Source organism: Synchiropus splendidus, chromosome 5 (genome assembly GCF_027744825.2).
Source record: "Synchiropus splendidus isolate RoL2022-P1 chromosome 5, RoL_Sspl_1.0, whole genome shotgun sequence".
Taxonomy (NCBI): Eukaryota; Metazoa; Chordata; class Actinopteri; order Syngnathiformes; family Callionymidae; genus Synchiropus; species Synchiropus splendidus.
In genome coordinates this window covers 4,205,335-4,277,423 of record NC_071338.1, presented here as the reverse complement: position 1 = coordinate 4,277,423, position 72,089 = coordinate 4,205,335, and the positions used below count along the sequence as shown (strand labels likewise).

At 40.9% G+C, this 72,089-nt stretch overlaps 1 protein-coding gene across 6 annotated transcripts; it reads right to left on the bottom strand.

Annotated features, from left to right (window-relative positions):
* Positions 1-20,807: 20,807 nt before the first annotated feature.
* Positions 20,808-68,475, bottom strand: tdrd1 (tudor domain containing 1). 6 transcript variants are annotated; one of them, XM_053865707.1, is made up of 23 exons: positions 68,271-68,471; positions 62,223-62,268; positions 61,372-61,477; positions 56,335-56,377; positions 56,185-56,265; positions 55,933-56,106; positions 50,910-51,053; positions 50,670-50,829; positions 50,517-50,594; positions 47,570-47,746; positions 47,386-47,493; positions 46,441-46,611; positions 40,061-40,300; positions 39,841-39,960; positions 39,639-39,746; positions 35,923-36,090; positions 29,254-29,532; positions 29,058-29,174; positions 28,077-28,205; positions 25,766-25,933; positions 25,420-25,679; positions 25,155-25,186; positions 20,808-21,104 (listed from the first exon to the last, which is right to left on the bottom strand). In XM_053865707.1, the coding sequence occupies exons 1-22, from the start codon at positions 68,388-68,390 to the stop codon at positions 25,163-25,165; spliced, it is 3,021 nt and encodes a 1,006-aa protein (XP_053721682.1). In that variant the 5' UTR covers positions 68,391-68,471; the 3' UTR covers positions 20,808-21,104; positions 25,155-25,162. The 6 variants fall into 6 exon arrangements, with proteins under 6 accessions (XP_053721682.1, XP_053721680.1, XP_053721681.1 ...); XM_053865705.1 differs by having other exon boundaries at positions 25,350-25,679; positions 68,271-68,468; XM_053865706.1 differs by having other exon boundaries at positions 25,350-25,679; positions 62,223-62,265; positions 68,271-68,468.
* Between the last annotated feature and the right edge of the window lie 3,614 nt (positions 68,476-72,089).

Below are 72,089 nucleotides of genomic sequence, written 5' to 3'. Positions count from 1 at the left end.
CTCATGGTCGTCCCTTAATCAGGAGTCGGTTGACGACGACCACACACACCTTTTGTTGCCTTGAAAAGAGATGAATTTTCAAGTATGGAAACATAATTTCCAGTGCTGTAAAGAATTACTATTCTGCTGATTTCAGGGACTTGTAAATCATATTGAATGCCAAATATTACTGCACTACGGTTTCTTTGAGAATGCAATATTAAATTGAAATACAATTTAACGCGCACACAAAGTGTCATGTTTCAAAATAAACTATTACCGAACAGATACATTTTAGCCAAAGTTGAATAGTATTTCCACCTTAATTCAGACGGGCTGTATATTGGCAGGTATCTCGCCATACGAAAGGTGGCCTGATAAAAGGAGTGGCAAGAATTTTATTGGGAAAATAATTTAGGGGGTAATAAATCAGTGCAGTACAATATTATGTGCATAAAATATTATGTGCTTACTGTTACCAGTTGTGCTGTCCAACAGGGGAATGAACAGCTTAATCAACAATGAAAGTTATTCACGTTAAACATGCCACAAAGGCCTCAGTACATCCAGGAAACAAATGAAAATATCAATACAGGGTCAATACATGGAGAAATGGTCCGTTTTTAACATCGACATAACTCACAATTTTGTTTGAGCAATAAGTAACAAAGTGACCTACAAATACAAACATAAGTTGGTTACTGTGCCAACCCTTTTTTTTAAAAGACTATCTTCGTACATTTTGTAGGGACAGGCAATTGTCCTCAAGAGTTCGAACGTTTCCTTTGCCTTCATTACCCTAAACTCCATGACGCAGGAGGGTTTGAACTCTTGCGAATTGAGGGTATGACTCGCTCCAGAAGGCTGGCATCAATTAAGTGTCCCTCTAGTGGCTACGCTATTGATTACCTCAAGTCTCGTGAGGCAATGGTGGGACATGCCACCATTTTTATCAGACCATTGCAAGCAAATTTGCCAATGGAAAGTGTGAGTAAATATTAATACATTTTATGAGAACTAACTGTGGGATGTCATTTCCATTTGATTACAACACATGTGGGTAAGCAATGTGGTGAAGTCATCAGATCCATGATCAATGCAATTTAAAGTTGTGGGCACACAGTTATAATTTAAGCTAAACCTGTGTCATGTACTTTGTATTTTTCAAACAAAATAACTAACTAAATAAAAAAACAAAAAAAAACTAATCATAATATAAATAGTATATCCAATGTCGGAGTTTGAAAATGGGTTACAAGTGCAACCACATCACCCAATGTTCCACATCCTTATTATCTCTCTCCTAATTCTTACTCTATACCAAGTAACAAAACTGTTGTATTTACTGACATGTTATCTTTCTTTTAGACTGGAAGACTGTGACTGCTCCCAAGCTGTCTGTGGCTAGATTTACAGAGAGCTCGATGAGGACACGTGACGAGCCCCTCGAGCTTGTATTGGATTTGAGCTGGTCCGAGGAGAAGCGGGTACAAAGGATAATTTAATTCTATAAACGGCCCACGGTTGATTTGATTGCACTCTGAATGGTATTATTGTCAAGATAAATTATTAAGTGCATATGCTAATGCTATTTATTTTCAACAACAAAATTTTTCACAATCCACAAAATTAGGTGATATCGCAGCTGTATGTCTCTCGTGATGTCCAAAGTTCAGCATGGATTCCTCATACATCCTGCCCTTTGAGGCCGAGATGGATCATCTGGTCCCGTCCACCTCAGCCGTCCTTCTTGACAGTGATATTTTTTTCATTGCTGGTCGCATGGTGGGTCACTGTCTCTTACATGATGGGCCCCGTTTGGTTGGCCTTAGCCCAGCAGTACTCCTCCTTTTGGTAGGTGGAATGCCAGAGACTGCGACCATTCATGTGAAGGACTGTGTCGACGCAGATGTTAAGCTGTGGAGCTGGTATGGACATTGCAGTCCTTTAATGTTTCATGCTGCCATTGTTTGGAGAAAAGAAAGTTATTGGTGGGCAAGGTCTCACACAGAGGTGTGTAATACCTACGTTTGTCCACATCCGACAGCATAGCCATTTGACAGAAAATTAAATTTGGCGTAGCTATTTCACACTTTCAGAGGCCTTTTTAGGATGGCTGCGCCTTTGGATGTGGACAAACATAGGTGTTACACACTTCTATGTGAGTTGGTTAAATTATTTTTTGGAATTTTTGGAATGAATCACTTGGTTTGGTGTGGAGCGATTATGTGGTCAGTGCTTCCATGCCACAATTTGCTTATTCCAACAAATGTGTAGAGTTGAAAGGACCTGCTGACTTCAATGCAGCAACCCAGTTTGACATGCCTGGTGTCACAGAGGAGACCCGGAGTTGGCTTGCGGAGAAACTACTTCTACATGCTGTATTTCCTGTCTTTATGTTCTCAATAATTCAGATCAATTGTGTCAATATCGCAGAATGAGTAGATGGATTATGTCTTTTCAAATCTATTGCTAACAGCCATTCTGTTTTTAGGAACACTTAAAATGTTTAATGATAGGGGGACTTCCGGTTGGGCGAACATGTGAGCAGACGGTAGTCTCAGGAGCTCCCGCACAAAGTAATTTAATTCGCTTAATTATCGCCCTTCACTAATTTTGAACACACAATTGTGGATTATTCTTGTTTTGCCAACTTGGAACTTGTCAAGACCAGCAAAGCCAAAAAAGAACGAAGCCGAAGCGACAACCACCTGTAGTAGCTTGTGTGTCACTAGCATTACTGGCTTACTGGAGGAGCATAGAGTGAGCAGCGCTTCAGATTTTAAAACGTCACTTGGTGTTTTGGAAACAAAGCTCAACTCTATACAGGTCCTGATGACAGAGCAAAGACAGAGAATGGAGTCACTGGAGTCGAATCAGCAAGACATGCGGATTCAAGCCCTGGAGGAGCGATGCACAGCACTGAGTGAGTCTAATACCAAGTTGCTCGCCAAAGCCACGGTCCTTGACAGCCCAAGTCGCCGCAATAACATCCGAATTATCGGACTTCCGGAGTCAATCGAAGGACAGAGGCAGGCGACTTTTTTCGCTGAAGTACTTGTGGAAATACTGGCTCCCAAAACTTTAAACTGTTGTTTCTTATATATACACTCTTGCATGTGTCCTAATAACAGCATGTGTATTTTTTGTGTACTACAGGACCAAACGGACATTCTTTAATCTGAGCACTGTGCCATGATTGGTGCAACAGCTGTGGGGCCTGGAGACGGTGGGCAGGTGGTCAGAATCATTTCTTTGAATGCAGGAGGAATAAATTCCTCAGTAAAGCGTTCCAAAGTGTTTAAATACATAAATACCTTGAAAGCAGATGTAATATTTCTCCAAGAAACCCACCTCATAGAATCAGATCAGCGAAAACTTAAGAGACCATGGCTTGGACAATTTTTCCATGCCAAATTAAACTTAAAAACGAGGGGAGCTGCAATATTAATCAGAATTAACGTACATTTCTCAGTTAATAGGGTTATTCAAGACCAAAATGGCTGTTATGTGATAGTGACAGGATCTCTATCCCATCTGTCTCTATATGACCCCAACTGGGATGACCAAGACTTTATGAAGTGGCTTTCCTTCCTGCCAAATTTAGACTCAACTGATAATGGAAGGTGACATGAACTTTGTATTACAACACACTCTTGACAAATCAAAAGCAAAACGCAATAGACTTTCCAAAAGTGCCCAAACACTCTCTATATTTATCCCTCATAAAGACAATTTTCTTTTTTCTCACATGTGCATCATACTTTCTCCAGGATTGACTACTTCATTATCGATAAATCTTTTGCTTCTTGTATTGTGTCAACTACTCACTCTCCCATCACGGTCTTTTTTTTATGAATTATATCCTTCTGAAACCGTTAATGAGCAACCAAAACTAAGTGAGTTTTTCAACAACTTGACACTACCAAAAATTAATAACATAGACTTGGACGCATCAGCGGCTTCGATAGACCGCGATTAAGTCCATGCGCAACGGTAAATCCCCTGGACCTGATGGGTTTCCTGTGGAATTCTATAAACAATTTATCGACCAATTAGCGCCATTATTATTAGAGATGTTTAATCATGCACTTTCACTGGGTTCACTACCTCCCACATTAACACAGGCCTCAATTTCATTAATTCTTTACTGTTCATCTTATAGACCCATATCTTTACTCCAAGTGGACTTGAAGATTTTGTCCAAAATACATGCTTGTCATTTGCAATCGATAATCCCTACCATAATATCTTATGTTCAGACAGGGTTTATTAAAGAGAGGCACTCATTCACAAATGTTCGAAGGCTCCTCTGAGTAATTCACACTGCCTCCTTAACTACTGAACCAGATGCAGTGATTTCACTTGATGCCGAAAAGGCTTTTGACAGAGTGGAATGGCAATACCTGTTTTCTTGCCTCGAGTGGTTTGGGTTCGGTCCACATCTGATTGCGTGGGTGAAACTATTGTACTCTTCTCCCTTGGAGTCTCATTGTATGCGGATGATTTGCTTTTATATGTTCGTGATCCCCTGTCTAACATTTTACACATTTTGAGTAACTTTGGTTCAGTCTCTGGATATAAACTTAATATTCAAAAAAATGTATCCAATTAATGAACCTGCTGAAGATATACCGGCTTCGTTATTACCATTTCAGTTAACAATAACTGAACTTGAACTGAATTTGAATATCTGGGCATCATCATTACCTGCTCATTTCGTGACCTGAAGGAGAGGAATCTCACAGCTTTAACAATTAAGGTAAAATCAGACCTACAAAGATGGGATCATCTTCCGTTTTCCTTGGCTGGAAGGATACAAACTATTAAGATGAACGTCTTACCTGTATCTTTAAATGGATTCATCTCCTTCTTTATTTGGGCAGAGAAGCTGCAGAAGGTCTTTATTACAGAGAAGCAGACACATAGGTGGGCTGGGACTGCCAAACTTTCTAGGGTAAATGCATTTCTATGTCACGTAAAGCACTCTTGTAGTCCCTTACCATTAAAACCGTCATTATATTCATCTAACCAATAATAATAAACACTCTTATAATCTGGTCACAAATGAGAAGACATTTTGGATGGCTCACCATTCCTCAAGCATCTCCTCTTCATGTTAACCATCTGTTTTATACCAGCCAAGATTGACTCTCGCTTTCGGGTTCTTGAGAGAGAGGGCTTGTCCTCTATAAGTGATTTATACATTAATGGCATATTTGCCTCATTTGATCAATTACGTACTACCTTCAATTTTAACACCATCTGACTTTTTCCGTTATATGCAACTACGGGACTTCGCCAAAACTCATCCCAATTCATTTCCCCGGATTCCACCTCCCTCCAGAATCGATCTGTTGTTGAAGGCCAAATCTCTCACTAAAGTCTCTGCCTGATCTACTAGTGTTGGCTAAAATCAGAAGTAAGTGGGAGAATGAACTCCAAACTAATTTTTCTGACGACCTCTGGGGGCAAGCTCTCATTTCAGTAAACACCTCCACCAGTTGCGCCAGACGTAGTCTTATCCAGTTTAAAGTGCTTCATAGACTTCACTACAGCAAGTCCAAATTGTTCAAGTTGTATCCAAACACTCTGGAGGATAGATGTGAAAAATACTCACAGAACTCATGTACTAAAACCCAAGTAATAAAACCCCTCCCCCCTTCCTGAAGTAATAAACCCCTGCCCCTTTCCGGAAGTAATTAAACCCCTCCCTCTTTTTATATCAATAGGAAATTCAAATAATAAACCCTGCCTCCCTGTTTTATGACCGGAAGGAAAATAATGAAGGTAGAGGGAGAAGCGACATCCTGTGTGATGCAAGGCAGGGGGTCAGCTACATCCTCACAGCCGCAACAAATGGTTAGGCAAGGTAGGAAGTCCGGTAGGGTCTGCGCGAGGGAGGGGTTTGATGTGGTTCCGTGGGATTACCTTAAGGATGCGGTGAAAAAAAAAGGATGAAATTGAGATATTGAAAGTAAAACTTTGACGTTTCAGCATTAGTCAATGTTCGAGCTGTTTCTGCATTCCAGACTAAATAATCAGAACGTGTAAATAGCTTCAATATTATTCCTGGTTTAAACATTTTAGAAGTTATTTAACGCCTTATGAAACAGTTTTTCATCCTTCAAATATTTCTTAAAGATAAAACAGTAGAAAGAAAACCCTTAGTTTTTACTAATAGTTCAAATGACAACTATCTTGTCATGGCTCCGCTTCCAGTCTCCGAGTCCTGGTTTTGCTTCTCTCCCTCTGTTCCTTTGGCACACGGCTGGAGCCGATTACCCCCTGATTACTGTCTTCAAAAACACCTGGGCTCCAGCAACGTGTGCCAGATCATTGTCTTTGTTTCCTGCCACTTCTCCTAGTCCCTGTGTGTTTCCACGTTCCCTGTGATGTTTCCTCTGATTCCTGTGATTTTGGACTCCTCTCGTTCCCCTGTGGTAACTCCTGGTTCTTGTGTCACTCCCTGTGTTTGGCTTCTTGTTCTGTGTGTTAGCTAGCTCGTTTAACTCCTGGTTCTCATTTTTTCGGTCTCTTATGCTAGCTAGCTCATTTAACTCCCGGTTCGGTGACGGTTCTCGTGTCTCTCCCTGTGTTCGGCTTCTTTGTTCTGTTTGCTCTCTCGTTCTGTGAGCTAGCTTATTTTGGATTTGTCTGTGTTTAACTGGTTCCTGAGTTAGTGTTTTTTGGTTTCTTGCTGTTTGCCGTGTTGGTTTCTTTTGTAGTTTATTCTCGGTTTCTTTTGTGATTTAAGTTCGTTTTCTCCCGGTTCGGTGACGCTTTCGGTTTTGACTTTTAACTCATGTTTGTGGACTTCTGTTAGTTTCATTACTGTTTTTACATTCTGCGTTTGCTCTGTTTCTTCCCGGTTCGGTGACGCTTTCAGTTGTGTTTTTTTCTTGTTCAATTATTAAACATTATTTATAATTCCCTCCTGTGCCTATAACCACTTGCGGTTGGGTCCTACACCACGTACTCTATACGTGGCTTTAGCTCCCTCGTCCCTTTAACTTAAATGAGAACCAGGAGTTAAACGAGCTAGCTAACACACAGAACAAGAAGCCAAACACAGGGAGTGACACGAGAACCAGGAGTTACCACAGGGGAACGAGAGGAGTCCAAAATCACAGGAATCAGAGGAAACATCACAGGGAACGTGGAAACACACAGGGACTAGGAGAAGTGGCAGGAAACAAAGACAATGATCTGGCACACGTTGCTGGAGCCCAGGTGTTTTTGAAGACAGTAATCAGGGGGTAATCGGCTCCAGCCGTGTGCCAAAGGAACAGAGGGAGAGAAGCAAAACCAGGACTCGGAGACTGGAAGCGGAGCCATGACATATCTAACTCAAACACCATTGTTTTTCTACTCTCTTGAGAAATACTTTTAGTTTTTTACGAAAAATAAGCTTGAATAAACAAGGTAAAAAAACAGAAGAATTACTTTCAATTTTCAGTAATGACAACTATGCAGCTCAAAAACCATTGTTTTGCTTTGTTTTGTTTTTCAAAATGCGCTTAAAACAGATAATTTCTACTTGTTTGAGAAATACTTTTAGTTTTCAGAAAAAAACAGGAGAAAGAAGACACTTTTAGTTTTCACTAATAGTTCAAATGACACAGCTATCCAACTCATGCACCATTGTCTTCAAACAGCATTGCTCAGACAAAGTTCACACCCAGGTCACCCCACCGTTAGACCCCTCCTTTTCAAATTGCGTCATTTGGCGGGAGAAAAGTTCGCACATCCAAGCTACCTAGCAGACGCTGGGCTCTTCAACATTTTTTTTAAGTATCCAGATCAAAAAAGGTATCACAACAGCTGTTCCTCAGCCCTGCTCTTAGACCAGGGTATTTAGGTGACCCTGATCAGACCACATTTAACAGTCAGGGGGTAACCACTGCTGACCAGGCCTTCCAGAACTTCCTCCAACTCCCTTCAATAGATACCAGTCTTGCCATGGATGCGTTTTCGTCTGCTCGGCGTAGGTGAATATAAAAAAACTATTATAAAAACTTTGTCATGTTGGTTTATCATATTCATCTCTTCTATTATAGGTATTATTACCCATCTGTGTGACGTTCATTTTCCACAGAGTGACACAGGTAAATATATTTCATCATTTATAAGCTGCTGTTAATATCTCATGATATTATGTACTAGATGCATTGTCTCTTCTAATATTAGATATTATCGAGTCAGCCAATAACTTTCTGGTGGCGTTAGAAGGACCGCTGGAGCTGGAACAAACAGAGATTTTATTATTTTAAAGTTACTTGATGCTGTTTCAAGTCAGATGATAAAATATAATAATATTATATAATAATATTATATAATAATATTCTATTTTCATCAGTCGTTCATGCTTTTCGAAAAAAAATCTAGTCACACTAAAGGTAAAAAAGACTAACAATAACAATGTTTTTAGCTACTTTTAGTTTGTACTGTGCCCTGTAATTTAGGGGTAAAACAATCAAACGTGTGAGCAGTACAAAATTACTTCATTTATTAATTTAGATCAGACCAGCCTGAGCAATACAACGTTTGAGCCTTTGAGAAGTTACTACTCAACACTAATACACACATACTGCACACAAGCACAAAATGGACTGTAACACACAACAAAGTTAACACACACACACAGCGACACGCAACCACTGTTGCAAAAATGAGGGAAAGTGAGAATAAGTTACAAGAACTGTTCTTCACTCTGCTTCTTTTCAATCCCTGTATCATGCAAGATGAAATGACTGAATGTGTTCCTGCAATGTAACAATTGCCAAGCAATGTGATATAATAGCTATACAAACGTCCTATAACTTGTCATGTAACACATCTACAATGTAGGAGGGACTGAAATAAACATTCATTTATACTTGATGCTGTCCCTAGTCAGACAAGTAGTGTAGAAATATCCAAAGTATGTCAACCCTTAATATTATTTTATTTTATTTTTTGCCTTACCCGTGGCTAAAATGTGTATTTTACAAGCCATGCTTTTCACTGATTAGAATGTTTCTTTATTCTGTATTTTCAGGTGAAAACAGCCAAATGCGGGAGCAGTATGTTGCGACATGTTCGTTTTGTAGTGTGCATTTTGTGTTGAGCATTTTTAAAGTCTGCAACCAATCACCTTCTCAGCAGAACATATGATGCGCTGCAGTCTGCTCTTGTCCCTGGAGGTGGCACTGTTGTACCAGACAATGATGGAGGAGTTGAGGATGGACTGGATGATGGCCGTGTAGAACTCCACCAGCAACTTCGTCGGCAGTCATAGTTTTCGTAGCTGCCTCAAGAAGAAGATTCTCTGCATTGCCTTCCTGATGAGCGACCTGATGGTTGGCTCCCATTTGATGTCCTCAGTGATGGTGGCTCCTAGGAGGCAGAAGAAGTCCACAATAGGAATGGGAAAACCAGCCAACATGAGAGGGGACAGAGAAACTGTGACTCTCCTGAAGTCCCTGACCATCTCCACTGTCTTCTGGGCGTTGAGCTCCAGGTTCTTGTGGCTGCACCAGGACACCAGCCGCTCCACCTCCCTCCTGTAAGCCGACTCATCTCCATCTGAGATGAGCTCGATGATGGTGGTGTCATCCGCAAACTTGATCAGCTTCACGGACTCGTGGCTGGAGGTGCAGCAGTTGGTGTACAGGGAGAAGAGCCATGAAGAGAGAACACAGCCCTGAGGAGACCCGATGTTGAGGGTCAGAGTGTTGGAGACAGTCGTCCCCAACCACACACGTTGACTCCGGCTGGTCAGGAATTCTGTAATCCAGAGGGAGTCAGGCATGTTGAGCTGGTGACGCTTGTCTTCAAGCAGAGCTGGAAGAATTGTGTTAAAAGCAGAGCTGAAGTCCACAAACAGGATCCTGGCACAGGTTCCTGGGGAGTCCAGATGCTGCAGAATGAAATGAAGGGCCAGGTTTACAGTGTTGTCTACAGATTTTTTTTGTTTTGTTGGCTCTGTAGGCAAACTGCATTGAGTCCAGGAGGGGAGTACTGATGGATTTCAGGTGAGATAGAACCAGGCGCTCAGAGGACTTCATGACCATAGACGTCAGTGCCACCGGTCTGTAGTCATTCAGTCCTGTAATGCTGGCTTTCTTGGGAACAGGAATGATAGTGGAGGATTTGAGCAGTCAGGAGCTTGACAAGGAAGCATTGAAGATGTCTGGAGCCGGCTCAGTCGCACAATGCCTCAGGATGGCAGGGGAAACTTTGTCCGGACCCACAGCCTTCCGAAGGTTCAGCTTCCTGAACTGAGTGAGCACATCCTGCTCCATGATGTCTCTTCAACTCTTTGGCTAATCGGTTTGGCCTGCTCTATGTTCACTGTACGCTTCAACAGTTCAATACGACAAACAGCAGACATTCATAATTGTGTTAGAACACTAACATGTAATTTTTGCCGACAATCAATTCATTGAAAAACCATTTTCACCATACACGAAGTATAGCACCCATTTTAGCACCGCAGTTCATTACACTTTATACACTTGCATACAAACAACAAGAATATACGCGTTTGTATCCCTTAAATCATTTAATAGCTCAACAGAGTCAGCAGTGAACACAAAATTGATTTACAAGTTGAGTAATATTTACTTAATTATTAATTGAGCGTTTCTTTTCTCTCGCCTTCTAGGAAATATAGGGTTTATTCGATGGACTTAAAAAAAAAACATGACGGTCCTGAAACAAGAGGAGGAACAGAGTTGTTGCCATAAGTCAATACAGCATCTCGATGTCTTGTTCTTCCCAGTCTAATGTGAACAGTGTCTAACATCTGACTTTACTGTTCGTTTACAGCTTTTGAGAGTGAGAGGTGGCATTCGTTACACTGATAAAGTGGCTGTGTGGAAAACAGCTGCAGGGTGTAATTTCTTCGGGTTCCGTTTTACTGGCTCTTATCCGAAAGAGACGGAGACTCATGTGGACGTTACTTGCACGTTTCTTTATTATATAGCGTAACTCTAGTGCCACAGCGTACGTACCTTACGTACTCCACCACACAATTATACAGCACCTTAATAACAACATATTCAACAATACCCACAGAACAATCTTTACTAAATACCGGAACTAAGTAAATATATCAATATATTACACTCCTCCCCTTTAAATAAAAACCCCTTTTTTATTTATTCTACTTGGAACATAAATATTTCCCTACATGTAAACAATATTTTCCTTAGTTATTATAAATCCTTCAACAACAGTTACACTAACTTAAACTTAACATTTCAAAAATACCTCAGTCAATCAACTAAAACTGCAAACTACAAAAAGGGAAGTTCCGACTCCCCAACCATTGTCCCCCCAATCCAAGGGATTTTTTTTTTTTTTTCTATGCTAAGTTCTCAATCGAACTGGTTTCATGCGCACTCATTGAGGATAACGCCGCACAGTAGGACTCTTGACAGGTGTAGACAGTTGATCTCTGGTATGATCTCCACTCTGCGACGGATCACTGTGAGCAGGGCTTGATAGTTGAGTCAGCACCTCTGGGGTATCATCTGCAGTGTCAGCGGTTGGTGCCTCTGCGGTATGAGTTAGTCTCAAGGTTGAGTCGCAGGTTGACTGGGGTCTGAAATTTTCAGGTTTCCTCACAGATGGTCCTGCGTCATCTCTCATGAGTGACAAAGGGTCACAAACAGGCCTGGGTGAGGTCTCACACGGTGACTCTGAGAGTGCAGCAAATGGTCGATGTGAACAGAACGCTCTTGTTCCCCTTCAACTATGAGGTACGACACTGGTCCCAGTCGTTTCACAATAGTTCCAAGTAACCATTTTTCTTCCCCTCCACGGAAGTTTCTCACCCGTACCTGATCCCCTGGCACCAAGTTCCTCAACCTTGGTTTTGACTTGTCATGTTGTATCTTTTGTCTGAGTTGTTTGTCTTCAATGGTTCTCTGTAAACTTGGCTTGAGCAAGCTAAACCTTGTTCTCAACTGACGTTTGAGAAACAACTCTGCCGGTGAAACTCCTGTCACAGATTGTGGTGTGCTTCAATACATCAGCAGGAAGTTAGCCAGTTTGTGCTGCAGTGACATGGTAGTCTGCGGAGCTTGATCTGACAGTACTTGTTTCCTCAGGGACGCCTTGACCGTCTGCACTGCCCTCTCAGCAGCTCCATTTGACGCTGGATGATATGCAGGAACTAATGTTTGTTTGATGCCATTGCTTCTCAAAAACTGTTTAAATTCCCCAGCAGTAAACTGTGGTCCATTGTCTGATACCACTTCCTCTGGCAGACCATGAGATGCAAAAATGTTTCGGAGCACCTGAATGGTTTTCTGCGATGTAGTTATTTTCATTGGAACTACTTCAAGCCATTTTGAGTGACTATCAACAACGACCAATAGGTTATGTTTGTCTTTTTCACAAAAGTCTGTGTATTCTTTGCCACACACGAGTTGGCCACTTCCAGTGGTGTAATGGTGCAACAGCAGGCAGCATCCTCACCGACTGGCAGGCTTCACAGTTTTGTACTGCTTTTTCAATGTCCCTGTCCAAATTTGGCCAACACATATATGACCTGGCCAACGCCTTCATACGGCAGATACCTGGATGTCCAGCATGTAGGTCGCTAAGTAGCCCTGCCCTGTGTGCTATTGGTACAATAACCCTCATGCCCCAAAGAATACAACCCTGCTCTACAGACAGCTCACTCCTCCTCAGGAAATACGGTCTGAGGACCTCATCAGCAACATGCTCAGGCCAGCCATTTAAAGTGAGATCCTTCACTCTACTCAGTGTTGGATCATTCTTTGTACTTTGTACAATGTCACTAGCACAGACCGGAAGGTCATCTACAACAGAGAAATAGAAGATTGAACTTTCTTCTGCTGTCATGTCCTTCTCTTTACTCGGTAGTCTGGAAAGCGCATCTGCATTGGCATGATCTGCTGACTTTCGATACTCAATGTCATAATTATATGACATCAGTATTAGTGCCCATCTCTGCATTCGCAGTGCAGCCAGAGTGGGAATAGCTGACTTTGGTCCCAGTATTGCCAACAGCGGCTTGTGGTCAGTTATCAGAACAAACTTCCTGCCATACAAGTATTTATGGAATTTTTTTACTCCAAAGATGATAGAGAGCGCCCCTTTCTCTATTTGTGCATAATTGCACTCTGCAACTTTTAGGGTGCGAGAGGCAAAAGCTATAGGCTTCTCCTCGCCATTTGCCATGATGTGGGATATCACTGTGCCCACACCATAAGGCGACGCATCACATGCCAGTCTCAGGGGTTTAGTTGCATCATAGTGAACTACGGCCTTACTTTCCATTAAAAGTCTTTTTGACTTAACAAATGCCTCCTCGCATTGTGTTGTCCACTTCCAAGGACTCTCTCTTTTTAGCAGTGCATACATTGGTTGTAACAGCTTTGATAGATTCTTCATGAACCTTCCATAGTAGTTCAACAGTCCAATGTATGAGCGCAACTCAGTCTCATTTGTAGGACTGGGAGCATCGATTATGGCTTCCAACTTCTGATTCGTGGGATGAAGACCTTCACTGTCCACAATGTGGCCCAAGTATTCCACACTGCTCTGCATGAATTTACACTTGGATCGCTTCACCCTCACACCATGTCTTTCTAGACGACCCAGCACTTCACTTAGCTTCTTTAGATGATCTTTCCTGCAGCCAGCGGTGATTAAGACGTCGTCCAAGAAACAGGTGACATTGTCAAGTCCTTGTAGAATTTGGTCCATCATGCCTTGGAATATAGATGGTGCACTTGAAACTCCATATGACAGGCGATGATAAGTGTACAGACCTCGGTGTGTGTTCACTGTTAAATATTTTTCTGACTCTTTGTCCAGCTCCAACTGCTGACATGCATGTGACAAGTCCAGTTTTGTGAATAACTTTCCACCGGCTAGTGTGGCAAACAGATCCTCTGTGTTGGGTAGTAGGTATGTTTCCTCTTCTACACTCTGGTTGATTGTAACCTTGTAGTCACCACAGATTCGTATGGACTTGTCAGCTTTTGGAACAATAACAATGGGTGACGCCCACTCACTGTGATCTGTTTTGGATATAATTCTCATTCCTTCCAGCCTGTCCAGTTCCTTTTCAACTGGTTCTCTAAGGGCATAGGGCACCGGTCTTGCCTTCTTACAGATGGGCTGAGTGTTAGGTCTTACTCGAATGATGGCTTTAAATTCCTTTATGGTACTGGGCCCTTCTTCAAACACCGCCTTGTGTTTCTCTGACACCTCCTCCAGATCCTCAAGACCCGAAGAATTTTGAGATGAATTCAATGAAAAGATTTCTCTTCAGTGCAGCTTAAAAGAGTCTAGCCAGTCACATCCGAGTAAAGCGGGCCTGTTTCCCTTGACAACCACTAGACGGAGCTTTGCTGTTTGCTGCTTGTATTTTACATCCACTTGCACTTCGCCCACTGTGGGAATTTTCTCATTTGTGAAAGTGAATAGTTTCACATTGCATTTCTGAAGGGGCAGATGAGACAGCCATTTTTTATACATCATCTCTGACACAAGCGTTGCCTGCGCTCCTGTGTCGAGCAGCATTTCCACTTCTTTTCCTTCGATATGAACATGCATGTGAATGCCATGTCGTTTACTTGCAGCGGTGTACACAGTGCACACCCCCAATTCGTCTGTGTCATCTTGATCACATTTAGCCTCTTCATGCACATAATGTGTCTTTTTATTGCGACAAGCACGAGCTATATGTCCAACCTTTGAGCAAAAATGACATTTTTCATGTTTAAATCTACATGTCTGCGCAGGATGCTTACCCCCGCAACGGTGGCACAGCTTGTTCCCTTGTTGTTGTCTCTGATCATTTTTCTGTAATGACTCGGAGTTAATAGCGCCTTTTGTGAAGGTGGATCCTTTTTTCCATTTACTTTTACTTCTCTCCTGATGCACCTTATTCACATTTCCGGTCATTTTAAACAATTCCTGTGAGTTTCCATAGCCGCTGCAGTCTCACACGCCTCCTAAAACGTCAGACCTTGTCTCGACAACAGCCTCTTTTGTTCCTCCTCACTTTTCAGTCCGCTTACAAACCGGTCTCGGAGCGCATCATTTAGGTGTGCGCCAAAATCACAATGCGTTGACAGTTGTTTTAATGCCACAATATAGTCCGCAATTGACTCACCCTCGTTTTGGTTCCTTTTTTGGAAACGGAATCTTTCCACAATTACGATAGGCTTGGGCTTATAGTGCTCACTTAGTGTTTCGCACAACTGCTGGTATGTTTTGCTGCTTGGCTTATCCGGGCTTGTCACGTTTTTCAAAAGTAAAGCATCCGCACCGATCACTGACAGGAACACGCTGACTTTTTTAGCATCCGCAACGTCATTTGCAATCATCCACATGTCCAGTCGCTCCAAGTAAGATTCAAAATCTTCTTGCCTCTCTCGGTATTCACCGATTGCTCCAATCTGGATACCAGCCATGCTGACGGACGACTAGCCGCGTTAGCTTCGGCACTAACTTCTTCTCCAGGAGCTACGCGTCTGACAAATCCACTTGTCTTTTCTCAGGGATGGTCTTTCATGAGAGCCATCCCATCCTCGTCGCCACAGTAATATCTTCGGGTTCCGTTTTACTGGCTCTTATCCGAAAGAGACGGAGACTCATGTGGACGTTACTTGCACGTTTCTTTATTATATAGCGTAACTCTAGTGCCACAGCGTACGTACCTTACGTACTCCACCACACAATTATACAGCACCTTAATAACAACATATTCAACAATACCCACAGAGCAATCTTTACTAAATACCGGAACTAAGTAAATATATCAATATATTACACAGGGGACCTCCTGTGAAAGGAGGACACATCTTGAACCCGTGTGGGTCCAACATTCAGGAACAGCACATTACTAGCACAGTGTGGACAGCGGCAACAGGGGCTCATGGTGGACACTAAATACGTTGGACTTCATCACCAGAGTTGCTTGGAATGTTTGTAATGTACCTGTAAACAATGCATTTTTTTCTCCTTCTTCTTCTTCTTCTGCCGCTTATCCGGAGTCGGGTCGCAGAGGCAGCATTCGGAGCACGGAAGTCCGAACTTCCCGATCCGCACAAACCTCCTCCAGCTCTTCCTGGGGGATCCCGAGGCGTTCCCAGGCCAGGCCGGAGACATAATCTCTCCAGCGGGGCATCCAGGGGGCATCCGGATCAGATGCCCGAGCCACCTCAGATGGTTCCTCTCGATGTGGAGGAGCAGCGGCTCCACCCCGAGTTCCTCCCGGATAACCAAACTCCTCACCCTATCTCTAAGGGTACGCCCAGGCACCTAGCGGAGGAAACTCATCTCAGCCGCTTGTATCCGCGATCACATCCTTTCGGTCATTACCCAAAGCTCGTGACCATAGGTGAGGGTGGGAACGTAGATCGATCGGTAAATCGAGAGCTTTGTCTTGTGACTCAGCTCCCTCTTCACCACGACAGTCCGATACAGTGACCCCATCACTGCTGCCGCTGCACCAACCTATCACTCTCACGCTTCCCTTTTCCCTCACTTGAGAACAAGACCCCGAGATACTTAAACTCCACCAAGGTTTTTTCTCCTTTGTGCACAAAATAAATGTTTTGGCTATGATACCTGTGGTATTGTTGTTTGTGATAAGATATATTGTGAATTAAAATAAAGAATGAAGAATATAAGCATGTACACAGTGCTCAGAAAAAAAGCCACATTGTTTTACTTTGTTGCTGAAAAGAGCCACATCCTACAAATATGTAAGGTTGTAACGGTCAACCTGAACAGCTGGTCACGTGACTGAGCGTCAGTATAGCGGTTAAAGCACATCCCTGTGTGTCACAAGGTTGATGGTTCACGTCCAGCGTATGTCTCTTGTGCATGTATTTTTAAAATTCATACATTTTACCGTAATCCTCCTTGAAATATCAAGCGATGTAGATAGAAATGTGTGCACAATTTATTTTAGGCTCATGCCACCAATAACATGACGCCCCGGTCTGTCCGTGTGAGCAACGCTGCAGACTGGAGCGTCTCATTTTCACTTCACTACCTGAATTACACAACAATGAATAACAGGTGAAACACATGCCATACGTTTAGTTTAGGGAATGACAAAGTTTGGTGAAGAGCCACATGAAACTGGGAAAAGAGCCGCATGTGGCTCGGGAGCCACGGGTTGGCTAGGCCTGCATTAGGAGGAACCCAGAGACAACCACGCCAGCATATGGTCTCACAAGGGATCTGAGGATCTTATCTCGGTACCTAATAGCAGTCAGGCTACGTCTGGTGAGCACATGGAGGGCTGTGCGGCCCTCCAAAGAAATGCCACTCCAGACCATTACTGATCCTCTGCCACACCGGTCATGCTGGAGGATGTTGCTGGCAGCAGAATGTTCCTCATGGTGACTCCAGACTCCGTCACGTCTGTCACATGTGCTCAGTGTCAACCTGCTTTCGTCTGTGAAAAGCACAGGGGGGCAGTAGCGAATTTTCTAATCTTGGTGTTTTCTGGCAAATGCCAAACATCCTGCACGGTGTTGGCTGGAAGCACAACCCCCACCCTCATACTGCTGGCATTTTGCAGGGCTCTGGCAGTGCTTCTCCTTTGTGCAAGGAGGAGGTAGCGGTCCTGCTGCTGGCTTGTTGCCCTCCCACGTCCTCCCCCACATGTCCTGATGTACTGAACGGTCTCCTGGGAGCGCCTCCAAGCTCTGGACACTACGCTGACTGACACAGAAAAACTTCTTGCCACAGCTCGCATCGATGTCCCATGAGCAGCACTACCTGAGCCACTTATGTGGGTTGTAGACTCCGTCTCATGCTACCACTAGAATGAAAGCGCCGCCAGCATTCAAAAGAGGCCAAAATATCAGCCAGGAAGCATCAGAACTGAGAAGTGGTCTGTGGTCACCACCTGCAGAAGCACTCCTTTATTGGGTGTCTTGCCAATTGCCTATAATTTCCACCTGTTGGCTATTCCATTTGCACAACAGCATGTGAAATTGATTGTCCTAAGTGGATAGTTTGATTTCACAGAGGTGTGGTTGAGTTGGAGTTACGTTGTGTTGTTTTCCCTTTGAGCAGTCCATATGTTCTTCTGATGAAGTAACTGCGTGGGCATCTGGTATGGAGTTAGCTCTCAGCCACGGACTTGTACAAATGTGTCTTGTACACTCAAAACTGAGCTCACATCACCCTTTCTGCTCTAAAAATAATCCCAGTGCTCGCTCAACGTCGCATATGCATGCGCTCAACCTCTGATGCTCGCCCAGAATGATACAGCCAAGCTCAACTTCTGTTTCGCTCAACCACATGTAGTTATAAAGTAGCCACCAAGTCAGCCAATCACTGTGCTATCGCTTGAAGTTCTCGCCTCTCATTGGCTGAACTTCTCCACCAATTACAAGATGTGACAATTGGGAGGAAGTCGGGTCTTGAGGAACTGAAATGGTACATTAATTAAAAATGGCGAATCGAGAAGAAGCATGGCCCGCTATACTATGATAATCCTTGATTCTCGAGAATCAGATTGAGGTCTGGAGGTCTCAGACTGACAAAAAACTGGTCCCTCTCTTCGGCTGCTTAGTCGTCGACATCAAACTTTGCTCGTGCATACTTGGACATGGTGGACTCGGTGGTGGTGCATACTGTTCTTTCTGGAGGTACTTCAACCAATCGCAATGAGCCCTATAACTGGCTGTGCAGAAGGCCCGTCCTCTGTTGGCTGAGTTCCACAAGGGGCTGAGAAGCGGAAGACAAGGAGGTTATGGGTAGTGGGCAGTACCTACCTGGGCGGTGAGCCAATCCAATCAATCGAAGTCTCAGGCAACGCACATATTCATAGAACTGAGGTCACATTTGGTATCCAGATTTTTCTTTAACTCTTGTCAGTGAGTGTCACTGCGTGGTAAAAATTAATCCAACAGTTAGATACAAAGGTGTTCAGGTCAGGACTGTGCAGGCCAGTCAAGTTCATCCATACCAGTCTCTGTCATCCATGTCATTATGGACCTTGCTTTGTGCACTGGTGCACAGTCATGTTGGAAGAGGGTTCACTCCAAATTGTTTCCACAAGGTTAGGAGCATGGAAATGTCCAAAATGTTTTGATATCCGGAAGCATGAAAAGTACCTTTCAGTGGAACAAAGGGGCCAAGCCCAACTCCTGAAAAACTACCCCACACCATAATTCCTCCTCCACCAAAGTTCAAACTTCGCACATTGCATTCCGAAATGTACCGTTATCCTCCAAACCCAGACCCGTCCGTCAGATTGCCAGATGGAAAAGTGTGATTCATGTAATGATTCCTTCCTCGAACATACAAGAGTGGAGTCCTATGAATGGTTAACGTCAAAACAGCTCTAAAAGGTTGTTGACATGAATTGAGATGTGTTTCACTTTGTTGTATTTCACTCTGCTTCATCACTACCCATGATGCATTTTTTTTTGTTTTATGTTCGATCTTTGAAAAAAAAAAGGGGAAGAAGTCTTCACTGAAAAAAAGAAATAAAAAAGAAACCGCTAAATCATTGAATCTTAATCATGTTGAAAACTGTTTTGATTGTTGATGTTCATTATTGTACACTTGTTGATGTGCTCGGGTTTGATGTTATTTGTGTTCGGGTTTTACATTCGGTTCATATTTGCCAAGCTAAACTAAAATCTCGGGAAACCATTTTACGCTTCTGGAAGCAAACTTACTAACGTTTTCCTGCGATAGGTACTAACAATACGCGCGATCGGGATTTGATTAACATTACGTATTTCATTAACCACTCAAGTTTTAACTATAATCATTCCTTTAACTTGTCACGTATCCTGATATTCAATATACTCTCACTGCTTTACAATATTATTACATCACTCACAAAAAAATTAATAAAAAAGGGATCGCTTATCAAGTTTTAGTGTGTGGGCCAAAAAAGACCCACAAAGGAGGGAATATGTTGTAGAATAAATTAATAAACTAATATATCTCATTAGAAACCTGTGTAACAATTAAGTTTAAGTTTGATCTATTTCCCAACACCAATGGAATGATGAACTGTGGTTCACCCATGCTGTAATGACAACAGTTACGTTTGAATAAACCGAATGTTCAGCCAAGTTTCCAAATACCTCAGATATGGTCTCTTTAGGAAGAAAACAGGAACATCTATCATCTGTAAAGTCAGGTCATGGTGGCCCAGCCAAGTGTCCTGGATTCTGGGAAATCATATAACAACTCCAATGATCGGACATTCTAATATGGTCGCGTGCTCGTGTGTAATATTGTGAGTAAGATCTGAGGAACGCCCACAGATCTAGTGTGTATTGGATGATGAAAGGGATTTGGGGAACGCCCCCGTCCAAATGTGTACTTAATGAAAGCAGTACTGTGATTTCTTTGATGCTGACCATTGACAACGAGATGCTGATGCTGATTTGAAATAAACTAAGTCGCATCCCAGACATCTGTGGTTTTCCGTACTCCGCTCTCTTCTGCTCAATGCCCTGAGATCCATAGAACCCGCTGGCTGGACAACATTATAGCCCCGTTTTCCTTCTTTTTTACTCTTTAACGGCAGTTTTGGAAAGTTGTTGGTGTGATTATTATCGTGAATGCACCACTAGGAACCATCCCCCTAGGTTTTTTGAATCGCTACTCCTGCCATTCGAAAGCCAAAACGGCCGGACCGGGTATGGCATGTGCATGGTGGTGTCGCACGATGCATTCACAGGCTGTTTATTCATAAACAGCAGTGTCTAGTTGTTATTGTTATATTGTCGATGAAGAATTTGAGACACAATGATAATACTGCTCATACAATCTTTGCATCTTAACACACAAAGAAGACAACATAAAACTTGGTTTCAGCCAACTTTTATTCTTGTATGCCATTATTCAAACAGTCACACTTCTTCAAAATCAAAACAGATCACTGAGAACAGCCACAAAAGAGGCTTTTAAACAGAGTTCCAATGTGTAATTACTACGCATTAAGCAGAACATCACAGGTAAAGTATGTAGAAGAAATGAGTGTAACAATACAATTAATTGAAATTGAAAAAAAAGAAAACCCTATTTTAAGAACCTGATTTTCGTTCTATCAGTTCCATGAGAAGTGAAAGCTTCTGCACCATCATTTGTTCCAGATGTTCAATCTGCAAAGTAAATGGAAGTTTACTTTATTTAATAATAAAGCAATGAAACCAGTTTGTTAAGTTCATAAGGTTATTAACAATCCCCATGACAAAGCAGAGAAAAAAATTCTGGTAAAGCAGCAGGTCCTGACGGTCTGCCATTGGATATTTACAAGAAGTTTCAAACTGAACTGTTACCCCCTCTGTTTGACATGATATTGGAGTCATTTCAAAATGCCATGCTCCCAACATCAGTAAAAGAAGCCATGATTATACTACTTCGAAAGCCTGGAAAGCCTAGTAATAAATGTGAAAATTTTAGACCAATCAGCCTTCTGAATGCAGATGTTAAAATATTGTGTAAAGCTCTTGCTAAGCGATGAGAAGTGGTTTTACTGGACATTATTAATAATGATCAAAATGGATTCATTAAGGGTTGTCAGGGATTCACAATGTTAGGAGGGTACTGAATATACACTGTAGTCAGAGAGAGAGAGACCAGACACAGCATTTTTATCACTTGATGCAGAAAATGCATTTGACAGGGTTGAATGGTCTTTTATATATATATATATATATATATATATATATATATATATATATATATATATATATATATATATATATATACTTTGGTTTTGGAGAGGTTTTAATAAAATGGGTGAAATTGTTGTGCACAGATCCGAAGGCAGAAATTCTTACAAACAATACAATATTAAAAACAATAGTGATTGAGAGAGGGTGCCGTCAAGGCAATTCTAAATCATCGCTGATGTTGCTGAACCTTAAAGAAACTGTACACAACAAATAGGTGAATTTCAATTGGTTGATCAGTTTACATACTTGCGAATAAAAATTCAGTCAAATGTGTTCGATGTTGTCCAATCAAACTACAAATTAGTATTAGATGAAATCACAAATTCAACCAGCAGGTGGACCTCTCTGCCAACATCTTTCGCTAGAAGGATAAATATTCTAAAAATGAATATGCTTCCTAAACTCATACTTGTTCCAGAACATACCTCGTTCATCACCTTCAAATCTATTTTCTATGTTCAGGAAAAGTTTCTTTGGAATAACCCTTCACTCCTATATTTGCCAAACGACAGAAATGGCCTTCAGTGTCCAAACCCTCTTAGGTATAACTGGACAGTTAAGAACCATCTTGTTCTTTTTTTCAAAAGAAAATCCTCCTGTTTGGGTAGAAATGGAATCCATATCCTTAAACTTTTTATTGATTTATTGAACCTTTATATTGATATTCTTCAAGTCTTTTGATGACTTGAGAAAAACTAGCTCAATATCTAGCTTAAGCCATATTTGGGAAATGAAGAACTTATCCCAATTAAGTCAGACACTGGTTTTCAGTTTTGGGCTGACCTTTAAATTTCTAGAAATTCGGAACTTTATTCAACTTAACCCAGAAATAATCTTTTGCCCATCCTCCAAGTACATTAATAGAGGCAGCTATGCCCAACGATTGTCTGGGGAAAAAACTCATCTCTAGATTTTATGATCTAATGGTAGAATCCAGTGAAGCTAAACTTCTATGTTGGAGGAATGATTTGCAAGAGAACGTGTCAAATGGATGAATGGCATTCAGCCTGTAAAACAGCCCAAACTCGCACAATTAATAGTCGCCTCAGGATATTGCAATACAATTGGCTCATGCGTACATACAGTGGTGGTCAAAAGTTTACATACACTTGTAAAGAACATAATGTCATGGCTGTCTTGAGTTTCCAATAATTTCTACAAATCTGATTTTTCTCTGATAGAATGATTGGAACAAACAATCATGAAGTTTGATTCTTTTATGACTATTATGGGTAAACTGAAAGTGTGACCAAAATCAGCTGGGTCAAAAAATGTACATACAGCAATGCTAATATTTGGTTACATGTCTCTTGGTCATTTTTACTTCAATTGGGTGCTTTTGGTAGCCGTCCACAAGCTTCTGGCAAGTTTCAAGTTGAATCTTTGACCACTCCTCTTGACAGAATTGGTGCAGTTCAGTTAAATTTGTTGGCATTCTGACATGGACTTGTTTCTTCAGCATTGTCCACATATTCTCAATGGGGTTTAAGTCAGGACTTTGGGAAGGCCATTCTAAAACCTTAATTCTAGACTGATTTAGCCATTCCATTACTACTTTTGATGTGTGTTTGGGGACATTGTCCTGTTGGAACACCCAACTGCGCCCAAGTCCCAACCGTTGGGCTGATGACTTTAGGTTTTCTTGAAGAATTTGAAGGTAATCCTCCTTCTTCATTGTCCCATTGACTCTCTGTAAAGCACCAGTTCCATTGGCAGCAAAACAGGCCCACAGCATAATACTACCACCGTGCATGATGGTAGGCATGGTGTTCTTGGGGTTAAAGGCCTCACCTTTTCTCCTCCAAACATATTGCTGGGCATTGTGGCCAAACAGCTCAATTTTTGTTTCATCTGACCACAGAACTTTCCTCCACAAGGTCTCATCTTTGTCCATGTGATCAGCAGCAAACTTTAGTCGAGCCTTAAGGTGCCGCTTTTGGAGCAAGGGCTTCCTTCTTGCACGGCAGCCTCTCAGTCCATGGAGATGCAAAACACGCTTGACTGTGGACACTGACACCTGTGTTCCAGCAGCTTCTAATTCTTGGCAGATCAGCTTTTTGGTGCTCCTGGGTTGACTCTTCACCCTCCTGACAAGTTTTCTCTCAGCAGCAGGTGACAGCTTGCGTTTTCTTCCTGATCGTGGCAGTGACAAAACAGTGCCATGCACTTTATACTTACAAACAATTGTTTGCACTGTTGCTCTTGGAGGCTGAAGCTGCTTTGAAATGGCTCCAAGTGACTTTCCTGACTTGTTCAAGTCAATGATTCTCTTTTTCAGATCTGTGCTGAGCTCCTTTGACTTTCCCATTGTAGCGTTTGTGGGTGTTTTAATCCAACGAGCCCTTTTGAAATGCCCTCAGAGAAGTCACCAGCTGTAACCACTCATGATCACTCACAAGAAGTTAAGAGGCCATGCTATGAAGCTCATGTCATTGACACAACTTTCTAAGTCTCCAAAATTGCTCATTCATGTTGCTGTATGTATATTGTTGACCCAGCAGATTTGGTCACACCTTTTTACCCATAATAAAATCATAAAAGAATCAAACTTCATGAATGTTTTTTGTGACAAAGAAGGATCTGTTCCAATTACTATAGAAGAGATAACAGAGAGATCAGTTGTAGAAATAACTGGAAACTCAAGACAGCCATGACATTATGTGTATGTACATTTTTGACCACCACTGTATGTCACTCCAGAAAAACTCAATCGATTCAATTGGAATATTCCTGATTTATATTTTAAATGTGGTCAACATAAGGGAACTTTTTTTCATTGTGTCTGGCAATACACCAACATTAATAAATTCTGGTTTTATGTCAAATGTAAGATTGAAGAGATCCTATGTACACAAATCATTTGATGCTAAAATGTTTTTGTTGGGTATTTATCCTGCGGGAAATAACTATACCAAACACCAACGGGTATGTATAGATTTTCAGAAGCAAAGCGCATGATAGCACTGAAGTGGAAACGTGTAAATCCTCCAAGTATTCAAAACTGAGCTCCTGTGTTGCCATGGAAATGCTTTTTTTTTATGAAAGGAGAGTGTTTCCAAAAGGATCTTGGATTCATTTCTTCAATATCTCAAACTTAGAAATGTGGATTAATATGGACTGATGTTAAGTGATGCTCTTGCCCTTTGCAACTTGATGCTTGTTATATGTAGCTATATATACAAGACGGACATTGGACTTTAAGTGAACTAACAATTGTTATTTACTATTTTTGTTTTTAATTTCATTTTCATTCTGTATTTTCTTTTATTTTTCTACTTTTTATCCACTGTTTTTTTTTGTAAATAGTTTATATAAATACAGTAATAGTTTTTCCCCCCACACAGCCAAGATCTTGATTGTGTTTGTGCATTTATATGATTATTATTGTGGCTTATATAAATGAATAAAAATAATGAAAAAAACAAAACAAAACAAAAAACTTTAAGGCATTTCACTGCAGTTCAGTGCACTGACCTTTGCCTTTAGGCTTTCACAGCAACATCCATCTGAAAGTAGAAAAAAAAACTATCTTACAAGTATATCAATTCTGGAGCACAGCTCATATCTCAGTAAATTAGTGAAATAGTTTGTTTGTAAATTGGGGATTAAAATCACATTCAGTGCCTCCACAACAATTGATGGAGATGAAGATTTATATTGTTCACTAACCATGGGCCCCAGGTTGTATGGCAGTGATTTTCTTCCGAGTCTGGGTTGGATATTGGTGTGCATTCTGTACCTGACACTGATCTTCATCAGACATGGATTTTTTGTCTCTTTGCTCCACTGTTGGGGAATGCATTTCTCTTGTGTGGTTTAAAAGGGAATCCAGTAGGAAGTCAATGACATCTCCACTCCCTATCTCAGCAGGCAGGCTGAGTGAGAGGACGTTGCTGGTGCCATCGAAAGATCGTACTGTTGCAAGGACATTACTCAGCATGACGCTTTCAAACAGCTCAGTCACATACTCTGTCCACTCTGCGCCATAGAGATTGTCAACTGTGAACATATAAGAAGAGAGCATGTTTTATAACACTATATTTTCAGATCTATGCTTAAACGGGATTATGGATACAACACGTTACCTGCCAAAGAGCAACGCACTATTTGGAAAGGCAGGTGAAGTAGATGCTGAGGGATTGGCAGAATCATGGACAGTGGAATCGTTTCCATGTTGCCATAGTCTGCATAGATGACTTTTACTTCATTCACTCCAACATCCAAAACCACGGCACGATACCATTGGTTATCAGCTGCAAAAAATAAATGAATAAGAAATTCCAGTTTGACAGGATTGTCTTCAGATCAGGGTGTAATGTCTTGTTGACAGTTTTTCCATGTTGGTATGAGTCTAAATGACCACTGTTCCACACGTTCTCTCTTGACTGAAAAGCTGCTTCTGTCTCATTATACTGGCTGATGTGCACTTTGACAGCACTTTTATTTGCTGGGCCATGGACCAATTTCAGTCAGTAAATTCAGTCCACTCCAAGGCCTTGTGTTGTAAGCATGAAAATCCTTTTCTTGACTCAGACATTAGGCGCTAGAGAGGAGTACTGACTTGTGATGTCACTGACCGAACAGTGCATCGGGGTCCCCTATTCCCCTTACTTTTGAAAAACGTGTTCTGGAACTCCAGATGTTAAATCATAACATTCCTCTGTAATTGTGCATGATGCTGACAAAACAGCAGATGGTAGATGTCTCTGTGGAATCAGATACTCAAGGTGAGAGACAGATATGGGGTGAGAATCAACATTCACACACATGTCTATGACAATCTGGGACAGAACCCGGTCCAGGACAACAGCTAGTGTGCGTGCATTGCTTCTCCAGGCTCTGTGGGTGTTCGCTGTTGCTTCAATAAGCGGGATGTCACAACGGACATACAGACACACACAGAAATTCACCAGTTGTTGGCAGTATTATCCAGCATTATTTCAGCTTGTGACAAGGGTTTTCATTAGTGATGCCTCTATTGATTGACCACTGATCACGACAGGTCAATATCCATCAGAAAGTATGTGATTGGTGTATGCCCATCACTTCCTTCATTGACGATCATAAAAACTGATCAACTGTTGCAGCCTGCCACAGCCTGACGCAGCCGACGTAGGGTCTTGATGACGGCAGAGTGCCCAGCTCCTGCGCCCCCCATGGCAGGCCTTGACATGACTCCCCATGACCAAACAGGCTGTTACAGGCCTCACATCGTGCCGACCAAAGAGCTTCTGGAGAACGGCCACACGGGCGCAGGAGGAGATCCTCTGTCAAACACAGAGCAAGTTGTAGAGCTCTGTGTTCAACATTCAGTCGTTTTTTTAGAGATACGATGCGGCTTCAGGATGACCGAACCCCTTCGATATCATGGTATACTGATGAAAGAGTGTTCCGTGTTTGATCAGTGACAGTAACAGTTGTTGTCATTTGTTGTCAAAATGTTTTGTATAATGTCACACGTAAGATTTGTGGCACTACATGTTAAACTGTCATTCAAATTGGACTATTTCATTAAGATGAGCAGATATATTAAATGAGGTAAACACATGTGCTTTGATGTTTTACATTTTCCACACCGACGTATAAACAGTAAACTGATTAAGATCCTTTTTTGATCCTGATTTGACCCTTTCGAAACTGGCAATGGTTCCGTTTTAGTGAGTGGTATTATAAATGGAATGGCTACAATCTAAAACAATACCAAAATCTATAGATACTAATTGACATGTCCCTCTTCCCTCAGTGTTTTTCTCCCATTGACAGTCAATAAGAGAATTGCAAAGAAACCGAATCGGTAAGCAGTATCGATAATGGAATCAGAATCATTAAAATCTTATCAATTTCCATCCCGACTTAGTAGCACAATGGTGTCATCTTTCCAAACTTAATGCATTTTTTCATATGGTGTCTTTTGTTGAGATTTTATTATTGTTTTTGAGCCATTTCAATCTACTATAGAGTTCACTGAAAAAGAGCCATCCATTCTTCAGCTCTGCTGCTCAGCTGAGTTTCCTCGGCAGCCTGCAACTTGGTCATCTACCTAAACATTAATGCTGCATCTCAGAAACGTGGCTGCCAGCTCAGAGGCTCTTTTGGGACTTGAGAACATGTCCATAGCATACCTGGCCCTGCTGGATGAACATTAGAAGTCCTTGGTGATGCCACATTATCAGGGCCAGGCAGGGAGAAAACTAAAAGGAAACGTGTATCGGGAGACAGGAGGTCTTATAGAGAGAGTGGGACGAATCAAAACAATTCTCAGGTGCAAAATTGGCTAACTATTTTCAATTCATTATTTTCAAGATGTTACTTAGTATGTGTTTTGATGAACCCTAATACAAGTCCAAGCAGATGACATGCAATTTTCATCGTTAAAGGAATTTAAAAAAAGCTTACCGGAAAACTGAGCACAACAGGCAGCGCCTGAAACAAGTGCGCTGTAATCAGGGGCAGGTCCACGCTTCCGGTAGTCACAGCAATATTGAGCCAGTTCCACCATCACCTCTTCTAGTGCTGTCTGGACAACTACAAACAAAAAAAAGAAAAAGTGCAATACCAATGCTGCAGGAAGTATAACACCACAATCGACATAGAAATCTTGTTTTTTGGAAGAATGTGATAAGATAAAGTATTGCTGCATTAATATGATTGATGATTAACATGATTCAATGCTTTTAAATACTGCATACTGAAGCATGTTTGCTGTAATAGGAAGATAGAGAGCTGCCATGAAGATGAAGAAGAAAGAAAAAAATGAAGAAAGAAACTGCACGTTTTCTCATCTACCATATCAGCACTATTTCCTCGCTCTCTCTCTCTGTATATATATGTATATACACACCAAAATGTACTCTAAACTGTTGACTCATCAAAGTAGCCACCTTTGGCAGATATAACAGCTGAACACACATGAGGCATTCTTTCTTCAATAGAAATCCAATATTCTTCAGAATATGTTGCAGAAGTTCCCATAAATGTGTGGCACTTCTGTCCATTTCATCCCAAACCAGCTCAATGGGGTTTAAGTCTGGAGACTGTGCTGGCCACTCTTATGTCTTCAAGTTTACCAGCTTGTTCGTTTTTCGCCAGATAGTTCTGGCATAGCTTGGACTTATGTTTTGGGTCATTATCTTGCTGTAAGATGAACCCCTGACCAACTAGATGCATGCCAGAGGGTATGACATGGTGCTGCAGGATGCTGTGGTAGCCATTTTGGTTCAGGGTGCCACTCACTCTGAACAAGTCACCAACCCTGGATCCAGCAAAACAACCCCAGACCATCACACTTCCTCCTCCATGTTTGACAGTTGAACACACTGTGGAATCATCCTTTCACCTACTCTACGCACAAACATCCTGTGTGATGGAAAATACTACCTTTGTTGTGACCTAGCAGGTAGAAGAGATTAGGACTGATCACAGCAGCAACGTGTGGATGAAAAACATCATTGAGGGGAAGCTCTATGCTCTTCCAGTCCATTGAGAAAGATAACCCTTCAAAAACAATGAGAGAAAACAAACTCAGTTTATCTTTACACTGCTAATCTAACAAAACAAAACTTGACACACTGACCAGATGATGGCTCAATCAAATGTGTCCTAGGCTCAGACTCATTTGAACTCCCACGTTGTAAGACAAAGTTTCCAGCTGCCTCTTCAAAATGAGTCGGAGCCTTGGCTAGCTGTTTGGAAATAAGGGCAGAGGCCACATTTTCCCCTCTACACTCCAATTCCACACCATAGCCGTCTGCATTGACAGTGGTGACACGGGTCAAAAGCTGTTCCCCGTCCAGCATGTTCTGGAACCAAAGAATAGCCTCGCTACTCCACTCCGAGCCCAGCGGTTCTACACCTGTGCAAAACACAAATAAGACCATAGATTCATATTAGAGATGCAAGACACACATCTACCTCACCAAACAATAGCCGTAAAGACACCATAATTTTATTACCATTATTAGTATTGTTGTTATGATTATTAACAACTACAATAATTATAAGAAGAAGAAGAATCAGGGTGGACAACCTTAATAATAAAAGGGTCATTTTATTCTCTCTCTCATGATAGTAAAACTCTACTGGAAAGCAAAATATAGCATATCTTAGGGACAAACCAGGGATTCTGCAGGTATCAGTAAAGCTTACTGAATGTGTTTTCATGCAACTGAAACTAATTTCATGCCCATGTCCAACTGTAGAAATTGTATGCATTTGAGAAAGCCAATTTTTAATATTTGAGAATCCACATGTAGCAGAACACTCTCACAAGATGGTTTACAGTTAATTTCAGACCTTGATCGAAACAGTGTCTAGCGCCGACACACAATGGACGGATTGCACCGATCTTTGAGGAGCATCTAAGGCAGATGGGTAAATGGGTATTATATAAAGTGCTTCACTAAATAAGAACTCAACAGAATTACAAATAACCAACACCCTGTTCACTGAGCCTCTCTGCCCGGCACATTTCAAAACAAACAGGCAGGAGGAAAATTTGCCAAAATGTAGAACTATACCTTTAAATACAGTGGTGGTCAAAAGTTTACATACACTTGTAAAGAACATAATGTCATGGCTGTCTTGAGTTTCCACTTATTTCTACAAATGATTTTTCTCTGATAGAATGATTGGAACAGATACTTGTTTGTCACAAAAAAACAATCATGAAGTTTGATTCTTTTATGACTTTATTATGGGTAAACTGAAAGTGTGACCAAATCTGCTGGGTCAACAATATACATACAGCAACATGAATGAGCAATTTTGGAGACTTAGAAAGTTGTGTCAATGACATGAGCTTCATAGCATGGCCTCTTAACTTCTTGTGAGTGATCATGAATGGTTACAGCTGGTGACTTCTCTGAGGCCATTTAAAAAGGGCTCGTTGGATTAAAACACCCACAAACGCGACAATGGGAAAGTCAAAGGAGCTCAGCACAGATCTGAAAAAGAGAATCATTGACTTGAACAAGTCAGGAAAGTCACTTGGAGCCATTTCAAAGCAGCTGCAGCTTCCAAGAGCAACAGTGCAAACAATTGTTTGTAAGTATAAAGTGCATGGCACTGTTTTGTCACTGCCACGATCAGGAAGAAAACGCAAGCTGTCACCTGCTGCTGAGAGAAAACTTGTCAGGAGGGTGAAGAGTCAACCCAGGAGCACCAAAAAGCTGATCTGCCAAGAATTAGAAGCTGCTGGAACACAGGTGTCAGTGTCCACAGTCAAGCGTGTTTTGCATCTCCATGGACTGAGAGGCTGCCGTGCAAGAAGGAAGCCCTTGCTCCAAAAGCCGCACCTTAAGGCTCGACTAAAGTTTGCTGCTGATCACATGGACAAAGATGAGACCTTGTGGAGGAAAGTTCTGCGGTCAGATGAAACAAAAATTGAGCTGTTTGGCCACAATGCCCAGCAATATGTTTGGAGGAGAAAAGATGAGGCCTTTAACCCCAAGAACACCATGCCTACCATCAAGCACGGTGGTAGTATTATGCTGTGGGCCTGTTTTGCTGCCAATGAAACTGGTGCTTTACAGAGAGTCAATGGGACAATGAAGAAGGAGGATTACCTTCAAATTCTTCAAGAAAACCTAAAGTCATCAGCCCAACGGTTGGGACTTGGGCGCAGTTGGGTGTTCCAACAGGACAATGTCCCCAAACACACATCAAAAGTAGTAATGGAATGGCTAAATCAGTCTAGAATTAAGGTTGTAGAATGGCCTTCCCAAAGTCCTGACTTAAACCCCATTGAGAACATGTGGACAATGCTGAAGAAACAAGTCCATGTCAGAAAGCCAACAAATTTAACTGAACTGCACCAATTCTGTCAAGAGGAGTGGTCAAAGATTCAACCAGAAACTTGTCAGAAGCTTGTGGATGGCTACCAAAAGCGCCTAATTGAAGTAAAAATGACCAAGAGACATGTAACCAAATATTAGCATAGCTGTATGTACATTTTTTGACCCAGCTGATTTTGGTCACACTTTCAGTTTACCCATAATAGTCATAAAAGAATCAAACTTCATGATTGTTTTTTGTGACAAAGAAGTATCTGTTCCAATCATTCTATGAGAGAAAAATCAGATTTGTAGAAATAACTGGAAACTCAAGACAGCCATGACATTATGTTCTTTACAAGTGTATGTAAACTTTTGACCACCACTGTATATATGATATACTATAGTATCACGACAGCCAGTGCAAAAAGTTAGACTAATTACAAGAAGGCACCGCTGCCATCTGAACTACTGTATGGTGGTATTGAAACAGGGTGCACAGTAACCAGGTCTCTAAGGTTTCTCTCCACTCATACACACACAATGAAGAGCTAGAATATCCACTCATAGGGACCTATTAGTGCAACTGGGTTTACCACTGACAGGCCAAATTAGAACCCCATAAAATCTGCTTTATTTTTTTCCAAATTCATTTTTTCTGTATTGATTTACAGGAATCCTATTTTATACAATTGCTTATTTCTGAGTGATTTTTAAATGATAAACAACAAAAATTTGTACATATGAAACAGAAATCTAATTTACATTTATTGATGTCAGAATATAGAAAAAAATTTCTCAATTCTGTATCATACAGCACTAACAACAGACAAACACTTTAAATTCCATTAAAAGTAACAATAATTAACCTGTAAGAATAATTTGTCTTTATTATCCACAATGGACAGTCAGTCCCATCAGATTTTACCGTTTTACAACCTGACAGCACTGGGCATACATATATAGTGGTACCTCGGTTTACGAACGTCCCGGAATTCGAACAAATCAGAGTTTGAAAAAAAAATTCGATTTTTTTTTTGCATCGGATTTCGAACAAAAATCCAGAACTCGAACACCCCCGAAAAAAAACATAACGTGCGCGGACCGATCAGCTGTTATTTTGTATAACGCAGCCTCTGTATGCAGACGTGTCCCATTAGCTACATTTACTGACTGTTTTTTCTTCATATTGAGGTGTAAAACCTTTCCCGTGTCCGCACTGGACCGTGGTCGAGTGTCACAGGGGAGGTACTCGCTCTCGACACCTCCGAGGCAGTTTATTACTTTGTCACAGTCAAACTGCACATTCAGAGCTGGACACGCACCGGGCACCTCTTCACTTCTCGAGAGACGTCACTCACTCGGCAACCCCTCCCACATACACTAACAGTGCCCCTACAGCAGACACTCTACATTCACTCCTACAAAAGCCTATTTTAAGGCTTAGAATGCATTATTTCTTTTTCCATTAATTGTAATGGGAAAAATCAATTCAGATTTTGAACAAATGGCTTATCGAACGGCCGTCTGGAATGGATTGTGGTCGAGAACCGAGGTACCACTGTGTGTGTGTGTGTATATATATATATATATATATATATATATATATATATATATATATATATACTGCATATAGCGATGACACATATAAAGTGCAATCACTCATGTGCATGCATGATCTGAGGATAAATGGTTTGTTTGTTATATTTTTTTATAATTTTCAATAGATCGTTGAGATCTTCATTTTCTGTAATGCAATTAAAAAAACAAAAATGTCATACGTCAAATGTCAAGGTGAGCACTAAACATTTAGTTTATATGCCAGGATCAGTTGATGATGCGATGTAACAGATTTTTCTTTTTTCTTAAATACAAAAATGCACAGCGGAGGTGAAAAGATCTCCACGAGACCAATGATGAAACTCTGGCAACCTACTTGCCCATTGTCGGAGTGTTGAGAAAAATCTAGCAACGCAATCCTCCACTTCAGCGGTGAGAGTACCAAACAAGAGCGGTTCAACACAAGTGGAAATGCTTTTGACTTTCCGACCCATGTATCACATGCTTCCTCTTTATTAATCATTTCTTCTCATTCTCATTCGGTGTTGTATGAGACTTTGGCTGCAGTAGTTTCAAAGTGTTGGAGACCAAGAATAGAACTACAGTTTACAGTGAGTGTGCAACCAAACTATCTAAAGCTTTCTGTTTACACTATCAGCCAATTATATTTTTAAGTTTTTCTTATTTTTATTTAAAAAGCATAAGCATTAAAAAATTTGAAAAAATATCCAAAATATTCAATCAGCTACAATAACTTACTTTGACAAACACGTATATAAATGTGTTCTTGACTAGTTATTCTCTCTCTCTCTCTCTCTCTCTCTCTCTCTCTCTATATATATATATATATATATATATATATATATATATATATATATATATATATATATATATATATATATATATATATATATATATATATATGATTGATGATATGAGTATGATTATATTTTTTGGTAAATTTAACCACATTGGGTATTTGGTATTATTCAGCTTTGGTCAAGCATTTTCACTTGTATACGGCATCGGCATCAAATTTTCAATACAATTTCAATTAATACTTCACATTGAAGTTCAGAATTACAGTATACTTTGACAGTCACTGTCTGCTACAGCCTATTGAATATTTTATTGATAACTGTTTCCCAAATGGTTAATGAGACGAATTACTTAATTTATGAAAGGTTAAATTGTTTAGCGTCTTCACTATCTATAAACTTAAAAAATGGGCACAGTGTCCCACGTAATGTTTGATTAAGAGCATGAACTAATGTCCCAAGCCAAGAAGAACAAAGCACAATATCAGCATTTTAACTACGTCCCGATACCACTTTTTTGCCGGCCGAGTAAGAGTACCGACATTTGAGTACCTGCCGAAACAACCATTTTTACTGAAAATTTTGTTTATTTTTCCAGCACATTTCCAGAACAAACATGACACTACTGCCACAGATTTCACTTTGAACTTTTCAAGTTGAGCCTGGGCAATATCAGCATATGCAGCAGGTTTGGTTAGTATGAAGGAGCAGAAATTACATAATTATAAATTAACTAATCAATGTAAAATTGACAAAAAAAAAGATAATCTGATTTTATTTTTGTTGTCCACCGCTATGACAAATGTACTCGCCATTGCGCGGCTCTGTGGCTTGGGATAGGCATCTAAAACCAGTTCCTATTCAGATAAGGTTCAAAATTGTCTTTTTTTTGATTCTCTGGAATTGTTAAAAAATGTTAATTCTGGTTCCTCTTATCGACTTCCTGACTGCAAAGTCTACCTCTACTCGACAATGAATTTCACTGATGCGCCCACGCTTCAATGTGCAGCTAAGACCAGCCAACCACAAACTACATTTCAAGTTTGCAGTTGAATAGAAGCCAGCCAATGACAACCACCATGGAAGGAGTGCAGTGAGTGAGACAGACTCTCACACATGGAGTCTGCATGTTAAATTGATTTAGTGGCCAAAAAAGACCTCCTCCATAATAAAACAAGGACGAAGAGCAGATTGAGGTGTTGTGTTGGTCGCGCTTAGCAAAAATCCATCACCTGAAGAGTGTACTGAGAGAAACAGTGGTCATGCAGCAGAAGGTTTGTGATCAAATTCGAGGAACATCAACTTCATTTGACACTGCAATGTTGACGTGACTTGATCACTCCAAATGTGACCACTGCAATGCTGTGTGGGGGCAACTGAAATGGCGCTGGTGACTGACAATGAAGCATGACTGGAGACACGTGCAAACTATAATATACTGTTGTCCCCTTCCAAAATCACTGAAGAACTCTTTTATTAAACAGTGATGATATTAATCCTGGGTTTTACGACTGCTATCTTGCAGATAAGTTCAATCGTGTAGGGCCAGACATGACAGACCTTGATTAACACTACTGTGCATGAGGGTCAAGGACTGCAAGGGAGACAAGACAGAAGATGAAAGAAGAAGAAGAAACTAAACTTAAGTTAATTAAATCCGTGGTCAACTCTTTTGTTTGATGACGTAATTACGAAGTATCAAGATGAGATATTAGACATGGAATATTGAGAAATTTTGTCCATACTGTTAAGCACTACTCCATACACTTAACTGTTACACGCTGCAGAGCGTGGTTTTCTGTGATGGTCTCGTCACATTAGTGTATGCATGTCCAATGCAGCGAGTGTGCTGTGTGCTCGTGTTTATGGAATTTATCGTGTGATAAAAAATTCTTATCATGCGGATTGTGTTTTCGTCCGGCCATGGTAGGCTAATAGTAGAGTGAGTTGTTCATCAAGTATTTCTTGAAGTTCCTGAGAGTTGAATATAATATACTCAAATATGAGAAAAATGTAAAAAATATTGCATATTATAAATACAAGGACAAGTAAAATTGCTATAAAATTGTTATAAAATAATCAGTGTTACACTACCTGTAAGAAAGCAGTGAACTGCATGAAATGGCAGAGTCAGCAATTGCGGTGTAATGGATCTGATGTGGTCTTTTTCGGTCATCAGGGTATAGCCATAGTCCATAAATTCCACTTTCAGCTTGTCTTCGGTGAGCTCTTTTACAATGGCCCGAGACCAGGATCCATCACCTGAAAAGAATGCAAAGAAATTAATTTCAACAACTTTAAATAGTATGTAGTTAATTTCCAAATACTGTAAGTATACTGTAATACTGTAAGTGCTACGTTGATTTTTGTCTACTAAATGCTGTCAACTAAATGCTTGAATATGTTTGATTATATGCTTGCAGATCCCTGAGTGTGTGTGTGTGTGTGCGAGAGAGAGAGAGTGAGACACAGAATGTCACTGAGCTCCTCCTCCTTGGCCATTATGATATTCTGAAATTTTCCCCCTTTCTGGAAAGACGCTATTTTGATTATTGGTCAATAAAAAAAAAGTTTATTCTATATATATATAATAAGAAAACGGAAGAAGCTAAACATGACTCATGGGGTCTTAATGATCCTAAGAAAGATGAGGAATCAGCCAAGAACTACATGGGAGGAGCTGATGAATGACCTGAAAAGAGCTGGGACCACCATTACCAAGGTTACTGTTGGTAATACGCTAAGACATCATGGTTTAATATCATGCATGGCTCGGTCTTAATGGCATGGTCTTAAATTTGCCAATGACCATTTTGATGATCTAGAGGAGTCATGTGGAGGCAATCAAGTGGTAAGTTGAGACCAAAATGGATCTTTTTGGTTTTCATTCCACTTGTCATGGTTGGAGGAAGAAGAATGATGAGTACAATCCAAAGAACAGCAACCCTACTGTGAAGCATGGGGGCAGTAGCATCACGCTTTTGGGGTTTCTGCACATGGGACTGGACCACTGCACTGTACTAAGAGGAGGATGACCGGGGCCATGTATTGCGAGATTTTGGGGAAAACCTCCTTCCCTCAGTTAAGGAAACATCCCTTGCAACATTTTCCCCAGCATGGAATAAATAAAAAAAAAGATTTCTTTAAGGAGAAGAGTTATGTTCGTATTAAGATATTTTTATACTTGTGTATAAAAACTTGTTTATGCAATTATAGTATTAAAAAAATACTGACATTTATTACAAACATCAGTTGAATATTCTTCACCGTCACGTCTTCTGACGTCAGCAGAAATGGTTGACAAATCAAGGGGTGTCCCATTTCCTAATGGAATATTTTACTCCTGCCATGCAAGAACGGCCAAGTCAATTTTATAAGTTTATTAAAGAAAAACAGAACAGATAGAACAGGAAATAATACGCAATGAGATGAAATGGAGATGATCCCTTCAATATCGCAGTGGGAGACTTAAGTCAGCCGTGATGTAATGTCAAAGTAACCCAGACACGTTCGTAAACCTGATGGGAAAGTTGTGACTTTCAAGTCTGTCAACCTCAGGTTAATAAGAACACCAACACACCAATCTGTGCACAGTGATAAACAGTGTCTAACTTTGGGGCAATGGATGGATGGATGGATGAGGAGGGATGACGAGATGAATTGATGAGGGGTGAGATGAGTCAATGTTTGGGCTGGAGACGTGGGAGGAGGCGAGCAGCTTTCGGAGGTCGAGGTCCTCAAGAGGGACGAAATGAAATGTGGAGGGATGGAATTCATGCCAACGCTGTGTCCAGGTGGAGGTGGTGTCCTTGGAGCGTAATCCGGGCTGTCGAGGGTCCTTCATTGCAGACGGAAAGTGACCGTTGCAGAACGAGTCGGCGTAACCAAATGAAAACTTAATTTTACTCAGTTCAGATGGTCACCAGTCCGTCACAACATGAAGAGCTGTCGGCAGATGACGTTCCGTGCTCAGCAAGTTATTGAGTCTGTGTTGGGCACTCACACACCGTTTGCTGGATGAAGCTGTGGTCGCCGGCTTCAGGTTACACAGTGAAGCACTAATGGCGACTTGCACTCTCGGCTGCTGTACCTTTTGATCAGGACGGTTCCAGTGCAAACTTGAGCGGCAAGATGAGCAGAGAAGTTGCACGAGTTTTGTCAGAGGTTGCAAGACAGCCTGAAAAACCGTGGCGTGAAGCTACAAGGAGCCCTGGAGAAGCATAGAGTGTAAAGAGTTCAAAAAACAGTAACCCGAGAGAAGAAACTTGAAGAGAAGAGAGCAAAGTCCCCCAAATCAAGTCTTTTTGACCTGCTGGGGGTCCGGAGGGACGAGCACCTCTCTGCTTGTTGATCATTGGCTGGTTCAGTCGAGCTGCTCCTCCCAGTGTCCAGTGACGGGAGTCATAAATCCATTTTGGCTTTGAGGAATGTGACCACAACTACATAGAGATTTATTCGCCAATAAAACATTCTCTGAGGTATGGATTTGCTCACAATCTGTCAAAACTTTCCCATCTTAATTTAAGCTTACAAATAAGACTAAACATGGCCATTCTAACACACAGGGGAGAGTCATCACAATATGACAATGAACCATTCACTTAAACTATCAGAACCACATCTAAAAATTACACCTTGCTTGCGTGATGTCTCGTGGGATGGATTATTGGCAGCAACCTTTGTTTTTCAGAAAAATATACATTTAAACACATCCACAGACAGATCTGACTCTTGTTCCTTCTGAAGCATGTGTGAGGGGGCTCACAGGTCAGGCCTGCAAGGTCAGCCTTGGGTTCTCTTTAACTTATCTTCTGGAATGTTTTTCTTATTAGGTTCTCCAAACAATCTGCACTGGATGGCCACTCTGGCAAACTCCCAAATCGCTGAAGCTGGATAATGAGGTCATATAGCCAGAGGGGATGTCATTGGTTTTGACATTAACCATTTATAGGACTTCACTCTTGTATCTTTCAGGAGGGAATCATTGCAGTCAACAGTTCACACCTCTCTCAATCAGCTGCTCTGTTATAGACCGGTGTTCCCTCCAGGTCGCCCCATCCATCAGGTGTTTGAGGTGGGTTAACTTGCTGGAAGAGGTGTGTGAGAGTCCCGTCTATGTTTGAGCCCAGCACACTTATGATTACACACCTCGCGCTGATGGCCAGCTTACAGTAACGTCATGAGTCCCTTTTAGCCCATGCTCTAGAACCAGGACGTTCTGAAAATCTGGGCCATTGCCCCCGCTCTGTCCTGAACGGTCTTGCAGGAGCCAAAGTGTTTTCATTAACACTCTGGTTCTACAGTGGAATAGTGGAAATTAAATCAAATTCCGATTGAGATTTACAGTACATAAATTACACCTTTGCCAGTGACAATGGAGCCTGTTCAGCTCTTCCAAAAATTCTCAAAAACGTGAACAAAACAATGTGAAACACATATCCGTGGATTATTAGCCCCCCTGTCTACAGATCACTGCAGAATGAATGGCAACACTCTCCCCCACTTTCAGAATCAACCTACAGTACACGATGTAATCTACCTGTGAACTCCTCCCTTTACACATGTATGTCATGTGGCGTTCCTGTCATCAGCAAATGTGTCCACTACCTAAGCAAAATCTACCAGCCTCTGTCCCTCAGCCTTAAACTCTCATGTTCTCTGCTCCCATCACTACTCTCTCCCTTAACGTAAAACAGGCTAATTTCAGGAATAAATGACATAGCCCATGGCTGTTAGGCACACAGGTAGATAAAACATTTCTGAGACTAGACTTTTAGGAGGTCCTAGTGTAACGATCATATTAAACTTACTTGGGCTCATGGCACAACAGGGCTCACCAACTTTTGGCATGAAAGGCAATGTATCTTGTTCACAGTGACGCGTCAGTTCAGCTTTCAATTGTGATCGACGCTGCTCCTCTACAAAAAAGGTCTAACCATTAGTTCATATGCACTCTACCACATGAAAGACAAACAGGAGCAAGCCAAGGAAAATCAGAAGAGACACCAATACCTGCAGGGCTGTTCACGTAGCAGTAAAAGTCTTGAGGATGATTAACTACGGTGGACAACAGCACAGCTGTTTGGCCTTTTGGCGGTAGCTCAAAACTAGACCACTTGAGAGGCTCCGCAACTGAAAAACCGCACATTTAGAAATAAAACAAAACATCAGATTGTATACATTATATTTCTTCAAAGAAGAGGGAACAAGAAACAGGGCATAAAAATATTACCTTTATCTGCCACGGTCTCCTGATCAGCATTGGGCGCCACTGGGCCAAGAGATGCATAACCAGCTGAAATCAGCATCTCAGCAATGTTTGCCTCTGGGTCACTGGCATGATCTGTCAAGGTCACCAAAGGCTTGCCATTATGCACGTCCAGGATTTTTGCATTTAGTATTCTGTTGGACAGTCTCTGCTGAAAAGCAAGAAGAGACGCCTCTGACCAGCGCCCACCGACTGGCTGGACCCCTAGAAAAAGGACACTTGTGATGGAAGATAAAACAAGCCTCCACAAAATCATTTGTCAATATTTTTCATAAGGAGATTTGACCATTTTTGTCATTTTTGCCAGATTGTCATTTGGATCCATGAATTACATTTTTGAATCGCAAAGGCTACGATTTTGAATGCTGCTGAGCTGATGCGACCTTTGCGAGACCACTGGTCATAAAGGTGCTGCGTTGTGATTTCGTCTCACATGTGCTGACCATGGTGTTAAGCGACCGGCTACGTTGTTGCAGTGAAGCAGCAGTGGTGCAGAAGCACAGGCAACATTTGGTAAACACTTTGTTTAAATAAATATCAAGTTTGTATTTCCCCATAGTCATTTTTGCCTTTTACTCAAATCATGACCAGAGTTATCCAGCAGCATGAGACGGCTAGTTTACAAAACTCAATTACTTTAGCACTGGTATCAGATGAACTTGGATAACTCAACTCATATGAGTGAGATCTTAATCAATACAAATGCAGAAACCAGTCTAAGTTGGAATGAATAGAGCCCTGGAGGATGACCGTCACCACAGAGACCATGGTTGTGTTTATATTAGCGGTGGGACTTTAACAAGTTACCGTATTTTCCGGACTATAAGCCGCTACTTTTTCTCGCGGTCTGAACCCTGCGGCTTATAAAACGATGCGGCTAATATATGGATTTTTACAGGGATATTCCAATCAATCGGCCACCGATTATGAAAGGCTGAACTCGTTGTGATCCGTGAATGCTGACCACTGCCAGTCATTGCCGGTCACAAAATCCGATCACATGTGACAGCAGCTGTTCTGATGAGGCACCGCCCGCGGTTTGTGATGCGTCTGCTCCACCCTTCCGACTCGCCGCTCGCTTGGCAACGGCGTGTCCAATGCGGAAGCTTTTTTCTTTGTCTGTCATGTCAAGTTTGCATCCTGCAGCACATGCACATTAAAAGGCGTCAACGCCACGAATTCAATACGATATTTAAAACACCAGGACTTGACGGAGCACAGAGAGTTGCTCATGAAAGTGAAACTGCAGGAACCAGCGGTCACTCGCGACACTCGGCGGTCTGAGCGTGACGTTCAGAACGCGAAGCATATTGTCCGAGAAATAATCATTAATTTCACCGCGCCAGATGAGCAGCCTTTCTCAGGTGTTGTTTTAAGACGGAATCAACCGCGTCCGAATCCGCTGCAGTCTTGTGTGTGTCAGATGCAGCGTTCACGGTCCACCACCTGAATCTGAAACTTTTGCAACCGTCCAGAGTGAGAACTTTCATGAAAGAGGCTGAAGACAGCTGCTTCAGCTGAGTGCTCTACCTGTCTCTCGGAGCATCCCGAGTTTTTAGAGTCTAATGAGCATACCTTTTGCTGGCAAAAATATTGAGCTTCGTCACATCAAACCGATGACATCACGGGCGTTTTATTTACCTTTAAAGCGCTCAAATTGCGCTGTTTTCGCCCGCGTGTCCGCAGCTCTGCAAACAGAGACGATCTACTGGAGGGTGAAAACAGCGCTTTCTGAACACTTTAAATGTAAATAAGATGTGAGGAGTTCATGACTGTAGTTCAGAACATTGGCAAGATTGTTTCATGAGTCAGTCTCGACACTGGACCCCGTTTTCAAAACTAGTACTAGAGGATCGCTAGAAGTGATTCTCATGCAGCAACAGTGCACCCGTGGCTTATAGACTGGTGCGGCTTATGTATGAAAAAAATCCATTTTCCTTTGGTGATTTGGTGGGTGCGGCTAATATTCCGGTGCGCTCTGTAGTCCGGAAAATACGGTAATTACGATTAATTAATTACAACAAAAAATAATTTAATTTAAAATGTTATTCAAATATTTAAGATATTCAAAGAGCTTCAGTTTAAATAAGGTTATATAAAAACTTGAACATAGCCACCATCTTGATTTATTAACAATATTTTGTTGTTTAAACTAAATTTGATTCAGTAATAAACCAAATTCATTCAAATTGAAAAATGTGGCTTCTTAAGGCAAATATTCTTATACCATGAAACTGCGATTAATTAATCGCAAATTTTCTAATTAACTACATTAATATAAGGAAGAAGTGTTAATATGTTGATTCTATCAGATGTTGTTGGTCATAGAAAGATGTATTACTTGCGTTCAGTGATAATCCAGGAACATCCTACACACAATAAATAAATTGCATACTGAACTGCAGATAGCAATATTGTCATCATAAATCGCAATTCAATTTTTTCCCCAAACCATTCAGCCCTAGCGCTGGATCTGAAATCAGGCAGCTTTCAAATCAAGATGGATGAAACTGAAAAAAAACAAAGAAAGCATTTGTAAATATGGATGTCCTGATCCAAGATTTTCCTGCTCCTAATCCAATCTTTTTTAGTGATTAGTCCCACCAATACTGATCAAGTATCAATGCAATACTTATTCTACATGTGCTTCATTTAAAATCATGATTGTATGCAGTAGTCGAGTGGTAAAAAAATAATTCAGGGTTCCGTAGCTGTTCCTGATGCACTGGGGCATGCATAGATAGACCCTCAGTGGTGCTCGAGTACCAGGCCCTTACCTTCTTTTTCCTTGCATGACAAGAATGCCACATTTCTCTTCATTGTCAGATTATTGAAAAAAAAAAAAACGTATTTGCTTGTACGGATATGACGAGATCAAGATGGAACAACGTGGACAGTCGTGGGGCATCTGCAGGACTGTGTTTCACAATGGTAGTTTTAAATGTATTCTTCATAAAAGAAACCATCAATAACATTAGTAGACAGAGTTTCTGGCTCAGTGTTGGTTGTGCTAGATCCAGCTGTCACAATGGTTTTCTTTCTTTCTTTCCATTACATTTTTGCTTCAGCAATTTACGATTTGCAATTTCCCTTCCAGCGACCTACAGGCATTTACAATAATACAGGACAATGCACCCAAGAAAAGTCCAGATAAAGAAAAAAGAAGAAATATACACCACATAATCAAGTGCTCCATTATCTGTGGGCATCAAGAAAGAGCTTCCATCCAAAATATCTGTTCAAGTCTAAGCATGTAAGTGAGTCATTCCATCTGATAGATTTTCCATCACTTTGTCAAGCCACATCTGATAGGTTGGTGGTTCAGGTTTTTGCCATTTAATTGTAATATATTTCAGAGCAGCTGTTAGTAGTATGCCACTGCCAAAGGTAGATGTTTGCCCTTCCCCTTCCCCTTCCCTTAAGTTGAGCAGCCCACAAGTAGTATTTTAAGTTCGAACGTTGAGGCCGCCTCTTGCTTTTGGTAGCTGTAGGGTTTTAAGTCTTATTTGGGGTCTTCTGCCCTGCCATATAAATTTGGAAATCAATCTGTTTATGTAAATTGGATTTTAGTACATGGATAGGAAGCATCTGAAAGAGATACAGGAGTTTAGGAAGTACACCCATACGTACAACTTTCAATTCTACCTAATAACGATAGTGGAAGTAATGTCTCCATGTCTCAGGAGATATTCTGTACTAGAAATCTTTCCAATGTTGGTGGAATCTGTATGCCTAGATACCTTATAATATAGCGATATGTTTTTGTGCTATGACAATAAAGAAAGTCTAAGTCTAAATTCCACCTTGAGGCCAATTGAATTCACTCTGAGTTTAGAGGTTTTGCGTAATCTTTTCACTTATATCCATTGCCATTGTTTTTTTATATTGACTTTACATCCTAAAAAAAAAAAAAAAACAATTTCATCCCCCTTATATTTTCATCTTGTAGTATTTGCTGGGCCAATGGCTCAGTACAAGTATCAAAGAGGAGCGGAGAAAGAGGACATCCCTGCCTACATCCTCGCTTGTGCCTGTGGGTTTGAATATAACGATCCATTTCGATTTCAATTCCGATCCATTCAATGAATTGGGGGCCAAATTAGAATTTTTTAAATAAATATTGCCAGAACATTAGATTGGATTTAGTAGTCTCCTAATATAGTCACCATAAAATCTTCCATTAATAAAACCTGTTTGATCAGGGTGAATGATTTTATTGATAAATTCTTTAAGACTGTTTGCTAAGATGGCAGTCAGTATTCGGATGTCTGTATTTAATAGAGATATAGGCCGGTATGATTGGCATTTGCTGGGATCTTTTCCTTCTTAGTGAATGACTACAATGGCTGCCTTGTTCCATGAAGGGGCCATAGTGCCAGGTTGTAGTGCGTGGTAATAGGCATCCAAAAGCAATGGTGCTAATGTCTTTTTTAATATTTTATAGAATTCATTGATAAATTCATCTGGACCTGGGCTTTTATTATTTTTTTAAAGAAGAAATTACCTGATGCATTTTTTGTTCTTTTTTTCCTCATCCAACGTGTTTGCCATCTCCTTGGGTTAGACCGTTTAATTTGATATTTTCTAAATAGTCTCTCAGTAATTTATCATCTGTGCAAGTGTCTGTCTTGCTGTAGAGTGATTCATAAAACTCGGCAAAACACTTTGCCAGTCCGTCTGGTTTAGTCACACTTGAGCCATTTGTTTTAATTTTTTGGACAACATTACATGACTGTTGTTTTCTGAGCCTTAATGCTAGGAGGCGGCTGGCTCTGTTACTGTGCTCGTAGTATCTTTGATTGGTAAATCTTCATGAGAGAGTGTGATCTTATGTTATTGAGAAAGGATGGTTATTTTGTTCTCCAATTCACTTTGTCGTGCTTGTTTATTGCATATTTTAGCACTAGACCAGGCAATGATACGACCTCTGATATATGCCTTGACACAATCCCACAGCATTATAGGAGATGTTCCCGGGGAGATATTAGTCAGCTGTCAGAAATGACTCAAAATTCTTTATCATTTAGGAGTGAGGTATTTAATCTCCATTGTTCATGTTTCCTGACCTACATTTCATGATAGAATGACAGGTGCGCGATCAGACATTGTGATCGGCAAGATTTGTATATCCTGTACTCCATAAATGATGGTCTTAGGGGTGAAAAAATGACCCAAATAAGAGTGTCTGTTTGAATAGAAGGTGAAATTTTTGCATTTAGGAAACTAGCTCCTCCAAACATCAACTATACCATGTTCCATCTGAATATATTTTCGTCTTCTGCCCATCCTAGATATTGCAATTTTGGAGACCGGTTGTCTATTTGTGACATTATACAGTTCAGGTCCCCACCAACCAGTAAAACACCAGTGCTGTGTTTGAGCATGACAGAAAAGATCAGGGAAATGAAGTCAGGTGCGTCCTCATTTGCCGCATATCCACTCATGAAGAAATCGGAGTTCCAATGATTGAACCATTTGCCAAAACAAATCTTCCCAATGGTTTTCTGACACAGTAGTCTGACCTGGATCACATAAGCACATACAGACCTGCCGCCTTCGCAAAATACAGCGGTAAAAATAGTTGGATATTGGACGGATATCCACTCCAGTTGGTAGTGTCATCCTGTGCTTCGTCGCTGAATAGGTTTCATTGAATGCAGTTAAAGTGTCTCACAGGCAGTGCTAATGCTACAACACGCCTTCAGTCAGCCGGCAGCGCAATTTAACCCCAAAATAAAACCCACACTGGACTGCTCATTGCCACACTTGTCACCATTATAGTTGAAAAAATAAATTATGATGTTGGAGACAAACTCCAGTGATGCAGAGAACAGAGAACAGAGAACTACTCAGTCTAGCTTTCAAGACAGAATGCGGTGTCAAATGTGTGTGACATAATGAAAACGTATTTATTGTGATTTTTCTTGATATCACAAAAATGGCAACATTTATCATGATTGATTTCCCCCCCACCCCACCCCCACATCGACCATCCCAACAGGATACTAAGCTGAGGGATATGGTGCCATTAGAAAAAACACAGATGTAGACACCTACTTCCAAAATGCAAAATAGCCCACATTGTTTGATTTTGTTCAGTAAAATTAATTTAACAAACAGAAGTATGAAGAGTGCAGGGAACACTGGAGTAACCTGCTTAATGGAGGCATTTTGAAGATTTTTGAAGAGAAGGACTGTTGAACAAATAGTCTTCCATATCAGCAACAGAATAGATCAGGCCAATTTCTAGTTCTTAACATGATTTCGCCAAAGTGGAAAAAATATATTGCTCTCTTTCAGCAGATGAAAAAACCAGGTTTAAATTCAATAAGCAACACAATTACCTGCGAGCGAAAACGACAGCGCCTGCACAGGCAGAGACAGCAAATCTGGGCCAATGGGTCTCAGGCAGGCTTGATGCACCTCTTCAATGTTTCCAAAATCAATGTAGAACACGCACAGATGTTCCTCCGATGAATAATAAAGAATCTTGGCTCGGTACCAGAGCTTATCCTCTGAAAGAAAAGAGAAGGCTAAAAGTGAAAATGAAGTTCAGAAGTAATACAAAGGCAAACAGGTCAACTTCATTTTTTCAACAATGACAAATAACAGCAGCATTTCAATGAGGTCTTTCATGGCCATCCATAAAGAGTTATTTAAAGTAGAAGCATGAAGCACGCCATATTAATATTCTGTAATGAGAATGAAGAATGTTCATCCATTTCAGAAAAATATACTTTTTAAAATACCCAACTCACAATAAATTAGGGATTTTGGGTCGTCAATGGGTTTCATACATACTGCCTTTGTCACACTTCAGCGATTTTTGTGATGGGGAGGCAATTATCTCAGAGTGATAAACACTTCATTTTGTATGTATGTATGTATGCGTTTATGATCCTCTGTGGTCCAGGGAGACAACAGACAAACACCGGCAGTCTGACACACCACACCAGTGTCTGTAAGAAAGGACCATTTTCTGTTTTGACGAATACCATTTGGTTTGCCTTTGGACTGAGAGCAGACTCAACAAGCTTCAACATTTTCAATCTTCTCGAGTGATCAACGGATGAGGATAATGTTTGTTTGAATGTTTAATTTTTGCAATCCTTTTCAGTCAATACAGTGAACAACTTACTTTCTACTATTTCAACTGTGTGATGTTTTTTGCAATTAATTGTATGCCTCCTCAATTGTGAAGAATTGCAAGGTCCAGTTCCCACATTCCGATTATTTAAACAAACCCCTATGACGTGATGTTGATTGTAGGCAGCCAACGTGTGTTATACCTGAGAACTGTGCACAGCATACAGTTCCAGGAGAAGGTCTAAAGTTTGGGGTGTTTGATGCCAACGAGCAGTGATCCCTTAACTGAAGCTGCAAATCCTGTATTAATCCTGTTAAAACAAAAAAAAAACATTGAATTACACACGCATGCACGCACACACACACACACACAAAAGAAAAACTTACCAGCATTCTCAATATTTTGCACAATTATGTCATCGGGGGAATGAATGTGGGTAACCACTACAGACAAGGAGGTCCCCACTTCAGGGGTTACTGAGCATGGCAGTGGAGTCCCGCCGTCGTCATCCTGACCATTGGAGCAATGCCTGATGCAATCAATGGACGAAGCCCTCAAGGTTTCTGAGGAATTTACAGTAGTTTTGAGTATTTTTTTGTTAAGACACATTTCCACAATGAAAAACTATGTTTAAGAGATTATCATTCGTTATGTCGTCATCAGGGGTTTTACATCCAAGTTCTTCAGTGATGAGAGTATGCGTGTGTGTGCGTGTATGCGTGTGTATGTGTATTGTCCCTTATGTTGTGCTACTGCTAGTCAAGTCACTTCTGATTTTTGAAGTAGCAATTTCTTTGTCAGATATATTTTCTTGAAAACCCTAATTTTGACATTTTAAATTTTTTTAAAGATTAAATTGCAAGAATATGATCAGTGCAACCATTTCTGTAACAATGTTAAAAGAAAAAAAAATCTTATAATTCAGGTGAAAAAAAAAATGGCCAACATATTTACAAAATGTAGACCGATTCAATAGTGTTAAAGTATGAACCTTTTTCCATGCTATGAGATAACAATATTCACGCTTTCAGTAAAAGTAAAAAATGACTTCATATGGAATTACAAACTGTTGACCAAATGTTGCCACTTTGCACATGTTGCATTTTGCTGTTGCAGTTGTTTGCCCCAATTTCCATTGAGAGCATGACTGTAATTGCGGTGTAGCTATAGATTTTAAAAAAAGAATGAATTGTTTTCAATCTGTCAATTTCCACCAGTAACGGGGCTGCGCTACTGGGGGTAAGGAAGGTGAAGTTTCCAAACAGCTCAGTATCAACGGTTGCTGGCTGCCATGCTATGATAATGACAGGCGCTATGTTTGACATCAACTTGAGCTAAACAGAGTATAAATAACAAATTTGGATTCTCTGATCTGCATTTTCTCACAGTTACCCAAACACACTTCAAGAGGCTGGATTGGGTTGATACCCGTTACTAGGATTGGTGCATTTCTAGTGACAATAACCCTGCTTAATCGATTACATCAGACATCACTTTAGCTACTGTTTTTTCTTCATGTTGAGGTCTAAAACCTTTCCTGTCTCTGCACTGGAGTGTGGTAGAGTGTCACCGGGGAGGTGCTCGCCCTCGACACCTCCGAGGCTGAAGTGCGCACTCTAGGTTTTATGTCCTGCCGTCGGCTGGAGCTCGAACAGGCGAGTCTCGGACAGAGTGTTACTTGGTTTATTACTTTGTCACAGCCAAACTGCACATTCAGAGCTGGACACGCACCGGGCACCTCTTCACTACGAGAGACATCACTCACTCGGCAACCCCTCCCACATGCAGCGGCCACACACATAGACGAACAGTGCCCCTACTGCAGACACTCTACATTCATTCCCAGAAAAGCACATTTTAAGGCTTGGAACGCATTATTTCTTTTTCCATTAATTAAATAATAAAATAATGAAAAAAATCGAGTCTGAATTCGAATAAATCGCTTCTGGAACGAATTGTGGTCGAGAACTGAGGTACCACTGTAGTTGGGTTACAAATGGCTCACCAAATTTACTTCACAGCAATCAAATATGAATAAAACAAAATACATGACTTAAATTTAACTCAGACCATAATAATGTGAAATGCCGAACTACAAAGCTTAGATGTATCTGTGCGCAATTAAACTGTGTGTGGCGTGCTCAAATAAATTATTGCAGAATCTCTAATTACTGATGTCAAACAATGTCTTGACTTAAACATGTTTAAAGCTCTGTACATAAACAAAATCTCCTCATGCTGCCCCGTCTGTATTTCTCTTGCAGCAGAGATGAAGCGGCTCATAAATCAGGATCAGTCTAACAAACAACGTTCATTCCGTTCAGCTCAACTTTATTCCTATTTACAGTAGCACAAAGCAAACTACCCACTCAAGAGCATTATTAAACTCTTCTCCCTGGCTCTTAGTGACCTATATATTGCCAATACCTCATCCACAGTCAACATGTTTGCTTTGGAGTTTGTCGTTGCTGGGCTGCTCCCTGTGATGGATCTATTAGTGAAAAGCAATACCAATCGAAGAACCCATGGAAGACACACACACACACACACACACACACATATATATGTTAATAACATGTTAATAACTACATGCTTACAATGTCTTGTGAGTCAGTTACAATGAAAAAAATGCATGAATGAGGAGCGTTTAGGGAGCGCTGCCATCATTGCCAAGAAACATGCCACCCCGTAATGGTCTCTAATTTGCACACAATCACATGACCAAAAAGTAGTGCTGTTCTTGTTTGTTAACAGTATGCACAACACTGCAGTTGAAACAAAGAATGTGATGATGTCACTGGTCATGAATAGAGTGGACATGCACCATCAGAACCAAAGACGAGCCATCCTCCACTGTGACAAACTATACAGCAGGTATTTCAAATGCAGCCCAAGTGGTACAGATATGTTTCCATTAGATTATGTTATTCTTGAATTTGTTTTATTTACAAAACCAGAAGTACCTTATTTGTCTTGAAAAAAAGACAAGACAATTGGTGTCCTTCATGTTATTTGTGCATGTCCTAAACACCTATGTGTTTTTCTTTATTTGTTGTTTGGTTTCTATGACAATTAAACACTTAAATTATTTCTATAAATTCAAATCCACTGCTTTAGAGGATACATAAGGACAAAAAAAATGTGGCGATAGTACTGAAAATATATTAATGCCATGCCACCTTTTCTTTAACATTGCAACATCTGTCATTCAATGCAGTATAGAATATGACTACTATTATCATGCTCATTTGAATATTTTATCAATATCAGTCCATGATCATCAGTTTCCGAAAGACGTTACATTCTGTGTAATGATGCATGAGAACAACTTACGTATATCTCCCTCGGTTTGATCTTTTATAGGTTCTTTTGCAAAACTATGCTCCAGGAGAAACGAGCTCAGCAACTGTCCTGTGGATCAGGAAGAAAAATGCAAAGTTAAAATGCATCAAGCAGGCTTTTTACACAGATTCATGTACAACATACCGCTGGAAGTCATTACATCTACACCGTGGCCATGGACACTGGTTTCAATTACCCAAGCAGTCACTTCATGACCTTGCAGTAATTGTCTCACCGCTGTTGAGCAGATGTCTGACCAATTGCAGGACATCGGAACCACACCAGCAACATAGCATTCTGTAGCCTGGATGGGAGTAATGTAGGAAAATTGCTAGATTAATTTAAGATCACATCAAAAAAGTGATTAATTATTTGTCAACTCACACATGGACTAAACTTTGCCATATTTGGACACAAGGCCCTGATCCTGTTCACCGGTACATTTTCTTTATTGCCGAAGTCTATGTAAAGAATTTCAACCATCTTCTGCTCCTCATCCAGAGACAACACCTGGCCTCTGTACCATTGCTAAAGAGAGAAGAGAGTGAGTTCAGAGACTGCTGAAAGTCAAGTTTGTGCTACATGAAATAATATGTTCTGATAGGAAAAACAGGTCAGAATTGTTCTCTTGTTTGAATGTGTGAAAAGGTCAGTAAACCATCACACATTCACAACTGACACAACTCTGCGCTTGTCTTGCAAAGCTATATGAAAGAAGATGAACAAAACTGTTGTCGGGATAGCATGTAGTAAGGGTAATAACTATTATTTTAAATTAATCAGGGTCAAGAGGAGAGAGCCCCATCCCTTCAACAGATCAGGAGAGCAAGGAAGAGGCTCAATCACCACGAAAGAAAAAGTAGATTTGCTGATTTTCACTTTGCAGCTGGTTGAGAAATATATCTGCAGAGCCCCAGGCCTTTTCTACATTATGAATTTGCTATTGTGAAAACATTTATGTTACTTGATGCAATATGTTTGGTTTTATAAAGTCATAAGTTACCTTTGTACAAATATATGTTTACAGCGTCTTTTTTTTTTTAACACAGCAAGTTATGTTAGTGGACAACATTCGTCCTGGTGTGTCGTGGAGGAGAATTGGCTGCGGGTGGAGTAAGGGGTTGGGGCAGGGCATGTGGGCGTGGCTATGGACGCCCTTGTTTCAAAATGCAAGCTAAAAGCATCTGGTGCCTCCACTGACAATATAAAATATTCATAACTCTCCTCACATTATGGAATACCAGTTTTCCCTGGATAAATCCCTGGTGCTTTACCCTCTTGCATGTCATCGCTTGACTCCCATATTTCTGATGTGGTCAGGTCAGGTCAGAAATTGAAGGTAACTTCAGACCATCCACAAATTGTTCTTGTATCTCTGAATCAGATGAAATCTCAGACCTAAACAAAAATCTTCAAATGCCTTATTAATTCTGAGCGTCAATATACTAACAGCTGCTTTTTCAGAAGACATGTCATATTGCTACCTACAAGTTAGTAATTCTGCCTGTGTGCGTTCAGTATTAGACCCATTTTGATATGCTTCTTTCTCCAGTACTTTAATTTTCTGGTCCAACTTTACCATTTCAAGTCTAGATTTTGTTTTTTTGTGCTAGTGAAACGAATAATTTAACCCCTGATAAATGCTTGTCCCACCTAATACTAGCTGTGGTCTGTGAAGTGTTCATTTCAAACATCAATTTGTTGATCTAGGAACTCCACAAACTCGGGATGAAGAAGCCAATTAGTCTGAAACCATCACTTTGGGGGACCCATCAATATCTTTGGAACTGTATATGTTAAAGACACAGTGTGTCTAATATCACAATGCTACCGTGACGGCAGTCCTCTACGCTGGAAACCAGTGAAGCTGAAACTAATATAAAGTCTATGCGGGAAATGATTCATGCGTTTTGGAATGACAAGAATAATGGAATGCATTTGGGTTGTGCTGCCTCCAGATATCTACTAGATCTAATTCCTTGTAGCACTGGCATCCTGTATCTGACATGAGTTTTATCCATGCCAGATCTGTCTTCCTCAGGACAAAGAGTTAAATTATAGTCCCCAGCTATGATGTACTGACCGGGAAGACTAGCAATTAAAGAAAAGGATAATCCTCATTAGGCCCGCAGACATTTATCAAATTAATCAAGCCTTACATCATATCGACAGTCAGGATCTTGCACACTGAATGGTACGGATTAGTGAATAAGAATTGTGACTCCTCCGTCCAGCGATGAGAACGGGGCAGAGAACATCTGTTCCCATCGCCTTTTAATTTTTGCAGTGTATTCCTCGACTATGTGTGTTACTTGCAAAAATACATTTTTGGATTGTAAAACCTTCAACTTGTCCATCACTTAAGCTTTTAAAGTTCTTTCATAGCCCTGCAGTTCCATGAGGTAAAATTTCACCTTCACACCAACCAGGCTTTTAGCTGGAGGGGCGTCTCAACCCCGCACAAGCACCGGAACCTTGGCCACTACAGACGACAGATTTGTTTATAGCCAAATCTTGCGGTTATTCACCTCTCGCGATTTGCGACACTTGCATTTTCACTGGTCGACGCGGCATGGAAAAGCGAGGCTGTCACTTGGCTGTTTGTTGCTGATTACAAGAGGAAAAGCCAGATAAGCTCAAAACGTTAAACGATTGTTTACAAAACGAACTGAAAGTGTTTTAATCGGACAAGCCACATGGTGGCTGCGCTGCATGAATTCGTGTGAGAACTGCATACAGCGTTTGCCGCTTGAAAAACGTGTACATATTTTATATAGAAATATACAGTTGTTGCAGTCCTTTTTTCATGTAAAGTCTATAAAACATTTTCCAAACCTTTTCCATTTTCCATTCATTCATTTTCCATTTTTCTTTTACATTTTCCAAATCTTTGTGTGAAAAATGAAAAAGACAAGACAGGCAACACTCAGCTTCTTCCTTAAGATTCACAGCTGATACAACTCTGTGCTTGTCTTGCATCACTATATGAAGGAAGATGAACAAAACTGTTAATGAGATAGCATGTTGTAAGGGAAATAATTATTTTTAATTCATCAGGGTCAGTTATCTGAAGGAGAGAGTCCCATCCATTTATCAGATCAGGAGTGCGAGGAAGAGGCTCCATTACCACGAAAGAAGAAGTGGATTTGCAAATTTTGACTTTGCAGCTGATTGAGAAACACACCTCCAGACCCCAAGGCGTTTCTGCATTATGAATTTGTTATTGTGGCATTTATGATATTTGATGCAATAGGTTTGGTTTTATAAAATTATTAGTTACTTTTGTACAAATGTGTACAGTGTCTTTTTTTTCCACAGCAAGTTATGTTAGTGGACAACATTCACCCTGCTGTGTCATGGAGGGCAACGGGCTGGGGGTGGAGTTATGGGTTGGGGGCAGGGCATGTGGGCATGGTTATGGACGCCCTCCTAGCTAAAAGCCTGACATCACCAGACATAACTGACTAAGAAAAACAATATCTCCCAAAAATCCAGTGTCTTGATGAAAACTGCTCACTGCACATAAACACCCAACAACAAAAAAAAGTAAAACAATGAGAATAGAATAATAATAGAATAATAATATGAGGAGAATAATAGAAGCAAAAAGTAGATGGAAATTAAAGTTTCCCCGACAATGAAAGCGAATCTCAACCATCAACCAGATAAAACAACTTTGAGCTTGAACAATCATGTAGTCCAACAAAAAAAGTAAAGTAATGATTGTGCTCCAAACAAAAACACAAAATGAAAAAGATTTAAAGATGTTTGCAGATGACATTGTGATTTGTGGTGAGAGGAGGGAGCAAGTGAAAGATAAGCTAGAGAGGTGGAGGTTTGCTTTAAAAAGGAGAGGAATGAAGGTTAGCCTCAGCAAGTCGGAATACATGTGTGTGTGAATGAGAAGGACCCAAGTGGACAGGTGAAGTTACAGGATGCAGAGATAAAGAAGCTGGGTGATTTTAGTACTTAGGCTGTCCAGGGCAATGGGGAGTGTGAAAAAGAGGTGAAGAAGCGGGTGCAGGCAGGATGGAATAATTAGAGAAAAGTGTCAGGTGTGATGTGTGACAAAAGGGTGTCGGCAAGCATGAAAGGGAAGCTGTACGAAACGGTGGTCAGGCCAGCAATGTTGTATGGTTTGGTAACAGTGGCACTGAGGAAAAGACAGGAGGCAGAGCTGGAGGTAGCAGAGATGAAGATGCTGAGGTTCTCTCTGGGAGTGACCAGGATGGATAGGATCAGGAAGCAGTATATCAGAGGGACAGCACATGTCAGGTGTTTAGGAGACAAAGTCAGAGAGGCTAGATTGAGATGGTTTGGAAATGTACAGAGGAGGGATAGCCAGTACATTGGTATGAAGATGCTGAGGTTGGAACTGCCAGTCAGGAGAGGAAGGCCAAAGAGGAGATTTATGGATGTGGTGAAGGACGACATGAGTTTTGTAGGTTTGAGAGAAGAGGAAGCAGAGGACAGGGTGAGACAGAGGAAGATGATTCGCTGTAGCGACCCCTGAAGGGAGAAGCCATAAGGGAAAGACAAAGAAGAAAAAGATTTAAAGACACAGCACTGATTATAAAATCATCAAATTAAATAAGACTCAAATAAAAGTTACATGGTTCATGGTGGCTTTTAGCTATAGGGCATCTTGGGCGTCCAGCGCATGCCCTAAACTGCAAAACATGAAAAAATGGACGCCCTCCAGCATTCAAAACCGGATGCCCTGTTTCCTCAGCAGGACGCCCTAAATGTATAATGCCCAACTCGTACAGACATCTCGCTGGTTTACATTAAATTGTGTTTCAGCCCAGTAATTTTGCCGAATATGATCCAAATACAATTGATCATGTTGATGGTTCTCATTTAATCCGTGGAGCACCGCCACGCTAGTTTATGTGAGGTGGAAACCCCGGGGATGTAAATGCGTGATTCAGGTTAGTTATGATCATAACAGCAATTCACATTGCTATGATTGTTACACTGACTAGAAATTATTCAAAGCAATGTGTCAGTGTAGCAGTGAGAGAGAAACAGTATCCAGCCATGTCTTGGTCTCAGGTCATTTAACAAGTATTAAACACAAAAGTGTTTTTTATTGGTTTTGGGGACAAAAGTTTGTTTTGAGTCAACAGCGTTCCGGAGATGCTCCAGTGATGCCATTTGTTGCATCCAACTCCTGTCCACCAAAATGGGACTTGTGCTATGTTCATGTTGATGGGCCCAATGAAACAATGGCGAGAAAATCCATATGCATACAGCACCACTGTGTTCAACAGAGATCCATTATTTTTCTAAAAAGCATTCAAGTCACGAGGCTCGGTCCTCTTTAAAATGCAATATAAGAAAAGCTAAATTTATGAGGGAAACAATCTCACTATGAGAACGAAATACAGAACAGAAAGAAACTCACCATATCACTGGAAAACTGAACAATACAGATTTCCCCAAGATTAGGCATGTAAGGGTTCACGCAGGAAGGTGATTTTTGAAGCTCTGCACTGATGATTTGCATAGCCTCTGTCACCTCTGGAATTTTCTTAAGGAGAAAGAACTGGGCAGGACTGTAAAACTCCATGACGATCGCCTTAAACCAAAGACATGAACCATCAGACGATGTCAAACTAAAAATTCATCTCACATCTTCAAAGAATTATGCCGTTACCTGGAATTCTTCTCCCTTGACGACCTTTGTCATTGTCAAATCTTTGAGAAGGTTTCTTGATATGATGGTTGAATTGACAAGCTTTGAGGAAAATAAGTGCTCGAACACATTTACATGTAATCAAACAAAATCATTTGGAAATTCATTTACCTTTGACTCCGGAGACGAGGCAAAAGCATGAATCCCTCTCTCTCTTCAATAAAAAACAAAAACAAAAAAACAAAAACAGTACATATTTATGGACAGGAAAGCTCCAAGAGACAAGAAGGGGAAATAAGGACTACTATGAATCAAATACAAATGATCAACCTACAAAGGCAAAGGTCGAGAGGCCAAATAAACTTGATTAGAATCAAAACATGACTGGAATGTAACAGGATTGACCATCATATCATGGCAAACTAGGTTCCAGGACAGGATATGGAATATAACCAGATGTGGGGAATTAACAGTATGAAATAGGACATAGTGGTCGTTGGGACCAAGTTTTATATATTATAAATAAATAAAAGAAAAATAATGCCGCTGTGAAGCGGGGCAAGATGCGGATCAGACAAATGAATGTCATACCACATCGGTCAAGGCGCGGGCTAACAACGAACGCCATCAGTGCTGTTAACCAGCATTGAAATTGGACTACTGTAGGTGGAAGACCGAAAAGGACAGGAGGGAGCCGTGCCAATAGACAGAGGGAGAAGAGGAAAGACAAGAGAATAGGATTCGGAGTATGGACTCTGAATGTGGGAAATAAGACAGGAAAGCTAAAGAGTTGGCTGACATGATGCAGAGGAGGAAGGTGGCTATTCAATGTGTTCAGGAGACCAAGTGGAAAGGTAGCAAGGCTAGAAGCTTAGGAGCAGGGTTTAAACTGTTTCATCATGGTGTACATGGGAAGAGGAATGGAGTGGAAGTCATCTTGAAGGGGGAGTTTGTCAGGGATGTTCTGGAAGTGAAAAGAGTGATCAGTCTCAAGCTAAAAATTGAAGGGTTAATATTCAATGTAGTTAGTGCTTATGCCGCACAGGTGGGGTGTGACCTTGAGAAGAAGGAGACATTCTGGAGTGAATTAGATGAACTGCAGGAGAGTACTCCCAAATCACACTGAAGGCAGAGAAGAAGGCAAAGTAGTAGAGCTGAAAGAGGAAGAGTCTTGTATTGGGAGGTATTGAAGCAGGCATTGGGTGGCCAAGAAGGACTTCCAGATGACTGGACAACTACGGCTGAGGTGATCAGGGAGACAGGTAGAAGAGTTTTTGGTGTCTCATCTGGAAGAAAAGTGGATAAGAAGACTTGGTGGTGGAAGAAGAGGGGTGGCGACTTTTTGCCTAGAACTCTTAACAAGGTCTTTGAGAGCGAGATGATTCCTGATGAATGGAGGAGAAGTGTGCTGGTGCCCATCTTCAAGAACAAGGGAGATGTCCAGGGTTGTGTAGGGTTAAGTCCAGGGTGAAGTACTTGGGCTCAACTGTCCAGGGCAATGGAGAGTGTGAGAAAGAGGTGAAGAATCAGGTGTAGGCAGGACGGAATAATTGGAAAAAAGTGTCAGGTGTAACAAAAGGGTGTCTGCAAGGATGAAAGGAAAAGTGTACGAAATGACAGGGCAGCAATGTTATATGGTTTGGAAACAGTGGCACTGAGGAAAAGACATGTGGCAGAGGTGGAGGTAGCAGAGATGAAGATGCTGAGGTTCTCTCTGGGAGTGACCAGGATGGATAGGATCAGGAACAAGTTTATCAGAGGGACAGTACATGTCAGGTGTTTAGGAGACAAAGTCATAGAGGCTCGATTGAGATCGTTTGGACATGTACAGAGGAGGGATAGCGAGTACATTGGTAGGAAGATGTTGAGGTTGGAACTGCCAGGCAGAAGGTGGAGAAAAAGCCCAAAGAGGAAGGAGCACATGAAGTTTGTAGGTTTGAGAAAAGAGAAAGCTGAGGACAGGGTAAGATGGAGGAAGGTGATTGGCCATGGCGACCCCTGAAGGTAGAAGCCGTAAGATAAAGAAAATATAAAATAAAAATAAGCAGGTGTTTAGAACATTTAGGCAAACAAATTAAATAAAGCACACAAATATTGTTGTTCCTGCTTCAAAATAAACAAGATACTGTTGGTTTAGCAAATAGTCTCAGAAGAATAAAATATGTAAACATATCAGGGTTTCAGCCAGTATTATTTGAAACGGTGGCTGAGAATAGAAACATTGAAGCAGAGGGTCTTGGCGTTTTGATTCAATGTTTCCTAGATGCTATTGAAGAAATATTAGAAATAATAAATTAGAAATATGAATAAATTATCATTTAGTCATATTATATTCTCGAAATCATACAAACTGTCAGTCACTTTGACCATTTTAGAATTTGTTGATGGTCCCAAACTGATGCCAGATAGAAGCATTAGTCATCTTTATCCAAATATTTTTACCATGGTGTTTTGCCGAGGCACCAGTGCAGGAGGAGAACTAGATGTGTTGATGTGAGCCAAGGCAGACACCCGCATCAGAAAACATATTAGGACCACTCAATCTAATAAGATAAACAGGGATCCACAGACTCAGAGTCGACCAATGTAATTATCAAACATTTTCTGTATTAAAAATAACTTTAAAACTACAATCATGAACCAAAGTCCACCAAACTCTCCACAACTGTCACACGTCGTTGTCGGATGTCAAACGCCACAGAGCTGGAGAGCGCACCATCACAGACTTGTTGTGTTCATGTATTCAAGTCTAATACAGCGAGTGTGCCGTTTGTATATCAAATTTATCGCGAGATGCAGAATTGTCATTGTGGAGATTGTTTTTTGGCGCTATATAGTGTACGATAAGTTATCGCCCATCCCTAGTTTGAACCGACTCAGTACACTGCAACCTTTCAATATGCACGTCAGAAAATATAAAAGGAAATGTAACATTTCTTCCATTACTTCTTGTCTTCAGGTTTCTGATCATGTAACTCTGTCATTATGCCACACTTGCTCCTTTCTGTCTTGTCTTGCCTGACCTGCTGTGTGTAATCATGGTCAAATGAAATTTTGGTCTGCTCATCAACAGTGATGTTTCTAGCCTAGCATGCCGACCTGAACAATATATTTTCCCATTTCCTGCTGGAATTTCATGAGGCTGGGCCATGAGCTTGTTTTCAGTCGTCCAATCCACCTTATCCTTGATTAGGTCCTCTTTGAAGAGCCTGAAAACACCAACTTCCATGTCTTCAGGCACTGAGTAAATCCTGTTCTTGACTCTTGTAATGACTCTCTCCTCTGCTTCAGCTTATGCTTTCTTTATTTCTTCAACTTCATTTGCATTGCTTCTATTTGTGGATCAGGCTTTTAGCTAGGAGAGAGTCTGGGCATCTTGAGGACACTCTGATCTGCAAAACGTGAAAATGGGCACCCAGTTTTTCTCAGCAGGAGGCCCTAAATGTCTGTCAGAAGGACAACTGAAAAACATTTACCGTAATTTCCAGACTATTGAGCGCACCTGACTACAAGCCGCACCCACTAAATTTAAGAAGAAAAAAAGTTTTGTACTTATATAAGCCGCACCCGACTATAAGCCGCAGGTGTCCATGTTGTAACAAGAGACATTTACACAGATTTTTTTCTAAACTTTTTATTAAATAAATGCTTTCTTTTCAAACAGTGCAATAAGCAACAGTAATAGCGCAGTAACACGTCAACACAGCAGTAATGTGGTTTATTAAGTCAGTGATCATCATCTTCACCTTCCTCGTGCGCACTAAATCCGCTGAAGTTGTCGTCTTCTGTGTCGGAATTGAACAGTCTCAGAATGTGTTCGTCGCACTCGTCGTCAGACTCTTTCGCTGTCGCTCTCAACACCGCTTTCGTCTTGAGGCAAATTTGCACTTGAGCTCATGTTGTCCTCTTCACCAAGCAGCAGTCCAGCCTTTCGAAACCCATTGGTAATCGTGGATTTTTTGACGCTACTCCATGCTGTCAGGATCCACTGGCAGACTTCGGCATAAGTTGCTCTTCGCATGCGGCCAGTTTTAGTGAATGATTTTTCGCCGCTCGTCATCCACGTCTCCCACTCAACTCGGAGTGCCGCTTTAAATGCACGATTCACACTAACGTCCAGCGGCTGCAAAAACTTCGCTGTGCCCCCAGGAATCACGGCAGGAATTGAGTTTGTCCTTTTGATGGCCGCTTTAACAGAATCTGTTATATAGGCGCTCATGCTGTCCAAAACGAGCAGTGCTTTTTTTCTGTGAAAAAATCCTCCCGGCCGCTTGGCGTAGCACTCCGTCAGCCATTCCGTCATCAGACTTTCTGTAATCCACCCTTTCTTGTTGACTTTCACAGCGATTTCTTTCGGGAGTTTTTCTGTGAAGTGAAGTGCGTTCTCTCATGGCCGGTTGTTTTCAGTGTGACGGATGATTCACCTTTCTTGCTAACAGTCCGAGTGAGAGGCAGGTCGAACGTCAAAGGTACTTCGTCCATATTTATGATGTCGTCTGGTCCGATGGAATTCTCCGCTATCTTTGTTTGAATGAATTTGTGGAAGTTGCTAAGTTTTTCCTCGTAGTTGGGGGGGACTTGCTGACACAAACTCGTCCGTGCCCTGATAGACAAGCCTTTTCGCCTCATAAATCTGAAACACCACGTTGGTCCACCTTTAAAACCTTCTTCTTTTCTTTTCTTCTCTTTTCAGTGGCGATTGTTTTAGCTTTCATTCTGATCTGCACGGTGGAAACGCCTCGGCCGTCTGCTCGCTGTAAAAGTACCCAGTCTTCAAGAATGTTTTCAAGTTCGGGCCATTTGCATTTATTACCTCTGAGAGCTTTTGTCGTCCAAGATGCCCTCAAGTTTGTTTATGTAACAAGAGCAAGTGTATGACACTGGATGAAGCATTGCCTTGTATTCTGTTCACTTTCGACATATACATTATCAGTCTTTCTTGCTTTCGGGATATTATTACTGTTTTGTCCAATTTGCTAAAATTTTACCAAAAGCTGAGGGATTTCATGCCCGAGTTTAGTACGAGAGAAAAAAAAAAACAATACTACTGCCAAATACCATGAAAAAGATTTTTCTTTCTGTGGGTAACCCTGTCGACACCATCTTACTTGCCTTTAAGATTGGGTTCAAAGGACCATTTCACCTTTATATGATCATGGATCATAAAAAAAAAAAAGTATGAAAACATAAAAGGAGTACAGAACTTACTCTGCCTCAAAGGACTTGCAGATATGCCTGTGTGCCTTCCAGTCTTCGTTCTGGCACATCACTGAGCAGTAGGACATCTTCTTACAGCGTGTGCACAACAAATGGCCTATTTAGTAGAACAGTAATATTTTAGAAAACAATATCATGATACGTCTTTAACAGGGCAATGTGTGACACCTTAATACAAAGAAGAAAGACCTGACTTAGACAAGCATTATTAATAAAGGCAACTTGGTTCCAACAGAGTAGCCATCATGCCCCAAGTTCATTAATTGATGACAGACAGAAAGACACAATTCGGCGTACATAACTACACATCAAGACAGACGTTCGCCAGAGGACAGACCACGAGAACTTGGTGTCCTGTAATTGGCCACTGATCCGGACCAACAGGTCGTCCAACTAGCGGCAGTTCCGCCTGAAGTACCGCTCAAAGTGGCCGTATCCCGGTGACACTGCTGGAAGAGGTGGTTAAATTCACCAGCGTCACTTTTTCCATGCTTTCATTTAATAAGTAGCAATAGTTGAGCACCAGCGCCGCCATTTTCAATCCACTGTCCACAACAACTTGAAACCACGCCCCCGGCGACTGACCTACTTTGCCGACGTGTTCGAATCGGGCAGGTAACAACTGATCACTACCTGAGCAAGCAACCAGCTACTGACGACTGGCGCTACCGCGACTAAAAAGTTGCTGCTGGTGTGAATGTGCCTTTAAGAGACATTGATCATGCCAAGACAGCAGATAACTTTTACAACATGAAAAGCATAACAGGGCCCCTTTAAACGCAGAACACTATGGAATGATGTAATTTCTTTAGTTTTTTAAAAGATAATGTAAAATGTATTACCTTCATGGCCACAGAAACCACAGAGGTTCATTTTTCCAGACAGCTGCTTGAAGAAAAAAGTAAATAAAATGAGGGAACTGTATCAAGCAATTTACATCTATTTTCCATACACTGAAGAGACTATTGCAGGGTGTATAATCTTATGTTTTTGACACAGTGTTCCGTCAGTTTTAATTGCAGGGTTTCGTCATATAAACTCTCGTGGCGCACCACCGCAGCTTCAATGAAATCCGCAATCAATTCAATTTAAAATCCTTTGAAAAGAAATCTCACATGATCAAACATACTAAAACAAAGTGAAAAAACACATCATGGAGGAGAACATGAACATGACTGTATTGATTATTGGTTGTTATTCACGGAAAAGTCCGTTGCTCGTGAATTAACTGTGTGCCAATTTTTTGTCAGACACTAGACCTGGGCAATATGAACTAAAAATGTTTACTATATTTTCTTATTCTCTTATCACTTAAAACCACAAAACACAAATATTGGGTGTGGGAAGAAAAACAAAAAACGATTGAATATATTGCCCAATATATATTGAGATTAATCATTTAAAGCTTGCATCCAGCAGCACATGCACAGGAAAATGTTGTGCAGGGAAACGCGTTAAAATGAAATACGCCAGTTAAAGCACCAGCATTTGAGTATGGAGAGTTTCGGGCTCATGAAAGTGAGACCGCTGGTTCCTGAGCAGCAGGCTGTAAGCCAGAGGTGGGCAATTAAATTAAAGGGCCAGGTTATATAATTTGACTGTTGAGAGGGGCCGTTAAACCCAAAGAAAGGAGGGTAAGAAAAAAATGAAAATAAAAATCAAGTGATGACTTCATTTGTCATTTTGAAATTACACTTTAAAAATGCATAGAACATGCTGGTTCTCAAGAGATTCACCAAACTGCAACGTCTCACACCAAATTAAATGTTTTTCAGTTGTGCTTTTCACATAATAGCTGCTGCATTCTGCAAGTTTTTTTTTCCATTTTTGCCTTCTTGAAGAGGTATATTAAAATGTGTCTGAATTAAAACGATTTAATAGTTAATGTTTTCACATGTACACCAAAGGTCTCATAATTTTGATTCTAAATTTGTCAATCACTGTGATTGTATGGGTGATCAGTGTTGATCAGGAGCAAAAACCCTGATCAGAGCAGAGTTTAAATGACATATATTGTGATATTGTGATATGGAATTTCTTGCAATATATCAGATATTGTGTATTATGTTATTGTTATTGTGTGCCTAATATCGCAATAGTACCAAATCATGAGTACCCATATTGTCCTACCCCTAGCAAATATATACTAACTACAGATATAAACTTCAATATTAGGGATGCACCAATGCCGATCCTGGTATCGGGTATCAGATAGCCTCTTAAAGTGGGATTGGTTATTGGTGAAAAATTGCTGATCCGGGAGCCAATCCTGGCATTTAAACTGTTTAGTGCTCACATTGATGTCATACGCAGTGCCTGTCATACCATGGTCATAACATGGCAGCAGCTCACAGCAGATACACCGTTGCTGCAGAGTTTCTGCAGAGTTTGTTGAGTGATCAATTATGAATAATAGTGATACCACACAGCCTTGAGCTATCAGCTAGCATGTCGGTTAGCATGCAGCTAACTTGTTGTAAGTTGTAGATGTAGTGAAGTGTCGGTCTCTCTCCTCCTAATAATAACCAGAACTGAACTAGGGAGCTATCGTTTTAGATTATTATTCAAATAAGACATTTTGATGTGGATTTTGATCAGATACTTTATATGAGATGCATATATGAATGTTGAATATATTAATGAATGAATGAATTTAAATTCTTCTCAAGGACCAATAAAGACCTACGTTGTCAACAAGGTTAATACTTGTTCCTTGATTATGTGTCATTATTTTAATATACTTGTTTAATAATGTATAGTGTCACAGTGAGATGATTTAAGCAACTTTAGATTAAACAGAAATTGAAAATAGGTCCAAACAAAGGTAATCGCGATTACTCGACTAATCGAAAAAATAATGAATAGATTAGTCGACAACGAAGATAATCGTTAGTTGCAGCCCTAAATCAAATCTCAACTGTTGAGTTTCTTGTGTCAAAAGTGCAATCAAAACCACGATTATGAACTACAGTCATCTACACACGAATGTCTTTTTTTTCCCTGTACAGCAGAGATGGGCGATAACTTATCGTACACAATATTCCGCCAAACACAGTCTCCACGATAACAATTCTGCATCTCACGATAAATTCAATAAACATGCGGCACACTCGCTGCATTGGACCTGCACACGTGAACATGACAAGACCACATCGATGCACCGCGCTCTCCAGCGCCGTGGTGTTTGACAGTCAACTCCGGCATGAGACTTTGGTTCACGATCATAGTTTTAAACTTGTTTTTAAAACAGGGAACTTTTGACAATGACATTGGTCCACTCCGAGTCACGATCTGTGTTTTATTGTATAAGATGGAGTAGTTCTCATAGCTTCTCTGACGCGGTCGTCTGCCTTGGTTCACATCAACACATGCAGGTCTCCCGCTGCGCTGGCGCCTCAGCGAAACACCGCGGTGAAAATATTGGACATTGGAGGCGGCGTCCCTGATTATGTTTTACTGAATGTGGACACGCTGGCACAGGCAGCACTTATGCTATGACCTGGCATCAGTTAGGGACCATCAACGAATTTTAAAGCACTCAAAGTATTGGTGAAATCTTCAATAAGGCAATGAAAAACAACCATTTTAAGAGAGAGAATTGCGAAAAGGTTTTTCATCACACAAGACAAAGTGACTGACAGTTCATACAATTATTTCGAGAATAGAATATAACTAAATAATAATTTATTCATATTATTTCAAGTGCTGTGTTGAAAAAAAAATGTTTTTTCTGATTCTGAATTGATTCGTACATTAATTCCTTCAAATTGATTCGTAGGTACAAAGATTGGATTAATTAAAGTTTTAATACATATTTCCTGGGTGAAGTCCAACCCTTTTGAAGCAGGTGCACCTGTGACACGATGCGACCAAGACAAAAATGCACTCAACAAAAGCAAAGCAATTTGCAGGTTAAGCCAAATGGAGGTGAAGTATTGCGAAAATACAACCAACCTCATGAACCAAATGACACGACATCACTAAGAGCTCCAGTCCAAGCCATCCATTGGGCCACAACGAACGAAACTTGAGTGAACCAGCATTCATTGATATGCTCATGTATTCCGTTGTTGAAAACGATGGCTTAAGGTGGCTAATGAAAGTAACAGAGCCACACTACAGTTATGGTGTCTTGCAAACATCTGTCTAAAGAGGTCATCCCAAGCATGTACCAGTCATTAAAAGAAAATGTGAAAAGTAATCTTCAGACAGAAGTCATGGTAGGCATTACAATTGATACATGGACATTTGTGACTACGCAATCTTACACGAGTCTGACAATTCACTATATTGATGTGGAAGCTCATCTCGTACGTAGTACAGAGGTTGAAACTGTACTTAGGAGGTTGTTATTGTACGACTGTCAGGTTGCTGTGAAGTCAGTAACCAGCACACGTTTACATTTTCACTGGCTGAGAATATCTTCTTTTCATATTGATAATAGAATAAAAATGCATGTCTATTGAACAGCAGCATCTTTAGGGTGAATTTTTAATGTCATATTTCGAATAATGCACCAGCTCCATGAGCAGTCCACCGCCGCAGGTATAGACACATCTGGCGTTTTCTGTTTGCAGTCCCGGATCTTTCAGTTGATTCTGCCAGCATGTTGGTGAAAGTAATGCCACAACCTGGGAGGGGATTGTGCCTTCCTATTTTCACAGCCCTCATTTACGACCAATCCTTCATTAATTTTCTGTTCAATGTTCATAAGGTACTAGTATAAGTTGTGTAGCTAGTCATGTGATGATGGCAACAGCTCAGAAAATGTTTATACTAATCTGAATCGAGATCGGATAGAATCAAATTGAATTGTAATAATCAATTCTCGGAATCGAATCGATTCTTGAAATTAGAATGAACACCCAGCCCTAATTATTTATACTATTTCTTCAACAGCATCTAGGAAATGTGTCCAGAAGGCTCCATAGCTAAAGTAAACTGTTAAGAGACATGATATACAGCAGACAGACGGCTCAATTTAACCCCCTAAATAAAGCTGGCAGAGCTGTCTGTCAGACATGGCCGGGTTCAACCAGAGAAGTGAAACATTGAATTTCTCATCTCTACACTTAGTTAACTATTATATTTAAACTAGGGCTGTACGATTTTGGAAAATAATCTAATTGCGATTTTTTTCTCTCAATATTGCGATTGTGATTGAATGTGCGGTTATTTTTCAAGGTCCTCTTCTCATGTATTTTACAGCAAACACAACTCATAAATCAATCTGCATTGTAATAAACCATATGTGATTCAGTATATATAATTGTTCTTCCTTATAGGCTATTCTTATGTTAAGATAAAGGCAAATGAAGCATGAATTAAAATGAAAGATGGTTTATTTGTCTACTTCAGTTTCAACTGTAGACTTACTAACTATTCATGTAAACGTAGATTGCACTTTTTAAGCACTGTCTGAACATACAGCCCATAATTAGTAATAAAAAAAAGCCTTTTGGACAATAGACGTCACGTGACTACCTGGAACGCGCATGGAGTAACAGGCACGTATTGCCGCCACTTCTACAAGTGCGCATCAGTTTTATTTACAGGTGCGAGAAGAGGTGCAAAAGGGTGCACGCGCATACGGATCGTGTTCTACGAGTATGTGGAACTTATACACCCATTTTGGCGGCGAAAATGATGGCGAAATGACTTTTCGTGTTCGTATGAATGTAAATCTTCTTTTTACACGCATGTGCCACGGGGTTTACGGATGCAAATGTGCAGTTACGCGTATGTGCCACTTTTGCACCCATTTTACCTTCATAGGCTAAAGCCATAATTTACAGCTCAATGGCTAAAGCTCACCGTTGCGCTGCGCCACCAACGTGAAAGTCACGTGACCAGTCAAATCGCAGCCTTACGGTTAGAAAATCACGTTTTATCATATTGCGGTATAATCGCAAATGCAATTAATCGTTCAGCCCTAATTTAAACATAAACAAATAATGATGTTGGAGACAAACTCCAGTAATAAGCTTCATCATAAACAGAGAGAAGTAAAAGAGAGAGTGCAGTGTGTCATCCACAGCAGACATGCAGCTGCCGAGTGAGCAGCAGGGAGGGAGGAGTGGACGCATCACAACCAGTGGGGTTTCATCAGAGTCCCAGCTGTCTCATGTGATCAGTTGTTGACTTCAGAAAGAGCACACAAGTACAGAAGTTTTATAATCAAAGAGTGACTTCATTTCATTAAATGGTGACTAAAAATGCTTGAGACATGAAATAACACTTAACTAAAACAAAGCCACCTGATGCTTGCAGAGAGCAGATGCAGTGCCTTGATTTCTATACAACCCAGTTTTAGGTGAATAGAGAAAATTAACAAAGAGTAGGTTGTACAGATAACTTGTTTAAATCATATTTGAATGACCTTACATTTTGGGGTGTTTTTAAATGCACTGTATGGCACAAGAGTGTGTTTTTTAGTTTAATCTAAAAAAAAAAAAATTAACTCCTACTTAAGTTGGACAAATTAAAATAAAGCATTATTAAATTAGGACAAGTCAAAACTGAATTCACCAAAAATGTAAATGTAAAAGAAAACAGATGAAACAGACCTCACAGGATTCCTCATTCACTAGTGCAACCACTTCTCACTTATGCAGGTAGATATTAAGAGCCATCGGTTCTCACCCTAACGTGAACATATCGTTATCTTCCATGACGTATGTTCTGAGCACATTTCTTGGTAATTCCAGTTGTGAACTCCTCAGACCTAATTAGCACTGTGGGCGCTAAGCACCCCATGATCACCTGCTTCTGAGACCGCTCCTGGATAACGTCCAGTAGAATGCGCAATAACATACGGTAAGTTAAACTACAGCTATATAGCTATAGCTTCTCTCGGACATTAACAAGTCTGAAATGTGCTACAAACTTACCTGCATGCATCCGTCACTGACCGTGTTCGATCGAGCACGTTGACGAGTAGCCAGTGGGACATGGCGCCGACTGACGCGCAATGCATTATGGTATGGCGGGCTGTCGGGTTCCGACGTCATCACTGTCGATACCTTGTTGGTGAGTTCGGCACTGCCTGGCGGACGCAGCACCGATCGGCGAAAGCGTGACAGATTGACAGACCAGGCGGCGGCTGCGCGGGGCGGTCCCGAAAGGATGAGGCGGCGCGGGAGCGTTCGCCCACCTCAGGGCGAATGCTCGGTAAAAATACCGCGGTCAAATTAGTTGGATGTTGGATATTCGACAGATATTCGCTCCACCAGAGCCGGTGTTGTTCGGTCTGTGTCCCCGGGAAACGGTCGCTGATCTCGGACGAGCTCGCTCGGTGGCAGCGCTAAGGCGAAGTTAGGGGACCGTCCACAAGTTCTCAGTCGTGAAATTATCATAAAAGTCAGTGAGAATGTTTGCACTATTTCTTCAATAGCTCCTAGGAAAAGTGTTCAGATGAGTCCAGAGTGGTTGTAAACTGTCACCAGGCATGAGACACATTGAAGACGGACACTTTCATTCCATAACTGTACTGTTATGACTCCATTATTATTAATATATTCATATGTTCTCACTATTTCTTCAATAGCTCCTAGGAAAAGCGTTCAGATGAGTCCAAAGTGGTTGTAAACTGTCACCAGGCATGAGACACATTGGAGACGGACACTTTCATTCCATAACTGTACTGTTATGATTCCATTATTATTAATATATTCATATTTTCTCACTATTTCTTCAATAGCTCTGAGGAAAAGCGTTCAGATGAGTCCAGAGTGGTTGTAAACTGTCACCAGGCATGAGACACATTGGAGACGGACATAGCATAGCATCTGGGAAACCTTGAGATGGTGTGGCAAACTTCACTATTTGTAGAAGGCTCAAACTGTCATGACTCCGCTTCCAGGCTCCGAGTCCTGGTTTAGCTTCTCTCCCTCTGTTCCTTTGGCACACGGCTGGAGCCGATTACCACCTGATTACTGTCTTCAAGAACACCTGGGCTCCAGCAACGTGTGCCAGATCGTTGTCTTTGTTTCCTGCCACTTCTCCTAGTCCCTGTGTGTTTCCACGTTCCCTGTGATGATTCCTGTGATTTTTGGACTCCTCTCGTTCCCCTGTGGTAACTCCTGGTTCTCGTGTCTCTCCCTGTGTTCGGCTTCTGCGGTTCTCGTGTCTCTCCCTGTGTTCGGCTTTTAGTTCTGTTTGCTAACTAGTTCATTTAACTCGTGGCTCTCTTTGTTTTCGTTCTCTTATTCTGTGCGCTTGCTAGTTCTTTTGTTACACTGTTTAACCCTGCTGCCTTGAGTTAGTGTTTTGTTTCTTCGTGCTTCCGTGTTCTCCATGGTTCCTTTTGTGATTATCTTTTTGTCAAACTAGTTCCCGGTGATTTAAGTAAGTTTTCTCCCGGTTCGGTGACGCTTTCTGTTTGGACTTTTTACTCATGTTTGTGCACTTCTGTTAGTATTGGTTACTCTGTTTTTACATTCTGTGTTCGCTCTGTTTCTCCCAGTTCGGTGACGCTTTCTGTTCTATTTTAGTTTGTTTAATTATTAAATATTATTTATAATTCCCTCCTGCCTCCTGTGCCTATAACCACTTGCACTTGGGTCCTACACCACGTCTCCTATACGTGGCTTTAGCTCCCTCGTCCCTTCGTACTCGTGACACAAACAAAGCTATTCATCCTTCACATGAAAAGCAGTGTTTCTCTGGAGGTGTTCCTGGAATGGGAGCAGACATTGAGGCAGACCCAGGACTAAGACTAGAGATTCGCTCCTGAAATGATGAGTCTAAATTTTGTATTAGCTCAGTGGTGCATTTTGGCTTTGGCCACAACGATCACTATTGCCAAAACTTTGTCTAGTGGTGTAATGACCAGTAATGACTAATGACAACCCTTTTTCAAACATGGGACTAAGTCACGCACGTGCAAGTCTTAAGAAAATACTTCGTTATTTTTTCTCCTGCAAGCGAAGTCTTATGAAGGTTATATCAACTGAAGTCCATGTGAAGTCCATGTGAAATTACCTTATTTTCCTGAACAATTGAATGTTAATGACTTCACAAGACATTAGTACCAGTCTCAACAGCAATGTGACTGTGGGACGAATAAAGACACAATGTTAAATCATGAAATTACAGTACTGATATCCAGTCAAACAGAGTCCAACAAAAGAACTTCATCAGATGATTTATTGACCGTTTTAACAAGCAGCTGTCATCTTTGTGGGTCAACTGAACATTTGGCATGACTATCTGCATGAAGTGTGATACTTCAGACTCAGCATATATTCCAATCATGACACCGTTATCAGCCTGCACGTACAGGCTCTTGATGTATACCAATAATCATCCATCCATATAGTATTATGGCATGTGTAGCCCAAATTCACCTTCATAAATCTAATCAAATATGTATTTGATTAGATTGCACAGGCATTGATGAGGTCCTTCCCTCAGCTCCCCAATGTTTCATTTCCAACTTCAAAAGGGGAAATGCAGAAAGAGCGGATGATTCTGGCGAATGAAATCCTAGAGGCATCAGGTACAATAGGTGATTTACTATACAATATTAAATATCTATAATTTTCAACATATGTTTGTGTTGTAGTGTAACAGCTGTTGTGGAATGTGTGCTGAGAAAAGACCCCCAGGTTGTGGACCACCGCTAACAAACTGGGTGAGATGGTTTAAAATTAAACAGAAGCATAAAATAGTAAATTTAACCACTTTGTTTTAACATTTCCAAAGGTCCAGTGTGACTCATGCGAAATTTGGTTCCATGCACAGTGTTTGGGTATGGACACAGAAAAATTTGAAGAAGCCGAGAAATCAAAATGGCAATGTGATCATCTGAACACTTTTCCTAGGAGCTATTGAAGAAATAGTGAGAAAATATTAATATATTAATAATAATGGAATCATAACAGTACAGTTATGGAATGAAAGTGTCCGTCTCCAATGTGTCTCATGCCTGGTGACAGTTTACAACCACTTTGGACTCATCTGAACACTTTTCCTAGGAGCTATTGAAGAAATAGTGCAAACATTCTCACTGACTTTTATGATAATTTCACGACTGAGAATTTGTGGACGGTCCCCTAACTTCGCCTTAGCGCTGCCAGCGAGCGAGCTCGTCCGAGATCAGCGACCGTTTCCCGGGGACACAGACCGAACAACACCGGCTCTGGTGGAGCGAATATCTGTCGAATATCCAACATCCAACTAATTTGACCGCGTAGTTTGACCGAAGAACGCGATGGAGAAAATCGCTTGTGCGGATTTATTGGCTGAGGAATTGGAGGCGGAGGAACTCTTCTTTATCGGAGTGCGGAGAAGGTAAGTAGTGTAGCCGAGCTGTTCTGAAGAAGAGGAATTTAGGACTCAAGAACGAGATCGTTTCGTTGAACACCGGTCCCGAACGTTGCCGCTCGCTTTATTTACAACACCCATCATCAGTCAGTCAGTAGTTTTGTCAAATAAAGAAAAGGCATGATGCGAAACATTTAAGACGCCCGAAATTGCCAGCAACAAGCCAAATGACCCGAAAAATTTTAAATGCTCAATAAATATACGAGTGTCCTACATATTTCTTCACATTAATTTCCTTCATTCTAAAGATAACACTGTTGTCTTTAACAGTATTATAGTATATAGTATACAGTATATATATATATATATATATATATATAGTAACGTTCTGGGTTTATGCTTATACTGTTTCTTTAAGGGTTCAGTGGTGACGGGTGAGTGGT

Coding starts and splice junctions, on each gene's coding strand:
- tdrd1 (XM_053865705.1), bottom strand. CDS start 68,390: ATGACGTCGGAACCCGACAGCCCGCCATACCATAATGCATTGCGCGTC. Junction 56,107..56,184: donor TCAAGGGAGAAGAATTCCAG/GTAACGGCATAA, acceptor CTTTGGTTTAAG/GCGATCGTCATGGAGTTTTA. Junction 25,680..25,765: donor AGTGCGTTGCTCTTTGGCAG/GTAACGTGTTGT, acceptor ATATGTTCACAG/TTGACAATCTCTATGGCGCA.